Source organism: Pimephales promelas, chromosome 1, assembly GCF_988280905.1.
Source record: "Pimephales promelas chromosome 1, fPimPro1.hap1.1, whole genome shotgun sequence".
Classification (NCBI taxonomy): Eukaryota; Metazoa; Chordata; class Actinopteri; order Cypriniformes; family Leuciscidae; genus Pimephales; species Pimephales promelas.
The window spans coordinates 25020609-25090049 of record NC_142769.1 but is presented as its reverse complement, the minus strand read 5'-3'; the positions used below and the strand labels follow the sequence as shown (position 1 = coordinate 25090049).

Sequence of the window (69441 nt, the reverse complement as noted above, 5' to 3'; positions counted from 1 at the left end):
AAAGTGTCAACTTTCTATATGCACGTAAGACATAACCTGAAAGGACCACCAAGCATTAATTTGAACCTTCATTTCTTAGAGAGGTTATTCAATTAACATCAAAGCACCAGTTCAGTTAGAGCCTGGAGTACTTGCGCTTTGTAGTGGCTGAGGGAATTCCCTTTGTCTGCGTCGCGTCGAAGGGGGGTTTCCCGGCCGGGTCCGTTGCGTGGTTTGTTGTCTTTGAAGTGCAGGGATGGAAGTTTCGCCGCTGGTCACGTGTGATTAGCAAGCGAATGAGAGTCTTTTCCAGTTCGAAGCGCGTTGCAAACTTAACTTTGAAACGAGACTTTTACGAAAAAGGAAATAAAGGAAAGAAATGAAAGTAAGACGAGTCGGATGGCTTGACTGAGCTGAATAGTAACCCTGATCTTGATGGGTTATTCGTCTGCGGGTCGAATTTGGTCTAGTCGATGTAGAAGCATGCGAACATGTTCTTTGTTTCAGAGATAAGCACGAACAGAACACTCTCTTGCTGGTTTTAGAGAGAGGCACGGACTTAACAGTTACAGAACTGAACGCACTGAACAAAAATCTAAACAAAAATCATCTGAAATCTTCTAAAATCTACAAAAATCTGATCATGAGGTCCTTTGTTCGGATCTTTAACTTAAACTCTAGTCCATCCTCCTAGAAACTTCAGGCCAATGGGTAATGGCATGATCTCAGGAGGTGGATCTACTTCTTTACTTATCATAATTTATGCATGGTCTGTGAGCTGGTCTCCAGCACTTAGCAGAGACAAAAGACCATCGTTTTAACCTTATGATAATTATAATCATAAAACAAAACCTTTTACGCAGATTTCAATCAAGCCATCTTTTGAATCACGAGAATACGGTTCGTTTAAGAGCAAACGAGGCATTCACACTTCTAATGGTTGTATAACAATTACAAGAGTTAATAGTTAACCACAATTACATGGTTATTATGTGATCTAAGCATAATAACACATGAAGTGTAGGAACAACAACAATTATGATTGGTTATAGGTCCAAGAATTGTTCTGTGGTGAGTTTATATGATTTTATGTGTGAGATCTTCGATCTCAATCGTAAGGTTACTGAGAGTTCAACTCGAAGGGGGACGAGGCAAAGGTGTTCTGTGGAACATCTCTGTCAGGGCATCAGAGGGGTCTTTGATGTGAGCGTCTCGTTCCACCATTTTGGAGCAGATTTGTCTTAGTAACATTACCATATTGACACGTTCGTCCTGTTTAGTGCCCCTCTCTTGGGCCTGTGGGGCAATAAAAGTCCTTATCTGCAGACAGCACGGAGTCGTTCCGTGACTCTGGAATGTGGGCTCCAGAACTTGGAGTGTTGAAGCCATGTGAATTAATCCCATGAGAGATTAATTTGATTAAGTTGTGTTTGATTCGCCTCGATTCTCTACATATTCCCCCCTCGATCGATGATGGGTTGAGAAGAAGACATCATTGAACGCTGGAGAAACAGAAGAAGAAGAAGCAAACACACACAGCAAACAACAAGGCAACTCCTCCATGACTGGTCACTTTACTGGTGCAGGGCATTAGGTTATCTAGGCCTAACGAGTTCACTCTCTCAATATAGTCAATTATGTGGAAAAAGTTTAGTTCAATTTTAGGACCGTTATTCTAGTTTGTGTTAAACGGTGATTGATCAACTTTGTGACTAAATTTGATTTGTTTGTTTTATCCACTTCTAAATTGTTCTAGGTTTAGACCAATTTACCTTCCAGATTTTGATTCGAATGATGCAGGGAGTTCTCTGGCTAACATTCGTTCTAAGGTGACTTGCAAACGTCAGGCGTGGTGCGTCAATCCTTATATTGTAACCTTGACCCTTATGGGGTAAAAGGGATTTTACCTAATAAGAGAAGAAGGGAAGGAAGAGGTAAAACAAAACAAAGCAGTTGAGTGACTCCAGTATGGGTACTGTTGTGCAGTGACAGGTGTCAACATGTGATGAGAGGTGTTATACTTGTTGGGTGTATCGCTACATGTTTCCGGTGGAAAGGGTAGCTAATACAATGAAAAACATGTTTGTTGAATGTTTTCATGGTAGATGTGTTTAACTTGTGTATGTCAGTACAGTGTAGTGTAGTGCATGTACTGTATGTATGCTGTATGTATGTCAGATCTGTCTCAGTCTGTTTTGCTCCCCCCTTTGCTTGATGGCTTAGCTTTGGTGAGCTTGTCACATCTTTGCCTTGGAAAGGGATCTTCTGTGATCTGCTGGGGGTCAGTCCAGTAAGGCAGGAAGTTCTCTGGCAGACATTGGGAGGTGGTTTGGCACGGATGCGTGAAGCTGTAGTGCAAATTGTGGTCTCCTTGTTGCATTCCACTTGTGAGGCCTTCTGGTTGTGACAGACAGTCTGACTTCTGTGCTTACTGTTGTGGCTGTAGCACACAGATGGTTCTTGAGTTTGGAGCTTGTGGTGTGATGGGTAACCAGGATGGTGTTCTCTGGTACCTCTGGGTGTTTGTCAGTGGTTGACTGTGAGAAGCCACTTTGTTCTGTGTTGTTGTAGAACAGGTGGACGTCTCAGGAAAGTGTGCAAGGTGATCACTGGTCTTCTGTGTTCAGCTTGTCTTTGAAGAACACTTGCAGTCGACTCAGTAGTCGCTCCATGTCCTCTGAGGGGAGACTGTCGTGTTCTTGGACACACTCAGTGTGGTGTGGAGGTGGGTTTCGTTGTCGCTTACCCACATAGAATGCTTTTGGATGCACTCGTTGATTCCAGTTGTTTCCTTCTGGTGGGTCCCATGACTTTTCCACGTGGTTGGAGTGGTAGCTGTCGTTAGCATGGGAGTAGCATTCTCTGTGCTCCTGATGAAGGACTGTGGCGTTGTCATGCCACTGGGTGTCTTCCAGTGCAAGGCTTGTGTCTTGGCTGCTGGAGTTTGACACTGTGGATGTTTTCAAACCTTTCTTTGAAGTCATCTTTTGTTTGATGTAGGCCTTGTGTGTCAGGTCACGTAGCTGTTGAAGCGTCATGGTGACTGGGCAGGCCATGATGCCGAGATGACGACTCAGTCCTGGGTGCAGGTTTCTCAGGAAGAGGGTTTTGAAGTTCAGATCCTCTTCAGATTCAGGTTTGCTATGTGCACCGAAGTAGGCTTGTCGGAAACGGTGATAATAGGCTTGGGGAGTCTCTTGACGACCTTGTTTGGTTTCCAAGGCGACTAACACACCGTGTTCTGACTCTGGACTTGTAAATTCTTTAATCAGGATCTCACGTAGCAGCTGGTAGTTTGACTTGACATGAGCAGGTTGTCGGTCTAGGACGCTTCGTACCTCTTGACTGGATGTGGATCTGAGGAGGTATAAAATGTCTCTGTCAGTCATATGTGGTCTCACCTCTAGGAGGAAGTCGATATCTTGGAGGTAGGCCTGGATGCAGTGGCCCTCCGTGGAGTTCGGGTCGAACTGGGTGATGTTCTTAGCTAGCTGGTTGAGATCTTTGAAGGTCATTCCAGTTGCAGCTTTAGAGTCTGGCTGGATGATCTCTCTTTGTTGGTTGGCAGGGAAGAGTTCTGTGGTGAAGGCCGGTGACGTTTTGGGGTGTGGCCATTCACTTCTTCCGTAGGATGACAGTTCTTGGATGGAGGACTCTGTTCTGCTCAGCAGTGATGATGCTGAGGGAGGTCTCTCCCTTCTTGGCTCTGGTTTCTGTGTAAAGACATGTTGGAATTCATCTCTGACCGCGTAGAGCTCATCGTTGGCGTCGTCTCGCTGTTGGGTCAGATGGTCAATTTCAACGCTGCACCTTTGCAGGTGGTCTTCCAGAGCAGTGAGTTTAGAGTTCTTACTTTCGATGTCAGCTTTGGCTTTCTCGAGCTGATGTTCAGCAGACTGGAGTTGGTTTTCCAGGTGCTTCTGGACAGTCTTTAACTCTTGTTTGTCACGTTCAGTGACTGCAAGGGCTTCTTGGAGCTTGTCAACTTGGGTCTTTGTTTCATGCTCCGCTTCGTCGGACGCTTTGAGCTGGTCTTTGCAGTGTTGAGTGTGCGTCAGCTCTCTCAGGAACCCGGTGGTCTTGAGGTCGTCCTGGACTTTCACTTCCAGCTTGTCTATGCGGCTTTGGGCACGCGTCAGCTCCTCCTGAAGGTGGGTGACGTGCTGGTGGCTTAGCTTTAGCTGGGCTGTGAAGGCATTGCTTAGGGAACAGGTTATTTTGGTTAGTTCCACATGGCTTTGGTTTTGGCTTGAATCATGTGTCAGGAATCTTCTCAGAATTATGATTATTATTAAGAATAATAACAGTTCAATTGTCTTTGGGGTGAGGCAGTCTGTAATGCCTCTGAGCCAGGCGTCCATGTCTTCCCGTTGGGCAGTGGGGTTTGTCGTCCACGACATGTTGGCACGCTCGGTGAAGAGACTGACACAGATCTGTGTGGTATAAGCCTATATGTGGTTGCACGGCTGAGTGTAGTTTCAGTAAGTGTGCACCAATAGTGAAGTGTCGTGATGACTAAATGTTGGTCTAAGTGTACACAGTGAGGCTAGGGATGTGAAGATCTCGTCACTCAACTGGGTAAAGGAAAGAAAAAGAAAGAGGTTAAAACCAATTTCAAATGGAAAAAGCTTTTTGTTTCAATGGGAGAAAATATTTTTTTTGTGTGAATATTTTCTATCACTGGAAAGCTGGTTTCAACTCGTGAGGTGAGGACTTCGTCACTCAACTGAGTAAGAGAAGAAGAGAGAAAAGTTAACAACCAATTTCAAATGAGAAAGAAACGAAACAAAAAGGAAATTATTAACTAGGGAAAGTATTAATTTCTCATAAATGTTTCTATCAATGACAATCTGTTTCCAGAAAGGTAAACAATATTACTGTTTATGTTTGCAATGAAAAATAATACAATAATAATGCTGATACCTCTTTTCTGAGTTTGACAGGATTGACACACACACCTTCGGTTGGACCGCTTACAGCAGGGCTTACAGCAGGGATGCTTTGAAGGCGGAGTTTGCTCAACACTTGTCTCTGTTAATTAATCTTGGATAAGATGTCAAAGTTTAAATTGCGTTTACAAATGCAGGGAGAGTGAGAAGAACACAAGAGGGTTTGATTAAAAATCAAACACCTAATAATCTGTTTGGGAAAGATTATCTTTGTCTCTTTTTAGAGTTGGTTGATGGTTCTTCCAGGTTTGTTCCCTACAAGTGTGCAAAATAAGATGGAATAAAGCAGGACAGAACAGGAAAGACGTGATGAGGAGGAAATGAAGCAAGGAGGTTGGATCCCGCTACCTTTAGATCTACTACGAGTATAGAATTGATAGTTGATGAACAACTAAACACACAAATAAACTTTGTAAAAGACGATTGCCTCTGGTTTATTTGAAACTCGTATGGAGATGGTAATGTCTCCTATTGAAGCGTCACGCAAATGAATTATTCCAATATAGTGGTTAAGTTTATAACCAACCAGACGAAAGGATAAAACGCAATGACAATAATAAGCAAATCTGAGTCTAACACTATTTTGTAATAGTAATAACAACTTTTCAAATTTTAACTTTCGGAGTTCTTAAGTTTCGAAACTAATTCACCTAAAGTGATTGGATCTCAAAGAGAAATGTAAAAATTATGAAAATTATGCAATTAGAATTATTACAAAAATAAATCTAGAAATCATTAGAAATGATCTGTTTAGAAAGGTAGAATCTCAATTTTGCAATTTCTTGTTCTTTTAAAATCAAATTCGAAATTTGACAATTAATAATCATAAACCAGTATTTTCTTTTTCAAGTAAAATGCAGGTAAAACAATTAATAATGGTACACCAGTATTTTCCTTTCAGGAAAAATATGGTTAATCTTTAAAGAAAAGTGTGATAAAGTTAAAAGAAGAAACAAGAAAAAGATCGATAGGTGTCTAAATGGTTAAATCGCTTTAACGTTGTTCAAACAGACACTATAGCTAACCGCTGGGGTTAGTATTGATAATAGTAACTGCTGCTAAAGGCTTTAGCACAGGCCTTAATACAGACAACCGCTCAGCTTTAGCTTAGCCTAGCTTAGCTTAGCGTAGCGTTTGTTTGGTTTGTTTACAAAGTTCGAGGGGGTCAGAGTTCACCCGGAAGTGTTGGTTAAGACTTCCGTGTCACGATAGCAACTAAAGCGATCAAGCGAACGCTAGTGGGCGAACCGTGAATTGCAGTTGGTAAGCAGTTTGTTACAGTTCCATGCAATGCGAGCGCATTTCAATGTTCACAGAACATGTACAGTATTACGTATTACAGTATTACGTATGATTATCGATCATATTACGGGAAATGTCGGCGCATTTCACACTGTTCAAATAAAATACACCACTCGTAGCTGGGTTTACGACATGGGGCTTCACTCAGTTTGTTGAGAGTGATAACTTTAAGCACGCGGCGGTGCGCTGTATGAGAACGATGGTCTCGTCTCTGTCTTTGTGCAGGTTTAGTTTCACACAAAGTAACAGGGTCTAACTTGGTTCAGTTTCAAAACAAGCTTTTCTTGGACAAAACCTAAAATAAGTCCTATTCAATTACACTCGGACACGCGCAGTGTTTACACGATAAATAATTGAACAGACATACACAGAAAAGCATTAACTGTTTATCACGGGGATCACGGATAGTGGGACACGCACTGGTGATCAAATAAAATAAACAGATAAGCATTAAGTGTTTATCACAATGGAACACGCACTGCGATCAAACAAATAAACAGAAAGCATTAAGCATTTATCACGGAGAAGCAATGGAACACGCACTGCGATCAGATAAATAACTTTAAGGCTTTTATGACTAGATTCGACAAGGAACACGCTTGACGCTCTGTCAGGAAAATATTGTAACTTACAGGGTTAGTTTTAATTACTGCAGTTTGATTTCGTTCGGCTTCTCTGACTGATATAAACACACACACACAACGTTATAGCTCTCTGAAAGACTCTGGAACACGCAGATGTCGATCAGCTATAACGAGGTATTTTTCTGGAAATAAGGAACACGCTTAATTCCTACCTTATTGTAGTGTGAGGTTTTATATCTTATGCAGGTATAAAGAAAACAAAATAGGCGACAGACTAGACTTCTCAGCTTTCTCTGAGAGCTTCACTCACAGATAACAGTAGCAGCAACATTCAACGTGCGCGCGGCGCATACGTCACACACAGACTCGTGGAGGTTCGGATCTCGCATCCGCAACCAAAAATGAAAAGATAATTTCTTGATATATGTTCACAATTTAGGTTGAACTGCCCGCATTCTCCACCAATATGTAGCAAATGCAACATATAATAATATACATAAAATGTATTAAAGGGGGCCGAAGGCCAATTTAGCTCAAAGGGAAATGATTCATTGATTTGCAATGAATCTATGGAACCGAATCACTGAACCGAGCAAATGACTCGCTTAGAGTTCATTTGAACGGGCCGTAATTATAACCAAATCTATAGTGAAACACTATGTCTTAGCAAGGTAACTTTAAATCGAACAGTACAAGACATTAAATGTGCAAACACGACACAAGAAGATTTATCTTTTCAAATATATGGACACGACTTTATTAGCTATTCTAAGCACAAAACTAAGGTCTAAACATAATCACGCACACGCACACACACATTCATACAGTCGCGAAAGGGAAAGAGTGAGTTGGAAAGAGTGAGAGAGAAAGTGTCAACTTTCTATATGCACGTAAGACATAACCTGAAAGGACCACCAAGCATTAATTTGAACCTTCATTTCTTAGAGAGGTTATTCAATTAACATCAAAGCACCAGTTCAGTTAGAGCCTGGAGTACTTGCGCTTTGTAGTGGCTGAGGGAATTCCCTTTGTCTGCGTCGCGTCGAAGGGGGGTTTCCCGGCCGGGTCCGTTGCGTGGTTTGTTGTCTTTGAAGTGCAGGGATGGAAGTTTCGCCGCTGGTCACGTGTGATTAGCAAGCGAATGAGAGTCTTTTCCAGTTCGAAGCGCGTTGCAAACTTAACTTTGAAACGAGACTTTTACGAAAAAGGAAATAAAGGAAAGAAATGAAAGTAAGACGAGTCGGATGGCTTGACTGAGCTGAATAGTAACCCTGATCTTGATGGGTTATTCGTCTGCGGGTCGAATTTGGTCTAGTCGATGTAGAAGCATGCGAACATGTTCTTTGTTTCAGAGATAAGCACGAACAGAACACTCTCTTGCTGGTTTTAGAGAGAGGCACGGACTTAACAGTTACAGAACTGAACGCACTGAACAAAAATCTAAACAAAAATCATCTGAAATCTTCTAAAATCTACAAAAATCTGATCATGAGGTCCTTTGTTCGGATCTTTAACTTAAACTCTAGTCCATCCTCCTAGAAACTTCAGGCCAATGGGTAATGGCATGATCTCAGGAGGTGGATCTACTTCTTTACTTATCATAATTTATGCATGGTCTGTGAGCTGGTCTCCAGCACTTAGCAGAGACAAAAGACCATCGTTTTAACCTTATGATAATTATAATCATAAAACAAAACCTTTTACGCAGATTTCAATCAAGCCATCTTTTGAATCACGAGAATACGGTTCGTTTAAGAGCAAACGAGGCATTCACACTTCTAATGGTTGTATAACAATTACAAGAGTTAATAGTTAACCACAATTACATGGTTATTATGTGATCTAAGCATAATAACACATGAAGTGTAGGAACAACAACAATTATGATTGGTTATAGGTCCAAGAATTGTTCTGTGGTGAGTTTATATGATTTTATGTGTGAGATCTTCGATCTCAATCGTAAGGTTACTGAGAGTTCAACTCGAAGGGGGACGAGGCAAAGGTGTTCTGTGGAACATCTCTGTCAGGGCATCAGAGGGGTCTTTGATGTGAGCGTCTCGTTCCACCATTTTGGAGCAGATTTGTCTTAGTAACATTACCATATTGACACGTTCGTCCTGTTTAGTGCCCCTCTCTTGGGCCTGTGGGGCAATAAAAGTCCTTATCTGCAGACAGCACGGAGTCGTTCCGTGACTCTGGAATGTGGGCTCCAGAACTTGGAGTGTTGAAGCCATGTGAATTAATCCCATGAGAGATTAATTTGATTAAGTTGTGTTTGATTCGCCTCGATTCTCTACAACTGTCTTTTGGACCTTGAACCGTTTGGTTCCCATTGAAGTCCATTATATGGAGAAAAATCCTGGAATGTTTTCATCAAAAACCTTAATTTCTTTTCGACTGCAGAAAGAATGACAAGGACATCTTGGATGACAGGGGTGAGTAAATTATCAGCAAAGGTTATTTTTAAAAGTGAACTACTCCTTTAACATTCTTTAATTGTTCTCCATCTAATTTTATTCAATGAATTTATATAGCTATATTAATGTACTTCAAAGATCTCTTTGCTTTTTTTGCGGTTCATTTATTTCCCCATTTAAAATAAATTTGCCTCACTGCTGGTTTTAGAGAACAAGTTTGGTTAATGCAGGTCAAACTAGCTCCTTAAATCAGTTTAAAGGTTTTCCTTTCACCAACGTTTTGTTTTAAATAACAGGAATACAATTTTAGTCACAAAAGGAACCGCTATACACAAGCAAAAACCAGTAACTTTCTCTTCTATGCTTCCTTTTTTTTAATAAAGTACACTACAAAGCATATTTTTGCCATTTGGAACAATAACACTTTATTTCTACAAAATAATTAAGAGACAATAAAGAAAAGAAATTAAAAAAAACCCGGAGACCTAACGCTTTTTAGAGCTTATTAGTTACAATATTAACCATTAAACTAGAGTGTTTCAAAACGAGAATGGTGTGAACTTTCAAGAAGAAAAAAAAAAGCATTTTGTCTGTGAACATGTTTGTTCTAAAACATGAGATAGAGTGAACAGAAAAGGTGCTGCTCTTCTTGTGTTATTAAATGTACAAGTGCTTTTGTGTTTGATAAACAAATTAAATCCCCCCAAAAATGCACAGGTTAAAAATACATTTTTAAAAGCCAACACGTTTTAGCACACATTTAATTCATTTTGCATTTCACTCGCACAACGAAATGAATAAAAATCTCTCAAGAGTAAACTTGTAGCAAAATCGAAGCAATAACGGAATAAATAGTTCAACAGTAAAGTGTGTCTGTGCATGTCTGCCATAGAGAAGCCTTCAATACAGGAAGGTGCCAAAGCTGCCCTTGCCATTGAGCTTGAATTGATTTCCCTGAATGGAAATAAACATTTTCTGTGAGAGTAGATTCTCATCAGCCTGCATGGCCCCTAGTGCTTTTATCCGGCTCTTCTGAAGCCCATGATTTTTGGCCGACGAGGCAACCGACTCTTGCTTGATGGCATCATTTCCCTCAGTGAAGTCTGGAGGGATGCATTGGCTATGTTTGATGGCTGGACACACTTCTTCCACCACAATGATGGGCACATCACAATCATCATCATCATCCTCGTCCATATCTGCCTCTGGTTTTACTTCTGTGTTCTCATCATATTCTTCCTCTTTCTCATCTGACAAAACAGAAGAGACAAGCTTCAGAATAGATTTGGTTTTAAATCGCTTTTTGGGAGCATTTATAATCTAATACTTCAAAGAAAATGCGACTCATAACTAGATATAATTGGGGGGAAAAAAAGTGTGAAGTATGTTTGGGTTTGAAACAACATGAGTGAGAGTGAATGATAGAATATACATTTTTGGGCAAATTATTCCTTTAATTCCTGACCAGAAAGCAAGCAGCTCAGAATGATACATCAATACCCAATGCTCTTATTCAACTTCACAGCGGAGAGCAATATGAATGGTTGTACTCAGACTGAAAATGATAGGGTACAATAAAAGGATGTGTTTGATACATCTACGACTCCTCTAAATGGAGGGGTTTTGCACTAAAACTGAACTCTGCTGTTTCTAGAAAAACAAATGACGCAAGGGACAATTGTAGTGTAATACTAGACAGAGACACTTTAAATTTCCCATATTTTGGGAGAAAAAAAAGAAAGAAAGTGTCTTTGGGAAAGCCAGCTGTTACACTACGAGCAGTGTAAAACTTTTTCTTCATGCATTGCTATAAGACTTATAAGAGGCAATCTATATACATACAACTATAACATAACCTACCTTTTCCTTCCAATATGTTTTATATCCATTCCATTTTTTAAATCCATTTAAATCTGTTCGTTCTGAATTCCAACTCTCAAACAAAAACTCGTCGACTGAAACTGAAATAACTGTCTTACATAAAAAGGAGTGCTATATCAACAATGCAGAATAGTCACTATGCCAATGTGTCCATTAGACAAAGGCAGATTGTTAGAGGCAGAAACAAAGGACACAGAGGGATAAGTAGGGTCTACTTGTATTTTGAAGCAGAGATGCCTTCTGCGAAGCATATTTCAGAAATTAAGCACAGTGCGTTTACAGCTGCCCTTCACTGAAAGTCAAGCGTATTTCCATTCTTTCCTTTTCTGAAAACGAAGCTGGCTGAGAGGGAAAAAAGCCAATCTTGCAGAAGAAAAGTACCATGGGGATGGCAGTCATTACGGACAGGCCTCCCAACAGCCCCAGGGGGCATTTTTAACCAAAATTTTATGCAAGCGAATATATTTTCACAGATATTACCGCAGCAGTAAGTAGAGCACTTTTCACATAGTCTGACTGATTCCTGCGGGTTCCTTCAATGAGCTATATAGGCTTGTGGTGTATGCAGGCACACACAGAACATTCACATTAATGGGGAGAGTGGTCGTGGCCTATTTAATTTGTGCCAAAGATGATGAGATGTGTGAAAGCAAAAAAAAAACAAAAAAAAAAAAACATCAAGGTTACAGTATTGCCCGATACAAAAACAAGTTGAAACATTTGTATATATTTCCCAATTAATTAAAAGAATTTCAGCTCTGGAGGCTTCAAACAGTAAAGATAGAATTGGTTTTGCCGTGTCAATTAAAACCCGAGTCGTCATTCTTTGCTCATGCAAATTGGATTTTCTTTCACAGAGCAGGAATCAGTGTCTTCTCAACATGTCAACAACACAAACCAAACTGCAGCCATGAAGACCATAGTATGACATTATGCTTATTTTTTTTACAAATCTAAATGGAGCAGGGCCGACAGCTGTGGGAATGGAGCAAGGCCGGTGGCATGAGTGATAATGAGCGTAATCTGCGCACCACACCGGTCTCAAGTACCACGGAGGAGCTCCGGAAAGATACGAGGAGGAGTGAAAACCGAGCAGGACGAGAGAGGACCATGTCTTGGACATTTATGTTGTGTTTTATTACGTTTATATGCAGTCGTCCATGACGGTCTACCACTTTACTTAATTTTATTGTTTGTTTATTTTTGGATTCAAATCCGTGTTTAACGTTCTCTCGTGCGTTCTATAGGACCGTTCGGAACGAACGTAAAGATTGAACGAACGTTTTGTCCTAATTTTTCCAAAGACGACATAGTGATTGCTATCAGGATATGAGACTTTCAACCAGCATAACAAAAAAAAAATTATGCATAGAATCACCTACTGCACCTTTAAAGCTCACTTGAAGGTCTTTGATAGATACCACACACACACACACACACACACACACATATATATATATATATATATATATATATATATATATATATATATATATATATATATATATATATATATTTAAATAAACTACTACAGAAATCAGTACAGAAATTACAGAAATCTATTTTTCATTTAAAAATCATTCAATCAAATCATTCGAAACATAAACATCTACAATTAAGCCTAAATGTAAAATAGCACTATTTGATATAATAACACAATTAAATATAGTTTAATCTTTGTTAAAGCTGTATTTTGTTGTTTTATTAACATTAATGACACAGACAAAAGTAGGAATATTAGGTCACTTTAAGACCGAATGCACGGACTGAAAAAAAACAAACATCTGGTTTCTCAACTGTTCACTTATGACATAACCGAAAGAATATATGCTGAGACCGGTATTTAGATGAGTTTTTTTAACATGGTTTTGTGTGCATGTGTCTGTTCAAGAGCAATGAAATGCAAAAGAATCAATTTTTGTGTTTGAATGCTATCTGAAACGAGCCCCTCTCTCTGTGCGCGCGTGCTTCAGGTGTGTGCACAGACAACGAGCGAGTCTCGACTTTCCCGAAAATTTTACTTTTTTGCTCCAAGAAAGAAAAGTAACACTACTTTAGAACCAAAAAGGGGGACATTTTCATTTAATGCGTGCAGCAATTTGTCTGCACAAAACCTGGAGCAGATGGTGGTGTTTATACATTTGCAGGTGTTGCAAGGTACTTCAAGATAACCGCTCTTAATGAACTAGCTGGTGTTAATTTGAGAAAATGCCCTGCTTCTGTTGAACTGAGGCGGCAGGAGCAGACAGAAGAAGAGAGAGGCACCTGCGGCATTGGGCTCTGGGGGCAGATCCTCCACAGTAGCGTCACCTGGCTTGACCAAGATAACGCCGTAGCCTTGATTGTTGTGGATCACGTTGTTCACCATGGTGATTTTGGGCATGGCATCCAACTCATCTGCAAAATCCTGCCAACGGGGAAGCAGAGGGTGGTAAACACACAGCATGCCTACACAAATGAACATGCACACACACACACACTCACATCTCTTTTTGGCCTAAGCAACGTGAGGTTGGGAGACTGAGGTTGGGAAGGTGCAGCGTGTACACAAATGCACAGAAGCTTTAGGAAGGTAGATAAAAATCCAATTATTCGGAGTTAATTACAGGGAAAAAAAAATCCTTTTGGGATGCTGCTACCTGTGTATGAATCTAATTTGCTCTTAGGTGAAACACTAACTTGAGAAAGCGATCACATACTTAAGCTCATGAAACACTTTTGAAGCTGATCTGCAAAATTTTCCACAAAGATGCGTCTACAACTGCAGGGAGATCACTGGCTTTCTGAGCTTTCCTCTGAACAGTGTGAGCATACTGACCTCTGGTGACACAGCTTAGAGCCATTACCATCAAAGACACCCCATGGCGGCCAGTGAAGTCCCTCTCCACTAACGCATTAAAGGAGCTAACTTCCCTGGAGGTCTTCTTAATGCATTAATCCACCAAGGACATTAATACGATACCAAGACAGCTCTACGGTTCGCCCAGGTAAAATACTTGCTGCTGCCTGGGCAACGATTAGCAGTAACCAGGAGCTAGACGGGCTAATCTATAGGCATTTAGAAGAGCAGAAGCTCATCCATCTTGCTCACCTTAATCAGGATCCCCTCCTTGCAGTGATGGATGCCGTTGCCCACCAGACTGCATACACTCCCAGGGTAGATCTCCACGCCAGCTCCCTGAAGCAAGCGCACAGTGACCATCAGAACAAACGATAATGGTATTAGTAAATGAAGATGAGGGTCTTTAGTGACATGGTTGGTGGTAAATCAGTCAAAGAATGCTGCTGGCGTGATCTTTCAGACCTGCATCTCATACTGTAATAACGACCGTAAAGGATAGATGATGGAGCTATACATTCAAATGGTAATACCCATTTCAAAAGTGAAGAAGTCATTTTATAATTTACGTGAGGTACCGTGTACCTGTGCATCTTACCTTGGAGCCGTACAGGTCACACATGTTCATGGAGAGCTGGGCCGCCGATCGCACAATCACACCTGTGGTCTCACACTGCATCACACAATTTTCCATTTCCAGCTTCCCCTGGCGAACACCTGATGAAAGATAAAGGGTGACAAATTGAAAGGACATTGGAGGACGGTGGCAGGAAGAACGGTTTCCAGGCACATATAAAGGTTGAAAATAGTGCTGGGCTACATTAAATGTGTACGCAATATAAAATTTAACAAAATTGACATCACAATGATTTAAGACGTTAGATTAGATCCATGATCTTGACTTGCGAGTATGAAAGGGTAAAGACAGATTTTTTAAATGCCATCTTTTATTTACACTTTAGCTGCAAGAATGGGAAGTTTTATGATAAAATTTTGGTTCAACAAAAAATAAATACATAAATAAATATCACAGTAAAATATTAAAATTAAAAAAAAAAAACTTTTTTTTTATTTTAATATATTTTAAAACGTAATTATTACTATGTAATTTAAGACCATATTAATGTGTAATTACTATTACGTGAAATAAAAAGTTGAATTTTCAGAATCATTACTCCAGTCTCAAATGATCCTTTATTATTATTAATGTTTCTACAAATATATTGTGCAGAAAAAAAAGCACATTACATATATTTCAGCATTTTTATATTTTGATAAAATAGAAAAGGTCAAAACATCAGCATTTATTTAAATCAGCATTTATAGAACTAGATTTTTATTGCATTTTAGTTCTTGCATTAAAATGTTTAAATCCAATTTGGCAACAATCTATATATATATATATATATATATATATATATATATATATATGAAGAGTTCAGATGCAAAAGCCTCTAAATGCCATTTGAAATTTTCTACAAGAATGTAAATTTTTATCAAGCTTGTATATTTAAGTTCAGTAATTTCACTTAAATGGCAATGAAGATTACCTATGAACACACACACACACACGTATGAAATATAGTGATACTTTTTTTTAAGCCATCACCCAGTCTTGATAATGCAGGAAATATTGTTTTGGAAACAAGCAGGCTATCTAGTAGATAATAAACATGCCTATTTCTCTGACAGGATCAGAAATCCCACAGGAAACAAACCTTTAGTGTAGCTGCACACGGGGATACAGATTTAAAAGCTCCCAAGGCTAAACATGCCAGAATGGCTCACCAATGAAATGACAAGGAAAACATAAGATGGCTTGTCACTGGCCAAATGAATGCACGTCAGGACTCGGGTGGATATACTGCTGCCCATTCAACAGCAGCAGTCCCTCAAGACAAACAGCGGGAAAGAGGAAAAAGGGACAGGCCAATTTTCTTTAAGACTCACACAAGATGCCTTCAATGGCGTCGCGCTGTATGAACTTTAGATTTGAGAGTTTGACGTTTGCCCCCGTTGACTCCACAAAAGAGTCACCCTTGTTACGCTTCTCGATCACCACCTCGTCCGGCAGACCGTATCCTGAGGGAAGACAGGGAGAGAAATTGATTTAGTAAAAAGTGCTTTTAAGTCCAACCTTTAGATATCTGGCAGACACTTATCCGAAGTAAATTATAAAAAACAAAAAAATATGAAAAAAAAGCAGCGAGATTGTAATGTTTATGTCTCTTTAAATAAAATAACTCCCTTGTTTTAAAACAGGCCAGTGATGGCATGGCATATTTTCGACAGTAACAAGAACCTGTTAAAATTGCACTCTTTGAATAAAACATTTTCTGAACCTGCATGACAAAAAACGCAGAAGGGAAATTGACAGGCCCTTAACCCTGATGGATCACTGTCATTTACCACTATGCCTACCATCCAGCAAAAAACATCTCATTATAGCAAAGCCTCTCCATAAAGGACCTAATTTTCTATGGAAATTAAACCGTCTCTCAGTCTAGACACATGGTTTCCAAGTAACAATGTGCCTAAATGACCATCAGCTATCGTGTTGAGTCTATAGCAGACTGATGACTGAGAGGTCAGCTTAGCACCATCTCAGTTTGAGATAGTGGTGGCAGGTCAGCGAGAGCAGCGGTTCAAAGCCGCAGAGTTTGACAGCCCGGCTTCATTACACACTGCTCTTTGACAGATGGTCCTGAAGCAGGTTTCTTCCAGTTTTCTAACAATGCTCAGATGAACTTCAGCACCCTGGTCAGCTATCACACACTTCCTTCAAATGCCAAAGGCTGAATATAGACCAATAAGGTCACAGCGCCATCCACACTTCTAAGCCTGCAGGTAACAAGAGTGGATTTGGTGGAAGATCTCACCATAATTGACAGCAGTGGGATGCTTTAAATGGGGAAAACACAGAATCACACATCATACTTCCTGCTTTACAAAACGCAACACTGTCTGTTGCAGGTCTCAGTGGATCTTTTTCACATTTCCAGGATTCTTAGAAGCGGAAGTAGATATAGTTGGGTATAATTATATAGTGGTAAGAGGAAAAAAATACCAAGAGATTGATTGTTGGCAAGAAGAACGAGCCCGTTTCTTTCGGGCCGTTGTATTAGATACACTCACTTTAAACTTTTTTTCTGTCATTTACTAAATAAAAAAGGTAATAACACAAGTTATAGTGTTATAAATTTACATTAATATTTAAAAAAAAATGAAAAAGAAAAAAAAAAACTATTAAAACTATTAAAAAAAACTAAAAAAACTATATATTTTTCACACACACACACACACATATATATATATATATATATACAAATAAAATGTATAGAAATTTACGCTGTTTACAACTGGAAATGCATCATCACAGTCATCACAGAAAAAAAAATCTATTAAAAAATCTATTTTTCACGTGAAAAAATGCGCCATCACAGTCTGTGAAAAAGGTCTTTATACTCTTATAAAACATGCGAAACAATTTACATCTCCTTCAAATAATCTCAGTGATAAAGCCGTAGCCTGAGACAGAGGCACATGTGACATTCTCGCTAAATACCAAAGAGTTATTTTATGGTAATCTGGCAGTGGTCTAATTGAGTTGCTCTTCTCCTGTAGTAGAGCCAGCAGCCGACTGTGTGTTATCTCCTCTTTCAAGGCTTCCCTGACGCTGTAGGAGGGACTGCCAAGCACACAAAACCTCCACATTTAAACAGGCCTCCAGGCCTCCTTTCCTCTTCCTCATCTGACTTCATCACTATCTGACTTTGCAGGTCATCCATTTGCATAAAGAGACCCGACCCTGACCCTGTGCTCTCTCTGCTCACTTGCCTTCACATTCCTCATGAATTAATTTCCGCCCCCCCCCCATCATTGGAAGATGATGGTTATTGTTCCATCAAGCTCAATTACCTCGGAGAGCTTCCTAATATCACACACCGATTGCAGTGTTCGTTTTATACAGGTCGAGGGAACCATATTGATAAACAAGGCATGGTGCCAGACTACTGTCTTACTGTTATGAAGCATGCTGTTTCACAAAGCTTTATTAAAGGGAAAAGAATAGTACAAAACACAGGTGATTGGGATACTTTTTTTGCATCCACCTCCAACTAAACCTCAAAGTACTAACTTCCAATCAATTTGGATGGTAAAGGTAAATGTCTCTGCATCAATGCAACTAAAACTGACCAAACCATTGATTTAGCCGTCACTAATGTCATTACATTTTAAAGTGATGGATCATATACATTCAAAATTGCTTGAAATTTGACATAAGTCTTAAGAATTACTTGAGCTTTCTTTCTCTTTTTTTATCATTTTGGAGCTTGATTTTCATTAAATTGATTTTCAAATTAACCCCTATTAGTTAACCATGAAATTTGCCAAAAATCAACACTATGAAAAAAGAAACATGTAAAACTGAAAACGTCTATTGTGGCTTCTTAGATGATCAGAGAAGTCTTGCACACATCACCAGAGAAGTCTGTAGTTTTCACCAGAAGGTTCAGTTATGACATTTTGATAAAACATTACTAGGTCAAAAACATTTTTAAAATTAACGTTTCAAAAAGATCTATTACATGGAGAGTCATGCGATTACCTTCAACCTCGATAGAGTCTACGAGACTGATGGAGCTGGTGATGATGTAAAGGCCCGGGCATATGATGACCACATCGCCCTCATAGCACGCATTGACCGCAAGCACCGGGTCACTGTGAAACTGGGATCAAAACACACACCACATTAGTCAAAATCTTCTTTATCCTGAAGAAAAAAGCAATGAAAACTGAATTTCAATTTACACAGAGTAAAAGCTGTCTGACACACACACTTAAGTGGGGTTGAACAGAGGCATGCGAGCACACACACATCTACACCATTTTAACAAGTTCTTGAGGGACAAACTGGCTCACAGAACAAGAGAGATCAAACATGAGCTAGTACATGAACACTGCGCACTACTCGAGCAGAAGATGGAGAAGCGAGCACATGTACGATTTTCCTCAAGTAGGGGCACAAATTACTCACTGAGACTTAGCAGGCATAAAATTATACCTACCACAAGTGAAATCAATGATTAATTTTTTTTGTTTTTTTTAAGAGCTCTGAGGTGGCCAGAGCACTCTCACCCAGATATTAACCTTTAAGAGGTAAACCCAAGAAATTAAAAGACAGTGATCAGAGGCGATGGGAGACAGGGGCATTAATATCAGCATTTGTGCAGGATTTGCTCTCAACCTCCCTTGTCTGAAACTACTTTATTTAAAACGACCAGACCATCCCCCATCAGGATTCAGCTCTTTGAATAGGGGAAGTGACCTTTTCCAATTCAAATACCATATTTCCCACACAAATGCCCTGTCACGGCTTAAAACAAGAGCTTCTCCTATTCTTTCACAGTCCAGATGTCATAAAATCCCCATTTACAAAGCCAGTAGTACAGTTGAAAACAATACCCTTATCCTGAAAAGCTGAGCACTACATGGTCTTCTGACCAGCACGACAACTGTGCCGTTAAAAAGAGAAAGGGTTATACACACCTGCACTTCAAACTCTTCACTCGAATAGTGAGGCATCAGTTTGTCAGTTATCAAGCTTTGAAGCTGGTGAACTGTGGCCGAGGCAGATACCAAGTGGACCACATGGCCACCGGCAGGACGTGGCCCCTTCGCCCTGCATGACTGCTGACCCGAGTTCACCTTGTAACCCAGAACATACCTGCAATAGATAAGCAGGTGGTGTGGGTAGGCAAACCAAAGAACTAACAGGCACACATGCTCAAACACATCTGTTCAGATTAACACATCTTTGATCCCAGTGGATCTGAAATCTGGTAACAAGGAAAGACTGATGATTAATTATGGAGCAGCACGTATTGATCCAGAGGTTTGGAAAACGTAAAGAAGTCAATACTTCAAAAACCATGAATGCCTGACAGCAATATTAATCACATTTCTACTCATTATGTTTCTCTCCTAATTAACTTGGGGGTTGAAGAAAAAAATGTGGGCAAAAACATACATGACACCTCTCAATCTCAAACACACACAGCAGAAATAATAACCTGAGCAGTGGGTTTTCAATAATACGCAGCTTGCGCTTAAGTGCTTCCAGCTGCTCGTACATGCGCAGCCCTTCCACCATTGACACGTTGTCTTGTTCAGAATCGGAGTCACTGTTCAGGTCACTTCTCAGGCTGGAGAACTCCTGAAACTTCACAGAGCAGAGCGCCAGCACCGAGTGATACTCAGCGACAAGACCAGCTGGAACACGATCCTCCAAGATATCATAGTAACTGTGGAAAATACATGAAGGGACAGATGGGGGGTAAATGTGAGAGACAGAAAACCATAATCTTACTAAAGGTGATGACTAATTTCTGCATTGCAAGAGGCACCATAAAGAATTACATTCAAACTTAAGAAGTTCAGTAAAATAAGTCACATGTGTGCCATTAGACTCATTTAATTTGTCTGACATCTTCTCCACTATTGTTTATGCCAATGTGAGTTTAAAACTTGATCTCAAAGGTTGACTTCTAAAAGGAAAATATGTTTGCAGCAGTTCAGATATACAGCTGAGGGTTTGGTAACATGGAGATTTATAAACAAATTAAAGGATTTTAAAATCAATCCTGAAATTAATGGGCAGCCAATGAAGGGACCTCAGAATTGGGGTGATATGGGTGCTTTTACAGCTATTAAAAGGAATCTTAAAGCAGCATTTTGCACTAATTGAAGATGGGCAATTTGAGACTTTGAACACAGGGTGTTATGGTGTTGTCTTATAATGAACTGTTCATTATTGAGTACACACTGCCACCTGGTGGTCACAGCTCTTTTATAACTAAAGCAGTGCTTGGGATACTACTAAACTGTGTTTGTTCATGCTTAAGGGGAAGAGACAGGACACACAAAGGACACTTACAGCCTAAGACGAGGCTCCACACACCGAACAAAGTAATCAAAGTCATCATCCTCATCCTCCTCATCCCACTTCCTCCAGATATGCTTATAGAAAAACCTGTGGGGATTAGACAGAAATGTGCAAGAGTGAATGATGGGAGGGGAGGGGGAGAGAGACCGTGTGGGGGTAGATGTGACTAACAATGACAGGAAAACCTGCTTATCCAGTCAGTTTGGTATAACAAAAGGACCCTCATCAGATTCACAAACCAAACTCGTATACAACTGGGTCAATATTTGGATGGATGCACAAAATAAAGCAGAGTTGAATATCAAATGGCACATTCCATTAAATATTTAAACGTCCATTTCGCCTGCAGTACCTCACCCACTCATGGTCACTAAACCACACATGTTTGGAATAATAAGCTGGATAATTAACATTAAGAACAGTGCTGCTGGGTAGAAACTAATTACATGTAATCTGGATTACGTAATCAGATTCCAAAAATTAAGTACTTGTTATTAGATTATAAGACATTTTAAAATACTTGTAATCAGACTAGTTACTTTTCTACTGATTAGATGTTATTCTCACAATGACAATAAATTATTCATGATTCTTTGTTCTATTTTAAAATTTCCTTTATAAAAAAGCCTACTGTTTATATGTTCAGAAGGTCTTCCAGGTTTGTGGAATTGCACACAGACAAGATAATAGTGATGTGCCCATCACTGAAAACTAAGACCGACACAGCATTTGATCATAGATTTACAGAAATCATTTCACGTTTAAGAAGTTTTTTTCTCAAAGTTGCATATCTAATCAACTCCTGACACGCTAATTATTATTTGAATTATCACTCAGTGAGCCATTTAACCATGCATTAGTGTCTTTGGAAGGCATTAAAATTCAAATTCATATAATTTCATATTTGCATGTCATTTACATGCAACTTTTTTTGTCAGCTGAACCTCTTTGACCGTATATATTTACTTGAAGTAAGACCTTAGATTTCAAGTTAATAAGTTAGGTAAATAACAGTATTAAAGCTGCAGTCTGCAGTTTTTCCTCTTTGTCGCCATCTCTGTTCAAAAACTGCAATTGCAGTCATGCGTGGAATTATTAACTTTACATGAGTTGTATCTCAGCACAGAGCGGATGAATCCAATGTTTTGAGGAGAATGTACAGCTGTCGGTCACCGCATTGGTGTGGATACTGTCATTAAGAATCACAGATTCTACTTTTTGGAAATATGACAAACATAAGAATTTTCACCCAAAAATGTAATCTGAACAAGTCACATCCACTGATTAAATCCAACGATTGTTTTTCATATCACGTCAAACCGTGCAAATTATATTTTGTTCTCAAATCACATCATCATTGCGTGATTACATTTAAAGCCCTTCAGATACTTATCCTTGTTTTCGCATGGGTCTGGTTGCAGTCTCTTTTCCCAAATTATCAGTTCAAAGTCTTTATTATTTTACAACAGGTGAACCTCCAGTCTCCAGTTATCATTGATGATTGTCGTTTGAACCTTTCTGGAGCCGCCCTCTAATTAATGCGTTTAATTATATCAATTAGATGTGTGAGAAAAGGCTATAAATCTCCACCTCCAACATCCTCACAGGCAATATAGCCTACTAGCCGAGACAACGTCTTTATGTGTACGTAATGATGCAAAGACATGCTCGAATCTCCCGTGGAAATCCACCAGTACCAGCTTACCATTTTGAATCGAGCTAAGGCAAGCAGAGAGTTTTGAACAATGGCCGGTTATGTACTTACTCAAATTTATTTTGGATAATTTTTAACCCAAAAAAAGTTACGGACTGGAGCTTTAAGTCAGTCAACATTAAAAAATAATAAAAAATGATAATAAAATAAAAGTTCATTGTTCTCTTGTGTTGGCTAAAGGGATAGTTCACCCCAAAAATGAAAAATCCATAATTTACTGACCCTCAAGTTGTTCTAAAACTGAATAAATTTCTTTGTTTGTTTTGGCTGGATACAAAATAAGATATTTTATAACCAGGCCGCTTTGGGGCACCATTGACTTCCATAGCAGGGAGAAAAATAAATAAATTATACAGATTTGGAACAGCACAAAGGTGATTAAATGGGGGTGGTGAGGGCGCAATGGATAAGACACATGCCGTTGGTGTGAGAAACCTGGGTTCGAATCCACTGAGAGACACCAGTGTGTCCCTGAGCAAGACACTTAACCCCTAGTTGCTTGCAACCTCCAACATAGATAGCAATTGTAGGTCGCTTTGTATAAAAGCGTCAGCTAAATTAATAAATGTAAATGATAACATAATTTAAATTTTTGGGTGAACTGTCCCTTTAATGGTCACATGACATTGAGTTTTTTTTCCCCAAGGTTTCAGTATTCACATTCAAGCACAAGCACATGCGAAAGAACACAATACAGTACTCGCAAGCTGTTTTGTGTTTTCACGCATGCACTCATTCTCACATGGGGAATGTGGGTGGTAAAAACATGCAAAAACGCAGCACAGGCCCAATCGGGCAGTCTTTATTGAAGATCTCTGAAAAGGAAAATAAAAAATAAAAAAAAAACACTACTTTTAAAGGTTTAACTAACCTGAGGTGTTCCAGGGCCAGAGCAGTCTGATCAAAGTCCCCAGACTCATTGTAGACAACCAAGAGCTCCAGAAGAGGTACTTTATGAAGTGTAGCTTCCAGCAGGGACTTCATGGACTCTTCAGTAAGATCACAGCTTCTGGTCTCACACTCCATTGGTAGCACCAGCTCCACCTTTGCCTTTAGCTCCTTACAATCAACGTCCACAACCTACAACAAAAATCCTTTAAACATCCTTTTGCGTGTGAATGCTTCAATCAAAAGCATTGACCTTTTTGTTTCTTGACAGTAAATACCCAAAAAGCACTTGCCACCATATGCATCAATGAACTTACTTCAACCAGCACGTCAAACACGTCAGTGTGCCATATGGCCTGCCAATCACATGGCTCCACTATCTTCTCCAGGTACTCAGAGGTGAAGGCTTTTACTTCAGACGTTTTACAGTCACCTGTCAAACATTTCAGGCTTTTAAATACATTTATTGAATCGTGTATTGTTGTGGATGGCTTCAAAAATGTTTGAATTGTTACCAAGCATGTAATCTTGATATGCTTTGAATCTCTCATAGTACAAAAGATGATCTGTCTGGAAGGTGTCCGGCAGTTTTTCATGTCCTGGCCTCTCTGCTCGCCTTAAATGAGTATAGGGTCTTTCATCACAACTCAGATAATGGGTGCCACTGTCGTCGTCATCATCATCATCATCATCTTCTTTTGTCTGAAATAACTCTGAAAACATCAGCATTGGCAGTTCAGTAATTTGCTCTAATAAAGACCCACACAACCAAATGTATTTTGGCCTAACGTTATGTGACTTCAAAAAAAAAAGTCAAAGTCAAACGTGTGACATTCAATTAACTTTTTAGGAGTGTGTGAATGGCATGCTAACTTGACATAAATGGAGGAGTTGACGTTAAATGCAAATTACAACAAACCACACAGTCATATAGCATGTAAACATCACAAACCTTTAGAAACTCCATTATGTTTTGGTGTGATCTCAGTACAAAGAGTCTCTGTGTCTCTTTCCGTCTCTTGGTTGACATTATGATCATGATCGTTTTCTGGATTTTCGCTGGTCAGTTTGATGATGATTTCCACGCTGTTTTCGGTCTCAGCGTCTCTCATCTCCTCCGGCTTCGAACACGCAAGCTCTTCTGACATCACTAAAGCTTAAAACTATAATCTAGCTACAAAAAATATGAATAAAATGTATTTTGTTAAGTAGGTAAGCAGCCAACCGACGGTCGATCTCTACCCTTCACTTGTATTTTCAAAAATGACCGGGGCTGAGCAAAGAGCCCAATAAACTCACCGGGCGGGGCAAGCCGAAACATTCTTAAAGGGACAGTGCACAGTTAAAACCTCTTAAAGTCACCATGATATTAAAATTGACAACACTTGTTTTTTTATGGAATATTGCATGGAATATTGCTTCTTTTTTTTTTTTCAATTTGTGCCACTGTAATGTTTATGATTAACATAAAGTGTGGTTAACACAACTTATTAATCACAACTAGGCTGAGGACCACTTGGTGGAAAAAGACATACTAAATAAATACTTATAAATATACATGTATTTGTACACTACATAATACAATCATAATATAGCATTATAATATAGCGGACCAGTGAAACATAGCTTCTTAATGTTCTCTGCAGTTTATTTATTTATTTATTTATTTATTTTAGTTACTATTCTTGATTAAATTAAATATTCATAAATAATCTTGTATAACACTTACAAAAAAATCGAGAAATAAATCATTGTTATTTCGGACTGTAATTCTGTGGTGAATGATGCCGCGCTCGATTTATTCGGTCTGAATCGGTGATCATCAGCTCGTCTGTCCTGTCTGTCTGTCACATGTGTTTTCAAGCCGCAGCATTTTTTGATCCTGTTTGTTGATACTGTGCTTTGATGGAACGTAAGTTTTATGTTGGTATTATATTGATCAAGATCCTATTGATCTTATATTTTAATGCATTATGTTGTTACCATCTTGGATCCTGATTCTGTGTTAAATATACATGATACGATTATGGTAATCTACCAACGAAAGGAAGGACAAGCGTAATGTATGCTATATTTTATCTTTTTTTCACGTTCACAGATGTGGTGCAATCCTCGATCCCAGCAAAGGAAAGCGCTCTTTTGGGAGTTGAGGTGACTTCACTGTCATTAACAATAATTTAATGGGGTGTCTCTGGGTGGGCTGAGGATGAGCTGTCTGGAAATGTAAAAGTTGAAAATCATGAAACGGTTCATTGTTGCAGATGGGCTTATACTGTGTATGATGTACGAAAACTTTACAAACTAGTCAATAAGATTCTGAATGTCACTTTGTTTTAACAGTCTTCAACCACAACGAAAGCGGAGGCTTTCACCAAAGCATTCCTGAAAAATAGCCTTCCCCAAATGAAAGATGCAGCCATTGAGGAAATGATGTTGCGCAAGGCGGTAGTGCTGGAATATAAAAGACCGAAAAAGAAGGGAAAGAAAAGCAAGGCCAAGGGACTGAATGCCAAAGAAAGAAGACAGCTGAAAATATTTCAGCTCAAACCTGAACATCAAAAGTATGTAATAGAGGTTTCATTAAGTTTACTCTTTTAACTTATTGTATCTTGCTTTACATTGTATCAGTAAAACTTCAGCTTATCACTAAAATCATATGTATTTGTTTATGGATATCATTGTAGATATGAACTCTTCTTGCCTCTGCATAAGCTATGGAAACAGTACATTGAGGATCTGTGCAATGGATTGAAACCAGAAAGGTCATACTTTTAGGAAGATGCTCTTCAGAATTTCTGCCTTATGGGTATAATTTCTCTTTGTGTCTTGCTAACGCTCCATGAATGTGCTGCCTGTTTCTTTTGAACACAGCAACCCACAGATGATCCAACAGAAGCTCTTGAAAGCTGATTTCCACGGTGCTGTCTTAACAGGTACGACGTCATGCATATTTGAAAACATTTTCCCACAAAGGAACACATTTTTTGTTTAGTGGCATATATCCAGATTTCTGATTTATTGTTGATATTTTGAGCATAAAGTGGAACCTTATTCTCTCTCTCTCTCTCTCATTTCCCCCCCCCCCCCCCCCCCCATAGTTGTCAGATCAAAGTGCCCTTCGTACGTGGGTCTAACTGGCATCCTGGTACAGGAAATGAAGCACATCTTCAAAATCATTACAAAAGAGGACAAACTAAAAGGTATATGTGTAAATATAAACTAAAGGTTTCACAGCATTTCATGAATATGAGTGAGTGTGTCAAAGATGGCAAGCTTCTGTCCACTAGATAAAGGAAGGAAGAGCCTTTTAGTAAAAAAAGTCAAATATGAAAAATTAGCAGCTATTTTTCTCCTGTGCCTGTATGCGGTGTGGTAATCAAGATATAAATAATAACATTATGTAACATCATAACATTATGTAAATGCTAAATAACATTATGTAAATGCTATGCTCATCAATTGTCAAAGTCTTTTGTCTTGCATCCAGCTGTTGGGCTATTTTATCATTGTCCAGATTGTGTGGCACAGTATACCGGTACTGACAATTACTGTAGTAATTTTCCGTAAACTTTTGGATATCGCATTGAAAAATGCTATACGGAAACACTAAAATGCACTTAAATTACAAGAATGTACATAAAAAATGTATTAAGGTGATACTTTTACATGCACACGAACAATGATAGAAACACATTTAAAGAGTAAATCCTTCAACGCGCAACAAAGAACTCGTGTGACTTTGCCTCAACAGAGGTTGTGATTGCACAGCTGGAATAAGCTGCAGACCAATTTCATTATACTGCATCTCAAATGTTGGTTTAGTTATTCTGTAATGTAGAATATCTATCATCAAAATGTTTTTTAATGCCAACATTTTCATTTCCAAACACTAGGTATGTAAACATAAGATAATGCGACTAGAGATGCAACGATTACAATTTTCTTGGCCGATTCCGATTTTCATTGAGTTTGACCTGCCACTACCGATTTTACCCGATTCTGATTTTATTTTTCTAACCACCTTTTTATTTTCAATAACACAAATATTTATTTTCTACATTTTTATATAAAAAAAACATATACTTAAACTCTATAATAAAAACAAGTTTAAATGGGTTAAATTCTTTTCTGACATGGCCTAATCCAGTTCTTGTTAAACACGACATGCAAATTCGTTGCATTTTGGACACTTTTAAATCTTTGATCGGCTAATGAATGGGTAAAAGTGACCAGCCGGATATAAAATAATGCAAATAGATGGTAACAATTGTGCCATAAATTATTTGGTTCAGGTCTGCGTGTGTTTTTGTCACAAACCGCTTGACTGAAGTAATGTTAGAGTCCTCACAGCCTCGACGGCAAACTACTGTTCTTTCTCTACTGATGCAGCATCAACAAATGAATTACGTTATAATAAAATGGCAATATGTACTTTAGCGTTATTTATTCATACCGTTTCGCTGTTGTGTTTTAAATGCGCATCTGAAGTGCAGATTAAAGCTAGCCTATACGATTTCAAAGATTGTTCATTATTAATATCCTCGTTTAGATGCTGGTTATGGTTATATAGTACAATCCTAACAATATGAATAGAAAAAAGAACGAAAAAAATCCATTCACTCTATTGGCTGTACAGCCGCATAAAAGTTGACCAATGAAAGCTTTGCGGCCGCAAAGCTACATTGGTCAACTGCTCTCATCCAATGACCAGCTACACTTGAAACTCCGCCTGGCGCTCGTGTCTCCACCCCACCGCACCCGACCGCGCCCCCCTTCTGCGTCATGAGAATCGCACGCGTTAGCAGCTGACCGCATATGGTAGCTAGCTAAGTAGCATATCAGCAATGGATAAAAACGAAAAAGACAACAGCAAGCGTCCCCTGCTTGCCCCTACAAGAAAATGTGAAGAATGCCGAAATTTGAGGAGAATAAATAATATAGGGTCCACCATTGACCGATGGAGAAAGCTTCAGCGAGATCTGGGACTGAATACCGATGCTGACACTGCTGACTTTTTGTTGAGCAGGTAACGTTAAACATTTATTTATACTCTTATACGGCGTGAGTCGCGTGACGTGTTACATAAATAGCTTTTTATCAGTCTGACAACTTGCTAATGCTGCCGGTCGGCATTGGAATGTTAGCTGTTTAGCATCGCCTATCACGTGTCAAAGTATATATATATTTTTTGAAGTGCTTGATCATATTTCAGTATGCCCAGCGGGTTTCTGTTCGAGCCGATCGGAATTTAATAATAAAAATAATATAAAAAAAAAACTATAACAATTACTCAAAACCTTCGCAATACTACTAATATCATACTTATGGTGGTGGGTAGTGTAGAGCGTGATCTCAAACATGTCATTGAATTGTTGATGAAGCAACTAAGTTCAAGTGTCCAAAGGCAATTTTACATATGATGTGTCATTAGCAATGTCATTAGATTGAAGCGACTAAGCAATGTTGTGAAAGTATGATGATCACAACTTGACTGAGTGACGTTGTTCAATTCGTTTCCCGGGAGGGATCAGGTAGCAGAGGGGAGGGGTGTGTGTGTGTGGAGAGGCGGGATGAGTTTTTTAAAACTTCCCTCCCATTTCAGGCTTTCTCGACCGATTTTCAACATCGTATACTACAGCTTTAATCGAGCACCTATCCTGACGTAATTGTGACACAAAATCCTTAATGAAAAGCCTAATGTTTTGTGATATTTTTAAATATTAAACGCAAGTCAGTAATATTTTTTTCAACCATGTTTATCTCCGAAGTCACAAACTGCCCATTCTAGGAATGACACGACATAAATCTATCATGGGTCACTACGAATAATGAATAAACAGTTGCGTCCGTTACTGTAGACCTTTATTTTTGTGTGTTGCTGCAATGTTGTCCAGTAGGTGTCAGTATGAGTGAGTGAAACACTGGCCAGCACAAGATTCTCATCTGTGGCTGGTATGGTGGGGTGGTGGTAAAATGACGTCGAGAATAAAAAAGAAGCTTATCAACCAGCTTACGTTTGTATGTTTTTTGTACAGTTGCGTTTTTTTCTCTTTCCTACACTCATGTTTAGAGTGATTCATTAGCTAAAAAGAGAAAACACTAAATAGTATGTACGTATTTCTCTGGTAGCATCATTAGTTTGTTTACAACATTTCTGTAGATATTGCTATAATATTGCAATTGTGAATTATGTTGGCCACGATAATAGTGTTGTGAAAATCTGATGATAAGATTCCAGATTGAAGTCAAATCTTCTTACTGTGTCATGAAAGCACTTCTCACTTTTTCCTCACGACAGCCATTAGCCACTTCTCAGAACCCTCTTTTCCTAAAGAACCTGAGAACAAAGTCTGTCAACAGATGGTGTGTAAAAAGATCTGTTGCAGCCATTTTGTTTGACAGTTGCTTAACCGAGGCCACTTTAACCGTTCAAATAGTGTTGATTTATTAATAATAGAAATATGCTCTGGATTACTGACATTTTTCCCTCCTCTCTCTTTCTCTCTGTCTCTACAGTAATACCGAAGAGGAACAGTGTGTTCAGTGTGGAGATTGGTGATTTCGTAACTCACATCTATGGCAGCAAGTTTGAACTGCGCTCCAGTGAGCGGTCAGCAAAGAAATTCAAAGTAAAAGGAACTATTGACTTGTAATGGAAAGTCTAAAACATTGTGCAATCTTAAATGTGAGCTGATACTGGAGCCTGGGAGACGCTCCATCTCTCTATCTCTCTCTCAACTGCCACTCCCTTTTATTATATAAAACTTGTTGCTTATGACCAAATTTAGTCGACAAAATTGTAAAATTTCCCATTACTTCTGTAATAACATGGAATAACAATAGATCCACGAGTATGTTTAATTTAAGGTATTTCAGTAAGTACTAAAATGTTGAAGTTGCGTAAAATGAGCAAAGTATTTTTAGTTGAATGAGCAGGATCTCCAGTTTAAAGTGTATACTGAGAGGAATAAGAATTGGTATGATTTTGAAGTTATGATGATGAAGTTATTTTGTTCTGTTTCAGTGGTGTATATTTTGTAGTATTTGCCTGATAACAAAACAAGGAACTTGTTTTTTTTCCCCTCAAAACAAAACCTGATTCTTGGATACTAGGTCATGTTGTTGTTCCTTTGTAAGTGACTCGTCAATGCCTCTTCTGGTAATGCCTGGGAATCTCCACATTCCTAGACAGAACTGGTTTTGCAAATAAGTACATAAGAGTTTTTTCCTAACTGTATTGGCCTAAGAGAAAAATTCTAGATTATTTGGCATTTGGTGCTTAGAATATATTTTAGCAACAGGTTTGAGTAAAAGGAAGCTGTAACATTGACTGCTTCTGTACCAAAGAACGACAACGATGTCACCATTCTTGCAAATACACATGAATTCTTTTCAGCGTTCTGATGTGCAATGTCCTTTATGAGAAAAGAGGTTCTTTACACTTAATTTCTCCTCTGTGGTCAATTTGTAATTAAATAGGCTGTGCACTTCCTTTAAACCACATTTTATGTTTTACAAGAAATAATATGTAGCCTATTAATTGTCACATATACAATTTCAGGTTTTATGTATTAAATGGCTGTGCCGTGCTTCTATAACAGGCCTGTTCTTTGCAGTCACTGCATATTTTTCTGTAATAAAAAAAAAAAATTAAGTTAGACTAGCTTTGCCACCCGGTTGTCGTTTTGGTGCTATTGCTTAATGAACTAGATCAGGAGTTCCCTGCTATCTGAGCCTATACAGTTAATCAGGTGAACAAATGTTTTTCTCTTAGTAATATCCTCTTCGCATACAGTGGTTGAAATGTTTTTTTTTTTTTTTTTTTGTTATATGTTGTAAACCTGTAAAACCCACTACACTATATTAATTGTTTACAAATTTGTATAAAAGTTTTCTTAGTGTGCATGGTTTGTTTGTGCGCAACAGAAGGACAGTGATGTGGAATTTAGATGAAACAGCTGGGCCATAAACACACGGGTACTTTTATTTAGATTTTTAATCTTTTTAATACATAGATCTGCTTCTATATCTACAAGTATACCTATGGCAGCCTCTTGTAGAATATTTATATTTTCTTAGTTTTTGTGTTTATTTGACTTGTACTTGAGTTTCATGTCATTATTGTTCTGTAAATACTACGGGACTTTTTACTACATCATGCACTGCACCTAACTTTAACTTTTGATATTCTCCTCTCATTTGCCAATTTCCTTCTATTCAAACAAATTTTTTCCCCCGTTTTAACTGTTTAAGTGCAAAAGCCTCAGTTATATATTATTTTCCTGTGACAGGATGTGAGGAACATTCTGTTTTGTTTGTTTGTTTGTTTTTTGCTATGAAATGTCGTTATTGACTATTCTAGGACATGAGTTATGCATCAGTGTTATTTTAATACTTCAAATACCTGTTTGCTTCTCAGATGTGTAGGTTTTTTTTAGCTGCCCTTTGAATATTTTTGATAATATGTTTGACAGAAACTTTCCTCAAGTCTTTGACCGAGCTCTTTTGCATTAAATAACTCACAAATCTTTTCAAAATTCATCATCTCTATTCAGTTTTTGCAAGATATTAGTTGTTTTAATGCCTTTTGCAAGACATTGCGCTATTTCATGCTTTTCTTTTTCAGAAAAATCCCCCCCCCCCCCCAAATTGCATTAGAACTCTGACTTGCTTAATATTGAACAACCCCGTTCCATAAGACATGCCAAAATATTTATATAACATGTCTGAGATTAAGACCAAATATCTAAAAAGATAAATAAAATAAAATCGGAATGTTTATTGTGCTAAAACTTTACTGATATGTCACTTGCATAATAATTTGGGACAGTGTGAGTTCATCAACAATATCATTTTTTTTCAATCACATCCACTGTGAAGTGGATTATCATAAATGTTTTATTATATTTGATGAACATGAGGTCTATAAAATGTCATGACTATATATATATATATATATATATATTTGTGTGTGTGTGTGTGTAACTGTCTGGTTCCCTTTCGTCATTCCGCTTGAGTATCATCTTTCGCAGTGAGAGCCACAAATCAGTGAAATGCCCTACCAGAGGACATAAAAGGGTGTAAAGCGCATGGTCTTTTTAAACTGAAGCTAAAATCTTTTTTTTTTAAATTGAACCAATTATGTAACCATTGAGATTCTTGTAGTTAAATTGATTGGTTGACTGATTGATTTATTTATTTATGTTGTTTTATGGCCTTGACAGTATGTGTGCATCTATTGTATGTGAACATTGGTATTGTTTGTGTAATGTTTTGTTAGCTTTGTCTTGTCTGGGGGACTACGGATGAAAAATAGCTTCTGGCTAAATCCGGTACAATACATGAAATGGTAATTTTATGTTAAAAATTGTGCATGGTCCCTTCATAAATAAATAAAGAAAGAAATATATATATACAGACACTTTACACTCAGCAGGAATCTAGTGACTTGAATCTGACATGTCATCCGCATGAAACATTTTATTTTGTGCTAAAATGTCTTGTCTGATTTCTTTCCAGTCAGTAACAAGGAATGTAACACTTCTAAAATAGTAGCAGTTCTGAGCAGTTCTGGAATTTCCCCCCTTTCAACCAGGAAATACAAGCTTATGACACTCTATAAAAGGTGTCTCAACCAACCTGAAAAGAGAAAGAAGTGATTTGTAGTGCTGCACACAGAGGAGTCGTTTCATAAAGTTTTTTTTGGAACGAGGGAACTGCGAACAGATACAAAGTCTGTTTACCCAACAATTCATTGCTTTCCACACCAATCAGGTATTTGGTAGTTCCTTGGTGAATTATTTTTTAAGATGTTCAAACATTTATTTTGTGATTATATTGTATCATTTAATTTATTAGCGTAATCAGAGGTGAAATCTTGTTGATTAGAAAGTACTAAAAACAGTACATTGAAATAGATTTGACTTTGTCAATACTTTGACATTTTACAGGCAGCAACAATGGAAGATCTGGCCTTTGCTATTCAGAACCGTGAGCGAATCAGGGCTGTGGCGAGCTCTTTTGGCTGCGCTGGGAAGGTGCTTTTAAAACCCGGGCGTATTCTTGTGGGAGAGGGCTGCTTGTTGAAGCTGTGCAGGCGTGGACCCAAACCCAAAGCGTTCTTCCTCTTCAACGACATCTTGGTCTATGGTAACGTCATGGTGCCTGGTCGCTGGAACAATAAGAAAAGGGTCGTTCCTTTGGAGGAGGTGCAGCAGGAAGATCTGGAAGACGGAATGGCCATGCCCAACCAATGGCTCATCCGCATGCCACACAAGTCTTTCTATGTTTCGGCAGCCTCACCTGAGGAAAAAATTGCATGGATGGAGCACATTGAGAAGTGCAAGACCCTCTGCATGCAAACTAAGGGCCTTCCCACTGACAAAGATGCAGAGAAGTTTGCTACCACCTGGATCCCTGACAAGGCTTCAGCCATCTGCATGCGCTGCACAAAGAACTTTAACGTCACCACTCGGAGGCACCACTGCCGGAAATGCGGCTATATAGTATGTCAAGCTTGCTCGAAGAACCGGGCCTTGCTACCAAACATCTCCTCCAAGCCCGTGAGAGTTTGCTGGAACTGTGCGAACAGCTCACAAGAGGGAAAGGTGCTGGGACAGAAGAGAAAAAAGGTAAAGCACTGGAAGAAAAACTCTGTCGAGGAATCACCAAGGGTACCTGAGTTCGAGACGTCTAGCGATGAGGATCTTGAATATGAGAACGGGTACCAGGTGCACACCAAGTGGTTCAATTATCAGTTTGACAAGGAGGATTGCTCCCCATACTGCTACATAAAGCCCGGGCACATGAATCCTCCCCTCAATGGACTCTGAATGTCATGTGAGCTACTATTGTGAACTATGCTCTGCACAGAGACAAATACCAGCAGTTATTAAGTATTTTGCACTAAAATATGAGTCACTTCTATGATTATGTTTTGCACTTCTATTTAGTATTTGTATGTATATTTGAATATAATATACTCTATAGCATATGTATAAAGGGAACTGTGACTTTTGCAATAAATATAATAAAAAAAAGCATTATTTAATAAATATTGTGGTACTGTATTAATTGGTGGGAAACATACACACACCAGTTTTTTTGTAAATGTCTGTTTATAAACAGAAGAACTACATTCTGATGTTTTAACAGTGTGGATCATATTAAATTCAATGTTTTCAATAGAAGCGTCCTCACTGAAGACTTCTTACTGCAGACCTATAACGTTAAGGGTGGAATAAATGGTGTTATCAGAGTGGACAGGGACTTAGCATATTGCTTCTCTGATGGGTATAATTGCAATAAACGTAAAAACAGGGACATGATTTCGGTATTATAGTGTAGTTCTCATGACTGTACCTTCTAATGGACCCTTTTCACAGATGCATTTCCCAAATAACTAACAATGTGTAGTTAATTTAAATTACTTAAATGCATAATTATACTGTAACAAGGACACCCTTTACCTACAAAGTAAACCTTTTACTTAAATATGTGAAGAGTTCAGATGCAAAAGCCTCTAAATGCCATTTGAAATTTTCTTCTTTAATGATGATTTTTATCAAACTCGTATATTTAAGTTTAGTAATTTCACTTAAATAACAATTAATAGGTAATTATCATTGCCATTTAAGTGAAATCACTGAACTTAAATATACAAGTTTGATAAAAATCATCATTAAAGAAGAAAATTTCAAATGGCACTTAGACTAGAGGCTTTTGCATCTGAACTCTTCATGTGATGTTTTATAAGTTTGCCAAGGAGCATAATTTTCAATGCAAAGAACCATTTTAACATTAAAGGGTTCTTCAGGAGTCCTAAATATAAGTTTTATATGAGCAAAGAAGCTCTACAGAACCATCTATTTTTATAGTGCTAACAATTGATTAGTAGAACAAGTCAAAGTGTGTGGATTACAAAACAAAAACAGCCATCTTGTTTAGGCAATTACTCTGAAAGTGATCAGAGATTGCATAATTTCACCAGACAGCTAAATAGTCATAGCTGAGTGGTGATGTGCACATACAAGCTGAGCTCATTTACTGCTCTCATAAGAACTGTGGGAGGAAGAGAAACATTATAAAAAACACATTTTTTTTCTTTTGCATAATCTCCATCACAGACTTTTTGGCACACAGTGAGGTGTACAGTAACCAACAAAACCAGTGTATCAGGTGAGATCAGCTTTCACACACATCCCTGTTGTGCATCATTGGACATATAAAATAGAAGAGTTTGTTAACAAATTTGTTAAAATGCAGATCAGAGACTCATTATCAAAGTAAACTACCAAAGAAACACCACGGTCTTACTGTACAGAAACTCCAACGCATTACAGCTTATTTCTGGAAACTAGTGAAGCAAAGATCATAAGGTTTAAAGAAAAGTTGTGTCTTACTAAGCTCAATTTCTTTGCATTACAAACAAGACACAATAATGTCTTCAATAGAGCTGCTTAGCTGAATTGAACTTATAGTCAACACTGAACTGACTTTTTAGAGATGCTTTACATCAGAATTTAATTATTTGCATCACTGGTCATTACTTTCCTGTTTATCACTGTATTGCATAAAGTGCTAAATAAACGTGATTTGACTTGACAAAGGGCAGTAGGACAGACAAATGCACAATAAATGTGACTAATGCCCAACTTGGGATAGTAAATGAGCTAATAGTCTGAAGGTAAAGCCCCATAATTGAATACTGTCAAAACACTTAACACAGACATTAAAAAAAAGAATGACACAAAATCACAGAATGCCACCCACTTTGGATTTTGTCATGTGTGTACACATGGTCAAAACTTGAAGAAAAAAAAAATTAAACCATGAAAAAGATTTGATCTGTAATGTTTTGTTAGTTTACCCAAACCTGAAAATCCTGTCATCATTTACTCACCCTTATGTTGTTCCAAACCTATGACTGTTGTTCTGTAACTCAAAAGAAGATATTTTGAGGAATATTGGTGACCATTGACTTCCACTGTGTGGAGAAAAAAAATAAAAGAAAAAAAAAATAAGGCATATTTAAAAATACCTACAGAAGAAAGTAATTCATTCAGGTTGGAAATAGCATGAGGGTGAGTGAAACCATGACTGAATATTATTTTTGTTTTTTAATTATTATTTTTAGGTGAACTACTCCTTTAAGGTAAAGTCTTCATTGATTGCAGATCTAAAAGAGTTGAATGTGTCTTTTCATGTTTTGCCTGAAAACATGCAATGTGTCCCATTTAGACAACAGACAGTGAATGCATACACACATTAATATGAGGAAGTAGCTGCATTTTTCTTGGCTAACAACTGATGTTATACAACCACCTTGACAACCCTAAAAATAAAACACAATTGTGCTACCAAATAAATGACATGTCAGCACCGAGGGTTTCACTGCATTCTTCTGTATATTCAAATGTATTTATTAGGATAAAAAATGTGCTCTAAAATACAGCACAAAAACAATTTAAAGAACACTGTGAGAACAAGATATTAGCTACATATAAAACTAAAAGAAATAATTAAAACGCTTATATGGATATGCAGAGCATGTCGAGTGATGAATACAAATATACAATGCCTAAAACTGGTAAGTATCTATACATTTGGGAGCATGAATATCCTCATTTAAAATTTTAAATACTGCAGTTGAGAACAAGGAGCAGTCAGAATAGATAGTTATGTACATGAATTCACATTGATTGGTATGTTTTATTGGGGTTATGTGTTCAATAGTCTGACAGCAGTGGGGAAGAGGCTGTTTTTGAAATTTGCAGTCCTTGTTCTCAAACTGCAGTACGGGGAGGTGGGAAAACAATTTGTGGCCATGGGGTCCTTGATGATGCCCATTGCTCTTGATAAGCTTCTCTAGGCCAGCTCCTCAATGGTTTACAGAGTAGTCCCAATATTCCGCTCAGCTATCCTCACCACTCTGCTCAGCACCTTTCTCTCTGTAGGAGACACTGACCTTTCACTCATGGTGTGAGTGTGGTCTGTAGCTTATGACATCAGAGAGGCTATTCTAAGAAAAGCAAACCTGCTGCTCTCCAGCAAACCATATAACTACACAAACTACAGAATACAGAAAGAGTGAGACCCTGGTTCAGGCCAACTTCTTTTTAGTCATTTTTTTTTTTAATGGGAAAAATTAATAGCATTTTCTAAACATGAAAACATCCTCTATTTCTTGGCAGTCTACATACCTCTTAATATGAAAAACTCAGTCAATACAACACCCACTAGAGCCTGCTGCCGGTTGTAGCCATAGATATGTATATAAAGGCTAGATGTGTTACGGCAGAGATTCCATCGTCATCACCGGCGGCCATCTTGTCACAGACAAGCTGATGTAAGATGAGTGGTCAGCACGAACACAAATACTCTTATCTCGTTGAAATCTTGACGGATTTACAAACGGTTTGGTTTCTTACAAACGTTATTAACGTGGCTATAATTATCTGGATGATTATTTATTTTTACACTTTTTATTCATAAGTATGCAGTGTCATAACTACATCTCTGACGTTTATAACAAAACAAACCATTTGAAAATCGGTAGAAAATTAAGTTATGGTCAATTAAATAGTACATGTACCATTAACACAATGTTACGAGTGAGCGAGCTGCCTGTGACAAGATGGCCGCCAGGTGCAGACGACGACCTCCATTGGCCAGCAGGGTGGACGACATATCTAGCCTTTATATAGATATCTATGGTTGTAGCTGCTGCTGTACTCTCTGGCACCCTGGGTTTTGTAGTCCTTAACAGGCGGCCATCTTGCTCCAGCCATCTGAGGGCAATGTCTTCCCTCCAGAACATACCCTCTCTTGATGCCACATATGTATATTGCAGAGTGTAAAAATAACATTGAACTGTTGTGTAGATTTTTATTGAATCAATAAAGACAAGAATCATTAAAGTCACTGTTAAGCCTTGTTTATACTCGACGCGTCCGCAAGAGCGCAAGTCTCCGCTGACTGTGCGCGCACCTCTCCAAACGAACGAGGCATTTATACTTGACGCGCTCGCCGTTGTGCTATTCTTTGAAACGACAGGGGGCGAACTCGGAGTTATTCTCCTCTAAACCACCAGGAATCAGCAGTGAAGAAGTAGTTTGCCGTTTAGCAGGTGACAGTAACCCACTATTTTTGCCCATACTCCACTTTGGCTCCAAGCTCTTTTGTGGCAAAAGAGACTAAAGTAGTAAGCACTCGCATCTGCAGAGAGGAATTACTCATTACTAGAAAAGTTAGTTGAGCCAGGTCAACCCAATCCAGATTTCCCAGTACTGCCATGACGTCAGAGTACAGTTTCTTCTTTTGTTGAGGTGGCATCTCCATTATGATTTGATGAAGAGGCTGGAATTTGTCATTAGTCATCCACCATCCAACAGCACCTCCCAGAGCACCACCTAAATAAGACAATAGAATATCATTTTTTTTTAAAGTTGGTCTCACTAAACGTTTACTGTATTTTCTTTGTTTTGCAATTCCAACTTTTACATGCTTTAATCAAAAAAGCCACATTGTAAAAAAACAAAAAACAAACAAACAAACAAACAAACAAACAAACAACATTGCCATGTTGTAAATTCCTCAACAAACATACTTTACAAATGTGCATTGAGGAAATATTAAAATAAATATCTTATGAACTAACGGTTTTATAAAAGCAATAAAGCCCAATGTGGTTTACAGTGAATTTAGAACAGAGATGCCTAATGGGGTTATTTATTGCTTTATGTTAGTAACCAACTAACAGTTAAACTAACAGTAATAAAAATTATTGTATGAAAAATGTAAACTTGACAAGTAGCTGAAGTAGCTTACGTTTTGTTTATAGCCTATTTTATTTCGTTTTAGTTAACGCTGGCTCGAACCACAGTATATTATACCACCAAACTAGTTAAGAACTGCAGTAAGTCGAAGTTTGTGGATGACAAGAAATCAAACACACACGCCAATACATACCAATAAATATACCGGGGGGTCCTCCGAGTAGCCCCCCTAAAAACGCCCCTCCACCCGCGGAAGCAGCTCCTTTGGCTGAGCTCTGTACCGCTGCTTTAATCTGCCTGCTATCTGATATTTTACAGCAGAGTCCCATTACATCGTCTATTTGACGCTTCATTGTGTTGTATTCAAAAACACTGCCTGGGGAGGAGAAAAATTAATCAAAGAGTTGTCTATTCTCAAATGTAAGTTGATTTAACATTGCGCAGTGTCATAAGTTAGGCCTAAACGGTTTCTTTCAAAAAACAAACAGACTGTAAGTCGTGATAAAAATCAAATAGAAAAATAATGTTAAAGCTAAACAAGTTAAAATATGTAGGCTACATTTCCATTTTGACAATATTTAACAAGTTTTGTAAACTACATTACAGCTTTCATAAAACTTTTTATTACCTCCGTTTCTGTTGACTTTACTTGATTGAGAAAGTGAAAGTGACATCACTTCCGCTCTTTGCTCAGCTGATCATTCTACTTTTAATTTGATATCGACATGATCATCGGAGCATCACCTCACCTCCATTGTCGAAACAACCAGCAAAATGCCCCAATAGGTCCACCTGTTGGACAGAGTAGAAATTACAGCGAACAAAAGTAAAAAAAATAAATAAATAAATAACGTGTGTGTGTAGCCTACATGTTTTTCTGTCTCGGGGGACTTAAACCCAAATGCACACAGTCTAATAGAATCGTGTCACTATATAGGGACCTAAATTGAAGTCCTCAAGTGTACAAAACCTTATAAATCAGAAAGATTTTTTTTTTTTTTTTTTTTTCAGAACGTTTGCAGAATGCACAACGTTTTGTTGTAGTGGTGGATAGGTTTAGGGGTCGGGTTAGTGACGTGTAAGGGGAGTGTGTGTGTGTGTGTGTGTTTAGGTTTAGTCAGCCAATCTATCAATCCATCCATTTCTTTGTCAGGTAAAGAAAGACATTTAGCATAATAGGGATAATGGGGGAGAGATGTCATGTTATTAGAAATGTTCAAAAAATGACAGATTGACCAAATGTTAGAATTTTAGAATTCATTTATAAATAAATAGCTAAATTACAATAGGTTTTCATCACTTCGTGCTTGAACACCTAAAAAAACAGACTTTGTTTTGTAGACATTTTAACAAATAGTTAGGGACATCCACCAATTACAAATGAAGAGTTCAGATGCAAAAGCCTCTAAATGCCATTTGAAATTTTCTTCTTTAATGATGATTTTTGTCAAACTTGTATATTTAAGTTCAGTAATTTCACTTAAATAACAATTAATAGCTAATCTTCATTGCCATTTAAGTGAAATCACTGAACTTAAATACACAAGCTTGATAAAAATTATCCTTCAGAAAATTTCAAATGGCACTTAGAGGCTTTTGCATCTGAACTCTTCAAATATCAGTCTTCAAGAGATACTGATTTTGAATACATTAATTTTTCACGGGACCTGGCCTTCAAATGTCAACTTCAATTTGTAATTTTTGTATTTTGTCCTCTGCAAAATTTGTGCACACACATTAGAAGTAATGAGTGATGAACACAAACATACCCAGAACATTGGGCAGCCCCGGATCAATTGGGGGTTAGGTGCCTTGCTCAAGGGGTTAGGTGCCTTGCCCTTCGGGATACCAGGAGTTTTATTTATTTATTTATTATTATTATTTTATTTACCTTTAATTTAATTATAGATTTTAACAAAAAAAAAAATATATATATTTAAGCACATTCTCCTGTTTTCAATTTAAATTCAAATAATTTCATTCAAAACCTTTTAATTCAGCTCAAAATGTCTCACATTGGGCGTCTTTGCCGATCTATTGTGAAAAAAAACCCCAGCACAAAACAGCACAGCAATTCATGACTCTGTATTTAAACCACACAAACCCTTTTAATCCAGTAAATTATGTGTGTGTATTCCAAGTTCAAGTCTGACAAAGGTCCTAAGGTTTTGGACCACACCAATAAACACTCATTGTTTATATATATATATATATATATATATATATATTAGGGCTGTGCAAAAATTAATTGCGATTAATCGCATCCAAAATAAAAGTCTGTGTTTACATAAAATATTTGTGTGTGCTGTATATAATTATTTTGTATATATAAATACACACACATGCATGTATATATTAAAGAAAATGTGTTATTTATATATAAAATATTTATATTTATATAATATAGATTATTTATTTATAAATATATACAGAATTTAAGCGCAAATAATTCTTAAATATATACATGCATGCATAGGTATTTATATACAAAATAATTATACACAGCACACACAAATATATTATGTAAACACAGACTTTTATTTTGGATGCGATTAATCGCAATTAATTTTTGCACAGCCCTAATATATATATATATATATATATATATATATGATATATATATATATGGTATATATATATATATATATATATATATATATATGAAGAGTTCAGATGCAAAAGCCTCTAAGTGCCATTTGAAATTTTCTTCTAATGATCATTTTTATCAAGCTTGTATATTTAAGTTCAGTGATTTCACTTAAATGGCAATGATAATTACCTATTAATTGTTATTTAAGTGAAATTACTGAACTTAAATATACAAGTTTGATAAAAATCATCATTAAAGAAGAAAATTTCAAATGGCATTTAGAGGCTTTTGCATCTGAACTCTTCATATATAATGCAGAAATGCATCACAGAACCAGAAAGAGTAACCGAAATTATAACTTTTATAACTTAGTTTTAAATTATAACTTAAAAGGGTAACTAAACCAGCGACATTCACCCTCAGTGTTCAATCTTCATACTTCACATCAGCTTTGAGCTGGGTTTTTGTGTAATTGAGAATAGCAGCCAGAACTTGCTCATGTAGAGCGGTATTCCCATTAACTTGAGCTATTAACTGGGCGAGGTCAGTCCATTTCAGTGTACCCATTACTGCCATGATGTCAGAGTACAGTTTATCCTGCTGTGTAGGAGCCAACTCCATGATGATCTCAGGAAGTGGCTTAAACTGGCCACTGGTCATCCATCCTCCCAGCGCACCTCCCAAAGCAGCACCTGTAAGCAATATAAATAAATAAAACCAATCTACAGCACCATCTTGTGGTTAATTATTGTACTAGACGTTTGAGGATATCAAGAAATCACGGATAAACATTACCAACAGCTATGCCAGCTGGACCTCCGATCAGACCTCCAACAAAGGCACCTCCACCAGCAACTGCGGCTCCTTTCGCCGAGTTCTTAAATGCTGCTTGTATCTTCTTATTTGCGGATATTTCACAGCAGAGTTTCATAATATCATCTTTACGATTTGCCATTATGACGTGCTGAAAATATCAATAAACAATGATGCACATAAAAGAAGAGGAAAAACTGCAAACAACACAAAAACTTAATTAGTCATTTAGTGTATTTTTGAGGCCTCGATCGCTACTTTTCATGTTTGAGAAAATAGGATCGACGCACAGCAATTAAAAAAAGTTTTTACTCTCTATATGGGTATTTGATCAACTAGGCCTACATCTCTGATTTTAGTTAAGGCTTTGCAGTTCTTACCTGAGTGTCTTTCTTTAAACTCGAGCAGATTTTAATGGTAAAGACAAAGTTACTTTCGGTATCACATTCATGAATTTGCATGCACTTCCGCGCTTTGTTCAGTTTGGGCTATACCTATTGTCTCTGCGCTTAAATATTTGCAGATTACTGATGGACGCACACTTAAAACAGGCTACGTGTCACATAATTTATTGAATTGATTTTCAGGTCGTTGTAGGCCTATAGTAAAAAAAAAGAATTATTAAATAAATAATAGGCCTACATGTTAACATTCTGAAAAATTGTGACACCCAAAAAGTAGAAACATTGCACGTAAGATAGGCGAGTAAGTAAAAGTAAAAATTACTGCATTCGTCAAGCTGAGTCATTCAAACCTTTTTCTGATACCTATGTGGCAAATTATATCATTTCAGTTTATATGCTTTTGAATAGGCTACCAGTCAAAAGTTTGGAAACATTGCCATTTATAATTTTGAAAGCAGTCTCGCTCATGAAGCCTGCATTTATTTGATCAAAATACAGAAAAAAAACAGTAATGCTGTTAAATATTACAATTTAAACTAATGGCTTTCAATTTTAATATACTTTACAATAGCATTTATGATGCAACACTGAATTTTCATTACTCCAGTCTTCAGTGTCACATGATCCTTCAGAAATTATTCTAATATACTGATATTTTTATAATATTAAAAATAATTTATAATATTTGTATTTTTTTATAACATTTTTAATTTTATATTTTTATGGCATTTTTTTTCTTCGATGAATAAAAAGTAGAAAAAACAGCATATTTAAATAGAAATCTTTTGTAACAATATACACTAGGCTACTGTTAAAAAGTTTTTGAAAGAAATCAATACTTTTTTCAGCAAGGATGTGTTTAATTGATAAAAAGTGATAGTAAAGATTTATATTTTGAATAAATTCTGTTATTTTTAACTTTTTATTCATCAGTGAATCCAGCTTTGCATCAAAGAAATAAATATATTTTTAAGTGTATTAAAATAGAAAACCATTATTTTAAATTGTATTAAAATTTTACGATATTAATATTATTATTTTTTCAGAATTTTTTATCAAATAAATGCAGGCTTGATGAGTTTTAGATAGACATAAAAATAGTAACGTGTTTCAAACTTTTGACCAGCACTGCATATATATATATATATATATATATATATGAGAAATAAAAGTAAAATAAAAGTTTACTGGTCTAAACTCCATACAATTTACTATATGAAATATAATTAGTAAAACATATAAAATGAATAAAATAATAATCCATCCCAAAGATGAAACATATATTTATTAGAGAATATATTTAGCCACAGAAAGGACATGTGCTTTATTAGAGTAACCTGCATTGTACAGAAATAGCTAAAAGGCACTGGTATAGAAAGAGAGAAGAAGAAGATTAAGAAGAGCCTCAGCATGAGTACAAAAGCAACAAGATTGTCTAATACATAACCAAACAGGACCAAGACTTGGAAACCCTGGCTGTTGAGGTTCACTCTTTAGTGGTCATTTTTCATACAGCACTTCGGCCTTGAGCTCTTTCGAGGCATAACAGAGTATAGCAGCAAGCACTCGTTCTTGCAGAGTGGCACTGCCCATAACCAGAGCAATGAGGCTAGTGACGTCTCTCCAGTCCAGTGTGCCCAGTGCAGCCATGACATCAGAGTACAGTTTCTCCCTATATTTAGGAGGCAGCTCCATGATGATCTCAGGAAGAGGTTTGAACTGGCCACTGGTCATCCAAGTTCCCATGAGACCTCCCAAAGTACCACCTATAATATATCGACAGATTCATGCGCAGAATATGATTCATTTATATGTTTATATAAAAGCTCTACTTATATAAAGCTCAATAATAGTGTTAAATTTTTAAATTTTTTTAAATTTATATATATACAGTATATATATATAACAAAAAAAAATATGAGGGCTATCAAAAGATTAAAATAATTCATCTTGTTTTTATGTTTATTTGTGTTTTTAATTCTTATTTTGGTGTTGGTGACGCCTTAGTGAAAGGGCTGTGAGAAAAAAAAAAAAAAGATAAATTCAAGTTTAAATGACACCACCCTATGATGAAAGCAGATGAAAGTTCAAGGATTGCATGAGAAACAGAGTAATGATCCTACCGACAGCGATACCGGCTGGGCCTCCAACCATTCCCCCGACAAAAGCACCTCCACCAGCCGCTGCAGCTCCCTTTCCAGAGCTCTTCACCGCTGCTTTCATCTTCCTGCTGGCCGAGACCTCACAGCAAAGCTGCATGATGTCATCCACTCGCCCGCTCATTCTGATGATGTCAGGAGAAAAAGAATTAATTGCCCCTTAAATGAGAAGAACTGAAAGTAACGTTGATGCTAAAATGCTTTGCCAGTTCACATGTATCATCTGAGAATATAACTAGGCCTATTTCAAATGATTTCATGATTAGCAAATATTATTACAGACAGTATTACATATTTATATTTCGCATTCTGCAATCGAATAATGGGAAAATAATAGAAACTAAGATTACGCTTAGGACAGTTAGATATTCGACTATGGATTACACAGTAATATCTTTAAATAACTAAACTAATAACTAAAAATAAATAGTTTTTTTTTTAAATAACTAAATAAATGAATAACTAAAATAATTATTAACATGTAATTTTAAAACAAAACAAAGTCTTTTTCATTACTGTTATAATAAATCATTTTGACACTTAGGATACGTAATGTGCAATGCATTAATATGATTTAAAAAAAATGTAAACTCATTAATGCAACTCGTAAAAACTTTTTAAAGAGCTTACCTTTTGTTCTTTAAAGAGGAGCTGTAGCAGACGCCTGTTTGTCACTTTGGGTGAAATCGGAGTGGGATTGCTCAACTTACTTGCCCAATTCAGCAGTCTGCTCATCTCACGTGGAGCCGAGCCCATTGCCTTGTGGGTCCTCTCGCTTTACAGTAATATGTGTTTACTATATCTCTATGACAATATTAATATGAACACACAACACATGAGGCATCTCCCTGTAAGATAATGCATGGAACATCCTATAGATGATGTGTTTACTCTTCAAGATCAAGTCAGTTCTCAGATGACACATGAATGTGATTACTGTATAGCCTAAAAAGAAATACTTTTTCAATATAGAAGACATACAATTTTATACAAGTTTTACAATATAAAAGAAACCATGCGCAGATTTCAAATAGGACAATCCAAACTTACATACAGGTAAAATAATTTTTTTAAATAATTTCATATTCTAGAATTTCTTTGCGGCCCCCCTACCCCCAGTTTGAGAACCGCTGCATGGCCTAAATCATTTGAAAATATAATGTTTATTATAAAATGGGTATTTTCTGACATTTTGAGATTAAAGATAAATGAGTAAAATGAGGAACTAAATGGCTCAGTCCCTTGCTGTTTAGGGCCACATTAAATGGATAGTCATCACTCCTCAATTTCTTTCAAACATGTTATGAGTTTCTTTCTGTTGACACAGACGATATTTTAAAGAATGTTAATAAGCAGCAGTTGACGGCACTCATTGACTTCCATATTATTATTGTTTTACTGTTGAATTCAATGGGTGCACAGTAAAAAAATATTTTCAGGATTTGTTATCACAACATTTTTTCTTTTGTCAAAACAACTTAAATAATTTATTTAGTTGAGATAACTTATTATTTTGAGTTTCTGATGATTAAATCTCCTTCATTGTATTAACTCACTTTTTCCAGTTCATTGAACTTAAAATTTTAAGGCAACCAGGTTTTTTAAGTTAAACCAACAATATGTTTTTACAGTGTGCCGTCAACTGTCTGGTTAACAATATTTTGCCTAATATTCTCTTTTGTGTTCAACAGAACAAAGACACTCATGCAAATCATGATAATTTCTTGCACTTTACAATGTCTGTCTATACTACTTGACACAAATTAACAGGAATATTATATTAGTTGAGACAGCACTAAAGAAAAAGTGTAAAGTACACACTTGTGCCTTACACTTGTGTTTTAATTGTGAATTATGCAGCACTATATCAGTCAATTTGACATGTAAGTCTTCCAATTCAGCGTCTGTGGATTTGAATAGATTAGTGTTTTTGTTTTCTTTTTCTATAGGCTAGTATTGTATATGACAGGCTATCTGTAAACACACGTGAGAATAAAAAAAAGCACTTGTGAGACTTCCGAGGTAAACAAGAACATCCGCATGTACGAATTGCCCTTGACGCCCCGCCTTATGTCGTTGACGTCAGTTTGAGTACACTCAAGAATAAGGGGGAGGAGCCTCGAGTACATAAACAAGTCCAGACTGTTACATCGATGGTATAGGCTAGTGACTACTACAACCAGACATATTTAGATAAAGCAGAGGCATTTAAGCTGCAAAAACTACTTTTCTGACAACTAATAAGGTGGGCAAAACTAAACGTTGTTATTCAGATTTTACAAAATTCAGATTTTCAAATTTCAAATTTGTGAATGTTTTGTTCTTCTTTAGATAACTTCAGCTATTGTTTTGTAGGCTATTTAAACACAATATATTTAGAAACTGTGTATTAGTTTATCCTTTGAAAATGTCTGAAAGAGAATATATAATATAGGCTAACGTTAGTCTACAGCCGATACAAAAGCAAAAGTATAGTTTGCCTATTATTATTGTGTTGTTCCTTTATGTTTTCTTCGATTGTCCGAAGAAATAACACTTATTGTTGTTGTTGTTGTTTAAGGTAACGTTAGAGCGATTTTAGTTGTTTTTAATAAATGTACGTTAGGCTACAGTACATTCCGTACTTTGACTGTTAACAAGTCAGATGCTTTACATCAGGGCTGCAGCTGATCTTTATTTATTTATTTATTTATTAACAACAAAGTACAAAGGTTAGAATGTATTTGTTTATTAAATGATCTAAGGGCTACAGCTGATCACTCCTTCCTGTCCCACTTCACTGACATATATTGGGGATAATTTTAGGACATCCAAAAATAAAAATAACAATGTTGGAATTAGGTTAGCTTTAACTGAAATTGTATAACTATCAATACACATCGTAAAGTCGTACACATGAAACTATAAGCTGCTAGCATAAAGAAACCAGCGTTCCTTTTCTTTGGGAAAGGGTAAAAAAAAATAAACAGTTTAATTGTTAAACAAAAATAATTTTCACAATTGTTCATATAACTATGGCTTAAAAGGGAGCTACAACTAAATGAATTTTTTGAAATGCTATGCTGGTAGCCTATGTACAAACAAGTTAGGCTATATTTGTAATGGGGATGCTATTTAAACCTGTATAAAATAATAATAATAATTAAATAAATAAATCATTTCTGCATTTATGTAGCCTACCAGTGGGCTCTCAGAATTCATGGTATTTTTTTTTTATTTTTTTTTGCCTTTAGCAGAGTAGGCCGACATGCCTGGACATAATCTGATCCTGTACATGAGTCTATTGATGATCTGACTCATATATGATTCAATAAATAAATAAAGAAGCTAAATTTAGAAAATAATTCCAGACAGTGTTAAAAATAAGTGATCTGTGTAAAGGAACACCATGTCTCCGTTCACCCAGCTGGTGGCTACATACCAAGTGCATCAGCTGAACCAGGCTAGCAGAACATGACCTTACATTTATTGTTACATAAGGCTGTCTGAAACATTCTGCACGTTACTTTCCATCAACAGCTTATATAAACAGCAACAGCAGATATTTGCATGCTAAATATGTGCATTTCAAAATCTTTTGAAATTACTAAAGTAAAATAGTGCAATGGAGGTCGATTCCTCTAGAGGGCAACATAATTCTTTATTGATATTTTACTTTTTTTTTTTTTTTTTTTTTTTTTTGACAGATAGCAGTCTGGCTAAGGCTAAGCCATAACAGAAAATGATCAGCAGAATCCTTGCACAGCTGGTGGGAAGAGAAGAGAAGGACAGTGATGTTGCAGAGGAAACTGATAACTGTGCAAACCTCCTTGAGTTTGATGATGGAGAATGGGTTATCATAAAGATACACGGTAACCAATTATTGTCAGTTCAGTAACTCTTCTATTGATGTTAATAGTAATCACATATTATAATGCTAATAGTTTGAGAGTCATTACTTAAATTTCTAGTTTGTGGTTCTCAACCATGGGGCCAGGGTCCATTAGGGGGCCTCAACAAACTTCCAAGGGGGACATAAGATGACTTAATTATTTTAAATAAGACAAAACGAGCATTAAAATAAGCTAAAGAAATTTAAAAATTAAATATTTTGGTTAATTGTATGGGGATGGGGGACCTTGTAAGTTGAGACCCACTGTAATAAACGACCGCTGAACACACCTTGACCTTTTCTAACATTTTAAAAGCATGTCATGTTGTTGCAGTGGTAAACTGTCAGAGAAGTAAAAACAGTAAAACAATTATGAAACAAAACAATTCATGAAAAATGCAAAGTTAACATTAGTCAAGATATATTGTAAGAAATAAATTATATAAAAGTATTAACGTTTAAAAAATGTAACAAAGTAAATACCCTTGTACGGAGCAGTTAGGATCAGTTCAGTTTCAGTTAAAAATCAACCTTCATTATCTTGAATGCATGCTAGTGTGGTTGTATTGGGTTCAGTTCTTTATCCAACAGCTATAGATAAAACTGTAGACATTTTCATAATAAATTCCACTGACGGAGAAGACGTTTAATTCTGATTTTAAAATGTATAGGCCTGGTTTCGGACAGGGCTTAGATTAAGCCAGGATTAGACCTTAGTACAATTAGGACATTTAATTAGCTTTTATTAAAGTGCCTTAAAAAATATGAATGGTGTGCATCTCGAGACAAAACATATTTTAAGGTATATGAAAGTTCAAATTGCTTTCAGCTAAGACAGCTGACACATGCATTTTAGTTTGGGACTAGGCTTAAGCCCTGCTGTGAAACCGGAGGATAGTTACTGAAATAATTAAGACAACTATACTGTGACAACTATAGTCTCAGTATCCTTATTGTATAGGTTACTCATTTGGTCTGTGCAAGAAAAAAACAAACAAAAATAATTTGCCCCTTAAATTTAGGGACCCTGCTTTGAACCATGGCTAATTGGATCATTAGTAATGTTGTTGACTTTAAGTAATTTATGCTTCCTGTGCAGAGAATCAGTCACTTGGCTCAGCTGACACCAACATTCTTGAGAACCTGTTAATCGAGCACCCCAGCATGTCTGTGTACCAGATGAGGCCTGATCAGGGAGACCTCGGTTCGGATGAAGAAACAGAGGACGTGGCTAGGTAAGTTTAAAGACAAGTAATTTAGCCATTTTCAGCCAGAATCAAGCTAATATTGATTATCAGCCCATTCTCACTCCCAAGGCGTCACCTAACTGACGCCTTGGGAAGCATTTGGACATGCTTCAATATCTGACGCTTTAGGCGCCCTTTAGCGTCAGTTAGATGACGCCCTAGGATCGCGTGTACCCTACCCCCACCCCACACCTAAACCTAACCGCGTCCTCTAACTGACGCTTTCCTTTAGCGTCAGTTAGATGACGCCGTAGGATCGCGTCATGTAAGTGACGCTAAAGGGCGCCTAAACGTCAAATATTGAAGCACGGTCAAAGGTGACGCCTTGGGGTGAGAATGCGTTGTGATTATTTAAGCGACTTAAAATGTTAAATAGTCGATACAATTTATAATGCTTTTTAAAAAAGTATCTTATTTAAAAAGGCTACATTTATTAGATCAAAACAGTACAATGAAAACAGTAATATAGTGGTTGCACTTTATTTTAGTGCACACACTTTCAATGTACTTACATTGTACCTACCCACAAAAGTACTGAGCAGTGTATGGCAACACTTTAGGGGTTATTACCTTGTCTTTACTACAGTAAGTACATTATATGTTGTGAAACAGAAAATAAAGAGCTACCAATATTGTGAAATATTATTACATTTCAAAATAATTGTTCCCTATTTTAATATATTTTAAAATGTAATTTATTCCTTTGATAGTGAAGTTGAATGTTCAGCATCATCATGACTCCAGTCTTCAGTGTCACATGAACATTCTAATTATGCTCATTTGCTGCTCAAAAATGTTTATCATTATTAATGTTGAAAATGTTTGCTGTTTAATAATATAATATTATAATATAATATAATATTTTTTAGACTGCAGTCTTCTGTAAAAAGGAGATATATATGATATAAAGAAAACACGTCCATTGATGTCACATGGACATGTAACCTATATTTCCAAGTTGTAACTGTGGTTATGTTGGCTTGTGATTTGTCAATTTACCCCTTTAGGCCAGTGCCAGTCAGCCGTCACGTTTCTTGGCGGTTAGCAGCATGGGGCAGCCCCTTGCCCTGCAGCGCCATTCTGCTCTCAGTGCAGTGTGCCAGAGTCTATAATGAGCACAGGAAGCTGACCCGCGGCGCCCTCAACAGGCAAAACCTTGCAAGAACACGCTATTCACCTTCTGAGCGGCGTTACTTCAAACAGCCCACTCAGCGCCTGTACAACAACTGAGAAAATAATCAATTTCATCTGAAAGCACTGAACATACAGGATTTGATGAGTGAAGAGTGGTTTAAGGGGGTATGTTTGCAAATTAGCATATGAAACCATTCCCCTGTAAGACTAGGATGGATTAAGAAAAATGTTTTATTACATGCAGTGTGGTATTATTATCTTCAGGAAGAAGTCTCACTGACAGTGTGTGACACTGAAATAACTCTGTAAAGCATATGTTAAAAAATTACAAGTAGTTTGCTTTATTAGTCCTTTAGTACTTTTAAGTTTTTAAGCAATGCAATGATTTTTGAGTGGATCTATTTTAGCTTAGCTGTGACTGGAGCATGTATATAAAAAACAACAAAAAAACTTGTTTGAGAACAATTAAGTGTTGAAGATTGTACTGTACCAGGCAAAGCAAATTTTCAAGTATTAAAATGAAATTGTATCTTAATGTTACTCACATGACAAAGTGATATGTTGTGATTTACTGTGATTATTTGACTTTGTATATTTAAATGCCTGGGGTTGCTTTTTTATCTTCATGAATATATATATATATGATAACACTTAAAAAGTGAAAAAAAAAATAAATACATTTTTTATCTTCACATTTGTCTTCTAATTGCTCTTATTTATTTATTTATTTTTTGCAATTTTAGTCGCAACAGTCACTCCCGAAGTGTGTGCATCTTCCCCATGAACCTATTGATTCTCTCAGCATCCACACCATTTGCCCAGTGGCCTCCTTTCTTGAAATGGGAGCCGATGATCATGGCGTTTGCTTGAAGGTATTGCTCCACGTTATCATGAGTTACTCCAGAACCGATGAGAACAGGGATCCGTACAGACTGGGTAACCTCTGTTAAAAGACATGAATGTGAGGACATCTTTCTGTTACATGCATGCATAAAAATACAAAAACATGTTGTTCTTTCATTGTAATGAGGATTTTGGCAGATTGTGCCTCATCCTCCATCTGACAGCTTCCCTAGTCCAATGGATCAGAACTAAAGAAGGCAATAGGCACAAGTCCAAAGTAGGCAGCAGGGCAGTAGCAGACTAGACTGGGCCTGGTTTTTCATGCCTATGTTTACAGCCTTCCATGATCACTAGCCATCTGGAAGTGGGATTTAAAATTGCTGGAAGTGCTGGTGTCTATGTTAGCCCATACAAGGCCATTGGTTTTGGGGCAGGGCAGGAAGCAGGCCATCTGCCCACAAGGGGCAGTCACCAGGGCCAGGAGACTGCGCAGCATCCTCTGTTTCCAAAGGACACCACTATCTTTAAACATTTACACACATGGCTGCATGGGCTCTATTAAAATATTAGAAGCTGATTAACCTCTAAATTAGCAGATTTACGTTTGAAAAGGATTGCACGCAGAGAGTGTCACATAAGTGTCCATTTTTAACACTAGTGATTCCTGGACTTTGCACAAACATGTAACCTTGGACAATTGGGGTCAGTAAGATTTTGTCCCTCAAGTCTCTTATGCTGACCGAGGCTACAGAAAAATACAGTAATACTGTAAAACTGAAATATTATTACAATTCAAAATATCTGTTTTCAGTTTTATTCATTTGATGGCAAATCTGAATTTTCAGCATCATTACTCCAGTCTCTTGTGTCACATGATCCTTCAGAAATCAATTCTAATATGCTGATTTGTTGCTCAAGAAACATTTATTATTATTATCAATCATGCTGCTGAAAAGACGATATAAATACTGTTCGTTTTCTCACACAAACCGCTCGTTTCATGTCTCAGGCCATCAATGTGTACTTACATTTATGAGTCATTAAATCATGTTTAATTTTGACTTCTCTGTGCATGCTTTTTGAGGTGAATCCAGGGCGGGCCCCATAAACCTCCATTATATGACTGACAGACAAGAACGGTTTGACCTAAAAATATCAAAATTGAAAATACTGTGGAAACAAAGACACCTACATCTTGGATGCCCTTGAGGTAGCTAAAACATATCAAAAATTAATTGTAAAATGTATTAAATTAAGTGAATTTAAATTAAGTGAACTATCCCTTTAATGATACACTAAAGACTAAGTAGTATAGACATTAAAAAAAAAATACACAGAGCACTTTTACACAGTCAGACTAAAGGATATTCTGACATCAGGCAGCCAGACTCACCCCTCAGTTCCTGTGGATCAGCCTGTGCTCCAGTGGCAGTTCCTGTGACGATGACTCCATCAGAGAGGAAGAACTCGGCTGCTTGGGCTGTCTCAGCTATGCTCACATCTGAAGTCAGGGCATGAGCACTGTAACATTATCAAATATATCACACAATAAAGCAGAAATCACCACACTGTGTTGTGCCTCTGTTCGAGCTCTGTGGTCAGCCAGCACGTAATGCACTCAGATCACAGATACCTGTGCTTCTTCTTGATGTCTGAAAAGATCTGAACGTGCTCTGCTCCAATGTGTCTGCGGAAGCGCAGCAGCTCGCCAGCGCAAGCGTTTAACAGGCCTTCGTCTGCAACATGTGAGAACACAAACCCCTCTGCACGGATAAAATCCAGCCCTGTGGAGGGGCAGGAGCAAATATCCATTAAATGTCTTGTCAGTACCTCGGTTTGAAATGGCATTCATGATAGCTTGTACAGTCATGTGAACACCTGAGGCCAGGGCAACAGCCAGTGCTGATTGGTTTGCAGCTGAGAGAATCTGAACACCGAGCGGCCAAGATGGATAAAGTCTCCTGACTGCTGCACACACAGCTGTCATTGATGCGCACACTTCTGGGCCCACCTCTAGGGTGTATGGAATATCATGCATGTTTTCAATGATCAGCCCATCCTGTCATACAGAGAATGATCTGAAATGAGCATTCACACACAGTGACCAGAAACATATCTGACAAAAGAGAAATCTAAAATCTGATAACTTTTACCAAATAGACTGGTCTGATGATGTAATTTCGTTCAGTCAAATTTCAAAGAAAATGGAAAAATATCTCCTATTGAATGCTAGTTATGACACTTGCAGGCACACGTAGCCTATACTGGAAAGAAGATATTAGAAATCCGAAGACTGATGTGACTTGTTTCTATGAATCGGTTTAAGAATCTGATTCAGGTCCTTTTTTATGTCGTGACTTTGTGCTTGACATCATCACTCTTAGAAAAAAGGGTTCTATATATGTAGCATAGGGTTCTTTACTCAACTCCAAAGGGCATTTTATGCTAAAAAAAGGTTCAATAATGACAAGAAAGAACCCTTTTGGCACAAAGGTTCTTTAAAGGCTATTATTCATTCATGTATTACATTATTCTGCAACATTTGTAGTTGTTATTAAATTATTGTTTATTAAACTGTTGTAGTAACTTAATATCACATTTTAATCATGTAGATTTTTGGAGGATAAAAACTGAAATGGCACTCTTCGTCTGATATTAATTAATTACATTTTTTAACCACCCTATCTTGAATTTTGTGATCATGCATTGCATTTTAGGGGTTCCAAATTATTTGAAATACATAGCGCTTAGAACCTTTTAATGTTCTATATAGAACCTTTTCTTCTAAGAGTGTGGTGTGACATTACATAGGCCTACTCTAAATGAAATATTTCAACAAAGCTGTGTTCGACAACAATTTCAAAATATTTACTATAATTTCATGTTTCATGAATGGTAAAATTATTTTTTTTTTACTACTCAAAATAATATTTACAATATTACATAATTAACTTGTGTATACTATAGCTAAATTCCACATAGGTTATAAACAAAAAAGGACTGGCTCTAAACCTATCTTTCTCTATTCAAAGTTGATCTAGACAAGTACATAAAGGAACTACAATATCTCTAAATTAATACTTTCTGGCAACTTATTTGTGTTTGTTGTTTCCATTTTATCTTATTTATTTTTTATATTTTTTACATCATACATCGAGATGATTCTCGGTTCAATGATTCGATGACTCGAGAACTGCTCGGACCGGGTTATGAATAGATTCAACAATTCATTGAAAAGATCCGATTTAAAAGAATAATTAGGTCGCGAATCAATAGCACCGCAAACAATATAAGGCGATTATTATGTTAGAAAGAGCGAGATTATTATAATTCTACACACTGACATGCCAATGATACGTTTTACTGAATTGAGCACATACAAGTCCTGCGTGGTGGTAAATTTCCGCCTCTCGACATGCCTCCTCTATGATCTCGGAGAGAGTAGCGCGGTTCAAGGGGGTTCCTGCAAAAGAAAATAAATTAAAAGTTCAGTCTTTCCTGTGTTAAGTTTGTTCTCCCGTCAAATGCGTTACCTGGCAAGGCTCGGACGTGAATCATGCCAATGACATTTGATTTTAAGCGTCCGAAAAGATTTAAAAACTTCATTTCTTAAGCCAGCAAAAAAACTGATTTGTGTACTTTTTGATGGTCACGTGACTGGCCAAAGGTTACCGGTAACTGACATAAGTGTGGATCTAATGGCACCATCCAAGATATCTGTAACATGTAAATGAAACATCTCTGATAAGATTTTAAAAACGCGTTTGTATATTGCAGTTTTCTGTATTTCTAAGGGGGGCGCCAGTCAAATCCACTGAAACTGATTTGCCTGCGTTAACAGCAACTGTAACAAAATAATGCGTTATATCAGCTTGACAACACTTGAGATCTCAAACGGTCATCAGAGTATAACCAAAACATTCAATCTCGAGTCTCACTAACACTATAGCGTGATTACATCCATCTATTTAACATGATCACTGGGATTGTTTACTTCTCGAGCCTGCTAGCCATGTGCTCAACGCACTTCCGCTACCTCAATGCCGTGACGTCAACAAACACACCCCTCATTTTACCGGCAAATTTTTTTATGTTTCTAAACTTTGTTTTATTGAGCATTATATGTTTGGACAATACTGCCTGGATTAAAACGCCGGTGTCAATCGCACTATAGCGATATTGATGATCGTACTGCTGCGCGTTTGTTATAGCAGAGCGGGGTTTTTAAATGACCCGCGTTGACGGCCCCTTTTAACGACTGCTGGCGGGTTATAAGACAAGGCGCAAAATTACTGGCGCCAGCTCAGAGCGAGCGGACTGCGGAACACATCACAGCTTAGCCATATGCTCCCTGCATTCAGACTCTTCGATCAGTTTTTCTAAATAATGCCTTTTGTCACACCATCCTAACTTTTGTGTTTGAGGATATCCGTGGAGAGAACGCATTTTCAGAGAGCATCATATTAAGGTACGTGCGTTGCACAATAATTTGGTCATTGTTAAAGATCGATAAAAGTGACATCAGACATGTAAAATGCATTACAAGGGTTTGGGAAAGCAAACTTTACAATATTGGATTGCCTAGACTTTAGGTTCTGTTGCTAAAGCGGGTTCAATGAAATGAGAAATAATGATTGGCTCGGCCATTTTCTGACTCCCTTGGGTTGATCAATGCTAACGTGTTGTTTTATTACAAAGCGAATTGAAATATCGGCATGCTTTTGATTGACTTTGAAAATATACACTTTAAAGTTCACATCTCTGTGGTTTTGAAGTGGTCGGTTGTGTTTTTCGTGTAGTTTTGACCTCTTGAACATTGTGCCCGGTTCTACTTCCCCGCGCCCAAAGCGCATTGTGAAGACTTACATGATGGGGGTTGGGATTAAAAGCCTCAAATCGGACATTTTTATAAAGTAACACTTTTATCTTTCAGGCTCTCGACACTCAACAAGGTCACACGCGTGGATACCATGCCAAGCAAGAAAGTGTAAGTTTCGCTTTTGGGACTTTTAAGGCAGTTTTGAACATCAGTGTGCATGCATGGAAAAGTTGCAATAGCGAGTTGGCCCAGTTAGTCACAGCGTTTCAGGCCAATGTGGAAATGTAACAATATCATTTTTCGACGCAGACTACGAACAGAGCAGATTAACACTACAGATGAAGCTCCTAAAACCAATTCTGTGCGTCCCAGGAAGAGGAAAGCAGACGTGGCTATTGTAAGGAAGCTATTCAACTTTTTATAATGCGGCTATATTAAAAACATAATGAGTGAAGTCTCTGACAGTTTTGTTTTTGAATTCACAGCATTTACACGATCTAGATGAGGAAATCGTAGAGATGACCAGAAAGAAATCATGTGCACCCCAGGTATGGATGAATCATGACTGTTTGTATAATATCCATAGGCCACCAGGTATCTCATAAGCTAAACCAATTGCCACTTTTATTTTAGTATTTTCTGTGTTGACGCAAAGTGGTGTATGAGATCTAAAATGTGCTGAAATTATTCATGTATACAAATACATCGAATCTAATATTAAGGCCATAAATATGTCTTGATACACAGACTTTTATTTTTTAAAGATGCACACATTTACTCTGATTTGTATGCCTAATGTTGAAAGTGCATATTTGTTAAGAATCATGAAGCTTGCAAATGATTTGGCCTATATTTTCACAAATTTTGACAAATTTGTTTGAACATTTCTATCCTTAAAACTGTTGCCAAATATTGTTTAGCTACTTTTCTCATCTCACACTCTTCCTCTGGTTAAAAACTAAACCACTATGCTTGAATTCATGTTCAGGCACTGTTAGGCCACTGAGGCAGAACAGCCTATAAATTTAAAATGTAAGCGTAGCAACAAACAGAACAGCATCACGAATATTACATATTGGAGGGATTTGTCCATCTCATTGTCTGTAGTGGTTCCAGCCATTGCTGCCTATGCCACTTTAATATAGTGAGTGGTTGGGGTAAATGTCATAGCTTGAATATACACAGGAAGCTTTTTTTTGTGCCATGGAAGGTCCTTTTCAAAATATCTTTGAAGCCTGTCATAGTTGTAGAGGGCGGGCTTTTATATTTGTTTATATCCGTTAGAGTTTACCTTCTTTTCTTTTTTTCTTTCTCATCTTGTCCTCTTGCTCAGGCCTGCTGGAATCCTGACACTGGTTACACAAGCCCATGCAGGCGGATCCCCACACCTGATGAAGTCGAGGAACCGGTTGCTGTTGGCAGCATGGGATTCACACAGTACGCCACAGAAAGCATTTTCATCACCCCCATGCGCTCTACCCCTCTGCCAGCCCTCTGGTGAGATTTGACTTTCCAAACTGTATATTGACATGACTTAATGTTAGGACAAGACATCTTTGTTGATGCATTCTATAACGCGTGTGTATATATGTATACGGAAAAAGTTGACGCGTTCCCCTGTATCTTCTCACAGCTGGGCAAGCAAAGATGATGTGTGGAACAACCTGCTTCGAAAAGACAAACTTTACTTGCGAGATATGCATGTTATGGAGAGACATCCGAATCTTCAACCCAAAATGAGAGCAATTCTGCTGGATTGGCTAATGGAGGTTTGTAATCATTGTTGAACCATTCACACGTCTTAATCTAATCTCATTAAGAGGGGTGGGGACGCCACAAGTTCCTTCATTCTTGTCTAAACCTCAAGTTGTTTACAAAGGCTGTTCAAGTTCTCAGGTTTTCTTATAATTAAAAGCTCACTGCAAGTAGAGCCCAAGTACTCTTGAATTTATATGCGACTGCTTCATTCGTTTGATAATGTGCGTGAGCACAGACGATCGTCAAATGCGCACTAGATTGTTTCATATTCGTAAAGTCTCTACAGCATTTCTCTCCAGAAATTAACACAAAATATATTTTCTTTGTAAACTACAGTTTCCTGTATCTCACACAAGCACTCCTCAATGTCACCGTGTATTGTTGTGGCCATTTATATTCAAGGTGTATGTGCGAGCTGAGTGTGCAGAGTATAGGCGGTTAGGAAAATCTGGCTGTGCTCATACAGTACACGTGTGGTGGCGATGAAATTCACCTTACACTGGCGGTGTAACTGTACACATTGTTTGTGTCATGTGTACCGAACAAATGAGTTGAACCACTGAGTGTACAAAGGATCTGCATGTGCGGAACTTAATGTGAAACTCTGATATAGCATGGGAAATAACTTTTAATATCAATATTATGTTGTTGTGGGCTAATCGAAAAAATAGCTGCATCAAACCTCTACATTATGAGAAATCAAATTTCATGCTTGGACGTTGATGGGCAAACTCAATATTGGAGGGCCACTGTCCTGTAGAGTTTAGCTCCAACCCTGATACAACTTGCCTGCCTGTAGCCTTCTAGTAATCCCAAAGACATTAATTAGCTGGTTCAGGTGTTTGATTCAGGTTGGAGCTAAACTCTACGGGGCAGCGGCCCTCCTGGACAAAGTTTGCCCATGCCTAAGTTAGGGTGACTAATGTCTATCGTTGGCCATTTGATAAATTGTTAGTGATTCGCTGATGATAAGTTTAGCACAGAAATGTTTTCACTTTCCTACATTTGAACACTAAATTTGTAGAGTCAAACTTTTGTCAAAGCGCACTGTTCATATCAATGGATATGCAAGGAACGTATTTGACGCACTGAAAACTGAACGTTCCCGGCTCACTGTCTAAAGGCTGGGAGCGCTCTGCATTTCTTACACACGAAAAGAGTCTTTAATGCCACAAAGCATTCATTTAGGGTTTTTTTCCACCTTTTGTTTTCAGCAAATCAGTTTGAGAGAACTCTGAAATTGTAGTAATTATTCAGGTGCCCAGCAGCTTGTTAGCAATAGTAATTGTATTTTACAGAAACATTGAAAAATATGCTTCTGTAAAAGTGTCGAGCATTACCACCAACCCATAGGTTCTATCATATCAAGTTAAAAAAAAAAAGAAGCTTGATTGACTGTTTAGTTAAACGGTGTAGTTAATCTTTTAGATCAACCTGAAAAGTATACGATCCAATTTGTCCTAAACATGTTTACATAACAGAGGTGGGATTGTGTTTTTTTTTTTTTTTTTTTTTTTTTTAAAGAGTCATGGGTGTTCCAGAAAGTTACATGCTGTACTTGCATGCATTGCACTTTTTACTGAATTACTTATTGATAACTTTATTATTAAAACCTATTTAAATAAATGGTTGGAAACTCAAAGCGAAGAATAGGAGACTTGGTTGTATCTTCAGCAGGAGATTCTTTGAGAACAAGAGCTTAAACTTAAGTTTTTAGAAGTAGCTATTTATAATAAACCTCACAAAAGTGAGCAGAGAGATCAATACAAGTATCTTACCTGACGCTGATATTAAAATGGGCAGTCTTCAAGGTATTGATACTCCTAGTGCATTTGAATATTTTCACATTTATATGTATAATCCCAAAAATACTTTTTTATTTTTTTTTTAAGGGCAATCTTTTCTTCTGAAGAACTTCTCACCTCTGTCACACACACTGACTGAATGTATAGCCTAGCATACACCTAAATATCAGTGTTCTACAGATTTAGAATTCGAAGTCTGTTTTCATAGAATGAATTAGTAAAAATGAAATGAATAGGGTTTTTTTTGTGACGAATAGTTTTATTTCTATTTCAGATGCACTGAAATGTTAAATGGTGAGCTTTGACACTGACATCTGCTGTCTTTTAGGTTTGTGAGGTGTACAAGTTACACAGAGAAACGTTTTACTTGGGTCAAGACTACTTCGATCGCTTCATGGCCACACAAGAGAATGTTCTTAAAACAACACTACAGCTTGTAGGCATCTCATGTCTCTTTATAGCTGCCAAAATGGAGGTAAGTTTTACTTTCAGTTGCCCTTGTACTTCAGCCTGAACTTTTGATAAGGACTGTAATATACTATCAGTGAAATTCCATGTTTTAAAAATGTTTCAAAGTTGAGGTGCAGCACCTGAACATGAAATCTAATTGGGTATTATGTTCTTTTCAAAGGAAATTTACCCTCCTAAAGTGCATCAGTTTGCTTATGTCACTGATGGGGCATGCTCTGAGGATGACATTCTTAATATGGAAATTATAATCATGAAGGTAGATTATCATCTTTTAATCTCAGCACTGTGCTTAAACCTGCAGCCCTGCTGCTTATAGTGTTGTGGATTACTGTATTCCATATTTGTTGTTGTTCTTCAGGAGTTGAATTGGAGTTTGAGTCCTTTAACCCCAGTGGCTTGGCTCAACATCTACATGCAGATGGCCTATCTAAAGGAGACTGCTGAAGTTCTCATAGCCCAGTACCCACAGGCTACATTTGCGCAGATTGCAGAGGTAAGAATTCACAATTAATTGTGTTAAAATCACAATATGGTGTCTGACTATATTTACCGCAAAAAAGCTGTGATTTCTGCACGTGTTGTGTTCTGCAGTGTGAAGGCCTGGCACTCTTTGTTTTCTACTACACATACCGCAGGTGTACATGGTGTTTCTGATTTTTATCTTTCTCAAAGCTGCTCCCAATACATGAATGCACTTTCCATTTCTGGGGCTTTTCTGTGGAAATATGCTTTAAAGGCATACTAGTCTAATCAAAAACTAAAATTGGTTAATTTAATTTTTTTTTTTCTTTTGTGGAACACAAAATAAGAGATTTTTAAATTTAAATTTTTTATAAAACCTTAATCATACAGGTTTGAAATGACATGAGTATAAGTAATGACAAGTTTTGGGTGAACTATCCTTTTAGGAACACCGCTTTCATATTCATGTGACTTCACTCATTTTACTACAAGTTACTATATAAATGTAATTAAATAAAATGTTTTGTGAATGGAATAGAAGATTGTAGCTTTTTACCAGAATTAAAATCATATAAGAACATATTGAAAACGTACTGTGAACACAGAAATTCCAAGGTCTTAGTTTTTCATCTAAAGGTATTGAGCTGAATATCAAGGATCTATAGCAAACCACATTATTTGAATGATAATCTAGGATGTAAAAGTTGTCTGGGTTAAAAAAAATAAAAAAAAATGTCTAGAGACAAAAAGCATCCCTAGTAATACTTCCTTGCTTAAAGTTTTTGTATACATGTTGAATTTGAGCTGGTGTTTCAGGCTGTTTTTTTCTTCGTCTGAGCAGATGTCTCTCTTTGCTTAGGATTTACATTTAGTCATTTAGCAGACGCTTTTATCCAAAGCGACTTCGAACTGAGGACTAAACCAAGCATGTCATTGTGATTTTGAGACTCTCTGTGATGGTACCACTAGCCGTCGCTCATTGACTGATCTTAGGCTTCTGGTGGGTTTGTAGACTCGTAGTAGTGCTTGGAAGTAGGACAGAGCTGAGTCTGTGGTAAATCTATAAACAAGTGTCAATGCCTTAAACTTGATATGAGCAGCGACAGGTAGCCAGTGCAGAGAGATAAACAGAGGAGTGACGTGGGCCCTTTTGGGTTTGTTGAAGACCAGACGAGCTGCAGCATTCTGGAGCATTGGACATTTGTAGAGGTTTAGTTGCACCTGATGGAAGTCCAGCCAGAAGAGCATTCCAGTAATCAAGCCTAGAAATAACCAGAGTCTGGGCGAGAAGTTGTGTTGCATGCTCAGTTAGGAAAGGCCTGATCCTCCTGATGTTGTCCAGTGCAAGCCTGCATAATCTAGCTGTGTTTTGTAATGTGGTCTGTGAAGGTCAGCTGATCATCAAAGATTACTCTAAGATTTCTGACTGACCTTGATGGGGTTATTGCGTCCACTAGGGGTAAGACTCAATAAATAAATAAACAAATAAATAAGGATACGGTAGACTTTCCAGCAGAAGAAAGAAAGGGAACCAAAGAAAGGGAACACCATGAAGTGCAACAAATTTAGTTTAATTAAGAGTTGTCTCAAAAATAGATAACAATAAACCAGGTAACATTCATTAGAAGGACCCATGGCCCAAGACAAGACTGATAAAGTAATTAATAATAATAAAGCAAATAGCAAATAATAAAGAAATACAATCAAAATAAGGGGTATTTTCGTCAGAGAGACCCAAGGAAAAGTAGGAAAATAGGAAAAGAATAAGTTCCCAAACAAAAGAGCAGGCCTCTCCCACATTACCTCTTTCTAAATAAAACCGGGATCACCAGCCGATCGTTCAATGACCGCTGTTAGCTAATCAGCGAGAATCTGAAACGCCAGAAAAAAAAAACACTACAAAGTATACACAAACATTATAAAGACATGAGAACAAACATTACGTAACAGGATGATTGAGGAGGAATCTAGCTGGATAGTAAAGTCGTGCTGTAGAGATGGATTGGTAGGGAGAATAAGAAGCTCGGCCTTTGCCAGGTTGAGCTGCAGGTTATGTTCCTTCATCCATGCCGAGATGTCCGCCAGACAGCTTGAGATCCGTGCAGCTACTGTGGGATCATCTGGTTGAAATGAGAGGTAGAGCTGGGTGTCATCAATATCGCAATGGTAATAAACCATGTGCCTGTATGATGGGTCCCAATGATGTGGTGTAAATGGAAAAGAGGAGCGGTCCAAGAACTGAACTCTGGGGAACCTTTGTGGTCCGTTGATGTGCTTTGGATACCTTGCGTCTCCATGTGACCCTGAAGGACCTATCTTTGAGATGGAACTCAAACCAGTGGAGAGGAGTACCTGTGATGCCCAGTGATGAGAGGGTGGACAGAAGGATCTGATGATTCACAGTGAGAACTGATGATTTGGAAGCAGCTTTTGTGATCCTCAGGGCTTCGGGGACTGACTGCTATGCGGCCTCGGTTGAATGCCCTTTCTTGAAGCCAGATTGATTGACATCCAGCTGGTTGTTCAGAGACAGGAAAGATGATACTTGGTTGAAAGCAGCTTGTTCAAGTGTTTTTGCGATGAATGATAGGAGAGAGACAGGTCTGTAATTCACGAAGTAATGTTTAACTTTTTTTTTTTTTACTTAAAGCAGTGGAGTTACCTGATCCTGCTAAAATGCTGTAGGGAAAATGCCAGTGTGGAGGGATGAGTTGATGTGTGTGAGAGCTGGTAGAAGTGTGTGAGAGATGGCTTTTAGAAGGTGTGAAGGTATGGGGTCTAGAGGACGGGTGGTAGGATGATTGCAGAGAAGTTTACATAATCCTTCCTCGGTCAGTGGAGTGATGGAGGAGATAAGGTTGTTGGCTGTGGGAGAGGTTAGTCTGGGTTCCTGTGTGACGCTGAGAACTGACTGCTGATATTTCTAGTTTTGTTTGTGGAAAAAGTTGGCAAAATCATCAGCAGTTAGCGTGGAGGTGGTGGTGGACAGAGGAGAGAGTTGTATCTTATTGTGTCTGTCTTTTTTTATGTAGCTCTTGGATCTGTGTGTACTGGATGCAAGAAGTCTGGAGTTCTCTTACAGCCTCATCGCAGCTTCTGCACTCTTCCACTTCTCTTCTCTAGAGCTAGTGATGAAAGTTTCAGGTTTGATTTTTAATGATTTTATCTTGTGAATTTCTTGATTAGCTTTATTAAATGGAGCATGTATACTATAAAATGTAAATTGCATATTTATGTATGTTTTGTTCCAGGGCTGAAGTGGTGTGATTTGGAGCAGTGTGTGAGATGGATGGTCCCTTTCGCCATGTCTATTCGTGAGGCAGGTAGCTCAGCCCTCAAGACCTTCAAAGGAATAGCAGCAGATGACATGCACAATATCCAGACCCATGTGGCTTACTTGGAATGGCTAGTAAGTTTTATTTTTATTTTTATTTTTTTTTATTTTTTTTCTCATTTGACGCTAGGCCATAACTTAACTTTCTCAGGCCAGTTTGCATGCACAATCAAAACTTGGGGTTTCAACACTATTGTCTTATCTTGTTCTGACTGAAGAATTGTGCATGCATTTGCCAAAGCCACAACATTTCTCGCTTTCATTTCCTCTTGCCTAAAGTTTTCTTATTTCTTTTCTTGTTCTTCAGGGGAAGGCGCACTCGTATCAGCAAGTGGACATCGAGAGCAGTCAGAGGTCTCCGATTCCCTCTGGAGTGCTCACACCACCACACAGTAGCGAGAAGCCCGAGAACACTGTCTCCTGACTTCCCTAATGTATGAAATAGGACAGCCCTGGCTGAGTTGAAGTGAAAATCAACAAATGAATGGCATTACGGAACAAACCCAGCTATCAGTTCACATGCATAAGACTGAAAAGACCAAAAATGTCTTCTTTTTTTTTTTTTTTTTTTTTTTTTTAAATGGTCCAAAGGGTCTGTTTTTTTTTTGGTTTTTTTTTATTATTATTTTTTTTTAGTTTACAAATGTAGACTACCTGCCAAAATCTCAGAGCTGTAACTGGCTCTGGTTGCTGCTAAAAGAGGGTGGGACTGGAGCAGATGGGAAGATGACCACAGAGATCCCCACACAAACATGGGCATGGGTTTCTGTTGCTCAGGTTGCCATTTGGACCAGCAAAATCCTGACAGGTTGTCACGGGGACTCAAGTCTCCACTGCCAGAATGGACCAGAGAAATCACCAGCTTCAGAAGCTTGGACTCTGATTTTTATATTTAAGATTTTCGCTTCCTGTGTTTGTAACCAAATTTGACCATTCACTTTTTATAGGTATGTTTTTAAATGAGATGCTGCTACATTTCTCTAGATCATATTTCTAAATAAAGCCACTGTCTCAGACAGTTTTTATGATTACCATACTTCTTTGTTTCTTGACTTATAAAATGATGCTCAACATTTGTATGTGTATATATATATATATAAAATGCATAAATCTCTATTATATAATCTCTATTATATTCTAATTAACTTTCAATATTTTAAACCTTTTGTGAAAATTGTTTTTAACATGTTACCAAATAACATTTCTATATGAGAGATGAATGAGCAACAAAGATAAAACATTTCATGAAAAAAATAAAATACAATAAAAATGCGTTAAATGACAACCATTTAACTTACTAACAAGGCTACACCCTGTAGTGCAACACATTTAACTCCATGGGGAAAAACTCCAGCATGTGTAATTTGACATGCTTGTACATAGGCAGCCTAATTTTGCTTTTAATGGAACTTGAATTGTTCTTTAGTCGTCTAATTACCAAAAAGCAATCTAAGAAGTTTGAAGAAAAAATGTGCGCTTGCTGGCTGTTTTACAATAGGAGTCAAAAATAGCAGGTACTGAAGTGTAACATCATGTATGAGATCTATGAAACAAAATGGTGAACAGGGCCTGTAATGGCTGTCTCACTCGTGCATTTACATACACAGTGCCCTCTGCTTGCAGTCTGTGAATGAGTGTTAAGGAGAGACCAAGGACATGATCCACTAGATGTCAGTGTGATGCTTTGTCTGTCACGATCAGAAGGCTGGACTTGAGGTCTGTGAGCTCCTCAACAGCTGCTGCTGAGACAAGGGTAATTCATTACATTCCACACTGACAATCGCTCTGCTGCCTTGGTCTGGCAGTGTTTGGGTGCTGTGTTGGTGACTGGAATCTGCTTAAGGCAATTTTGGTTTGGGCTTTATTATTTCAGTTGTTGAAAATGGCAAACTGCTCAATGAGATTTGTATTGAAACATTACACATGTAGATTGTTATTCAACAACTGACCGTTATACAACATGCAATGCAGATGGGGTTAATTTAAAAACCTGTTTTGTGGCAGGTTAAGCAGTTAATAACAATAGGGTTTGATTATGAGGTAGATTAAGGCTTCTCGCCTTTAAAGGGATAGTTCACCTAAAAAAAAAAAAAATCATTACTTATCCTCAAATTGTTCCAAACCTGTATGAGTTTCTTCAGAACAAACAGAAGATATTTTGAAGAATGTGGTTAACCCAGACAGTTGACGACACCTATTGATTTGTGTAGTAGAAACAAGCAAACAAACAGAAAAATACAATTGAAGTCAATGTGTGTTGTCGACAGTCTGGTTGCCAACATTCTTCCAAATACCTTCTTTGTTCAACAGAAGAAACAAACTCACAGGTTTGGAACATCATGAGGGTGAGTAAACGATGACATAATTTTTCGGTGAACTATCCATTTTAACGATCAATTAGCGCACTTTGTGTCCCTCATGCTAAGATCCTAAACTTACTGAGGTTGGAGGCCCACGTCACTGTTCTGTATTTAACGTTGTGGCAGCAGGATGGTTACCATGCAGTCTCTTAAAAGAGCTGTATGGAGGTCAACGTTGAAGAGGAGGAGGTAGCTTCCCCCAGCAGACAGACCCTGGGGTCCGGGGGGCCCTCAGGCAGGCAACAGTGCAACAGCTGTTATGTGCTCAATGGCCCCTTTTGTTCTCTCCGCACAGACGCTGGTGGCAGCAGCAGCAGGTGCCCATTGGATGATCTCCCAGCCATCACTGCCAAAAGTCACACCTAGTCTCAGCTCTGTGCCCCCTGTCTGCCCCTAATATTCATAATGTCGTCGTGGACTACAACGACACAATCCAATAAAAGAGTTCTCAAAGTTCTGGTTAAAATATGTGAGAAACGCTGATTATATATACAGTATATATATATATATATATATATATATATATATATATATTAAGCATTTTTTTCCTCAGGAAGAAGCTAATATGTTTAATCTTGGATTTCAGAGCGTCTGGTATGTCTGAAATATATGTGCTTAAGATCTAAGGCCAGGTTTCACAGACAAACCTGGATCAGGCCTTAGTTTAAGTATAGCTTTAAAAAACATGCCTTAGAAAACATTACTGGTGTGCATTTTGAGCCAAAAAATAGACTGATTTTAAGATATGTCAGTGCAAGTTGCTTTCATTTCAAACGTGCATTTTATTATGGGACTAGGCTTAAGTCTTGTCTTGGTAAACCAGGGGTAAATCTACGGTCTGTAAGCATACTGTATCAGACGCAAGAAAGGGTTTCTTTTCAGACAAACAAAGGGTAAGCTTTCCAGTCCTTGAGTGAATTGCTTGTTTGTAATTGTTAATTGAGTAGTTCAGGTGCTATCAGGGTTGAAATGTATAATCAGCCTACATGCATTAATGAGTATGCGTTGTGTTGTTCTGTCTCCTGTACGACACGGGGTGGGGAGTAAATTGTTTTAGATAATTCATTTAGATGACTCAGTTTTAGGCAAAATAAGCGGGCTTTTCTCGGGTTGTTAGTGAGCCATCTTCATTAAAAGCCCCCTACAGTTATAAGAGGTGGCGGGGGCTAAAAAGCTATATTCACACAACTTTTCTTCAGTTCAAATGAGAAAATTCAATCTCCACTGTCTAATTTTTCACCTAGAATAGTTCAGCTAATGAGGTGATTGTGTGTTTTTATTATAATATTGTTACAAAAAAAAAAAAAAAAAGAACAGGAATAAAATAATGTATCATATATATATATATATATATATATATATATATATATATATATATATATATATATATATATATGACAAAACATGTTGGCCACAATTATATAAACATTCAATAAAACATTATTCAAAGGTAACAGCAGTGTAATCCCAGTTGCCAGTCAAGACTGTTAACAGTCAAAGATTACAGAATACAAAATGAAGAGTTCAGATGCAAAAGCCTCTAAGTGCCATTTGAAATTTTCTTCTAAAATGATCATTTTTATCAAGCTTGTATATTTAAGTTCAGTAATTTCAGTTAAATTGACATGAGGATTACCTATATTGCCTATTATTGGTTTTCACCCCATGCTGCTACAGAGACACTGAACATTAATGTTTGTATTTATGCCATGAATAAATTCAAATACAGTACAATATAAATTATATATATATATATATATATATATATATATATTAGGGCTGTGCAAAATTAATTGCTATTAATCACATCCAAAATAAAAGTCTGTGTTTACATAATATATTTTGTATATATAAATACACACACATGCATGTATATATTTAAGAAAATGTGTTATTCATATATAAAATATTTATATTTATATAATATAGATTTTGTATTTATATATATATATATATATATATACAGAATTTAAGCGCAAATAATTCTTAAATATATACATCCATGCATAGGTATGTATATATACAAAATAATTATATACAGCACACACAAATATATTATGTAAACACAGACTTTTATTTTGGATGCGATTAATCGC

At 37.4% G+C, this 69441-nt stretch overlaps 9 protein-coding genes across 11 annotated transcripts; 4 read left to right on the top strand and 5 right to left on the bottom strand.

Moving 5' to 3' along the window:
* Positions 1 to 9632: 9632 nt before the first annotated feature.
* shcbp1 (SHC SH2-domain binding protein 1) lies at positions 9633 to 24770 on the bottom strand. Its single transcript, XM_039657614.2, has 13 exons — positions 24452 to 24770; positions 24015 to 24212; positions 23817 to 23932; positions 23483 to 23691; positions 20889 to 20984; positions 20026 to 20256; positions 19502 to 19679; positions 18561 to 18681; positions 15902 to 16033; positions 14550 to 14668; positions 14204 to 14290; positions 13378 to 13519; positions 9633 to 10481 (listed from the first exon to the last, which is right to left on the bottom strand). Exons 1-13 carry the CDS (start codon positions 24645 to 24647, stop codon positions 10132 to 10134), a joined length of 2175 nt encoding a protein of 724 aa, XP_039513548.2. The 5' UTR covers positions 24648 to 24770; the 3' UTR covers positions 9633 to 10131.
* A 515-nt stretch (positions 24771 to 25285) lies between these two features.
* On the top strand, positions 25286 to 32931 carry pop4 (POP4 homolog, ribonuclease P/MRP subunit). The gene is made up of 7 exons (XM_039657636.2): positions 25286 to 25411; positions 25598 to 25650; positions 25840 to 26060; positions 26184 to 26261; positions 26371 to 26432; positions 26598 to 26699; positions 30016 to 32931. The coding sequence occupies exons 1-7, from the start codon at positions 25405 to 25407 to the stop codon at positions 30150 to 30152; spliced, it is 660 nt and encodes a 219-aa protein (XP_039513570.2). The 5' UTR covers positions 25286 to 25404; the 3' UTR covers positions 30153 to 32931.
* A 183-nt stretch (positions 32932 to 33114) lies between these two features.
* Positions 33115 to 34397, top strand: plekhf1 (pleckstrin homology and FYVE domain containing 1). The gene is made up of 2 exons (XM_039657627.2): positions 33115 to 33273; positions 33450 to 34397. Exon 2 carries the CDS (start codon positions 33459 to 33461, stop codon positions 34329 to 34331), a length of 873 nt encoding a protein of 290 aa, XP_039513561.2. The 5' UTR covers positions 33115 to 33273; positions 33450 to 33458; the 3' UTR covers positions 34332 to 34397.
* Positions 34398 to 38371: 3974 nt separating this feature from the next.
* LOC120468981 (protein C19orf12 homolog) lies at positions 38372 to 40057 on the bottom strand. The gene is made up of 3 exons (XM_039657647.2): positions 39904 to 40057; positions 39469 to 39651; positions 38372 to 38909 (listed from the first exon to the last, which is right to left on the bottom strand). The coding sequence occupies exons 1-3, from the start codon at positions 39947 to 39949 to the stop codon at positions 38641 to 38643; spliced, it is 498 nt and encodes a 165-aa protein (XP_039513581.2). The 5' UTR covers positions 39950 to 40057; the 3' UTR covers positions 38372 to 38640.
* Positions 40058 to 42208: 2151 nt separating this feature from the next.
* On the bottom strand, positions 42209 to 43154 carry LOC120470906 (protein C19orf12 homolog). 2 transcript variants are annotated; one of them, XM_039660592.2, is made up of 3 exons: positions 43059 to 43154; positions 42661 to 42829; positions 42209 to 42557 (listed from the first exon to the last, which is right to left on the bottom strand). In XM_039660592.2, the coding sequence occupies exons 1-3, from the start codon at positions 43137 to 43139 to the stop codon at positions 42292 to 42294; spliced, it is 516 nt and encodes a 171-aa protein (XP_039516526.2). In that variant the 5' UTR covers positions 43140 to 43154; the 3' UTR covers positions 42209 to 42291. The 2 variants fall into 2 exon arrangements, with proteins under 2 accessions (XP_039516526.2, XP_088985497.1); XM_089129371.1 differs by having other exon boundaries at positions 42661 to 42875; positions 43059 to 43111.
* A 1240-nt stretch (positions 43155 to 44394) lies between these two features.
* Positions 44395 to 45953, bottom strand: LOC120470910 (protein C19orf12 homolog). Of its 2 annotated transcripts, XM_039660607.2 has the most exons (3): positions 45872 to 45953; positions 45206 to 45366; positions 44395 to 44848 (listed from the first exon to the last, which is right to left on the bottom strand). In XM_039660607.2, the coding sequence occupies exons 2-3, from the start codon at positions 45363 to 45365 to the stop codon at positions 44583 to 44585; spliced, it is 426 nt and encodes a 141-aa protein (XP_039516541.2). In that variant the 5' UTR covers position 45366; positions 45872 to 45953; the 3' UTR covers positions 44395 to 44582. The 2 variants fall into 2 exon arrangements, with proteins under 2 accessions (XP_039516541.2, XP_088985494.1); XM_089129368.1 differs by lacking the exon at positions 45872 to 45953 and having other exon boundaries at positions 45206 to 45379.
* Positions 45954 to 47350: 1397 nt separating this feature from the next.
* On the top strand, positions 47351 to 52185 carry LOC120469000 (uncharacterized). Its single transcript, XM_039657686.2, has 4 exons — positions 47351 to 47486; positions 48928 to 49092; positions 50212 to 50347; positions 51367 to 52185. The coding sequence occupies exons 2-4, from the start codon at positions 48963 to 48965 to the stop codon at positions 51587 to 51589; spliced, it is 489 nt and encodes a 162-aa protein (XP_039513620.1). The 5' UTR covers positions 47351 to 47486; positions 48928 to 48962; the 3' UTR covers positions 51590 to 52185.
* On the bottom strand, positions 51707 to 56283 carry LOC120468994 (uncharacterized protein F13E9.13, mitochondrial). The gene is made up of 6 exons (XM_039657674.2): positions 55870 to 56283; positions 55717 to 55799; positions 54215 to 54395; positions 53970 to 54120; positions 53730 to 53857; positions 51707 to 52436 (listed from the first exon to the last, which is right to left on the bottom strand). The coding sequence occupies exons 1-6, from the start codon at positions 55940 to 55942 to the stop codon at positions 52246 to 52248; spliced, it is 807 nt and encodes a 268-aa protein (XP_039513608.2). The 5' UTR covers positions 55943 to 56283; the 3' UTR covers positions 51707 to 52245.
* A 197-nt stretch (positions 56284 to 56480) lies between these two features.
* Positions 56481 to 66021, top strand: ccne1 (cyclin E1). The gene is made up of 12 exons (XM_039657697.2): positions 56481 to 56804; positions 57270 to 57323; positions 57465 to 57552; positions 57641 to 57703; positions 58489 to 58652; positions 58789 to 58924; positions 61047 to 61193; positions 61350 to 61445; positions 61548 to 61682; positions 64684 to 64795; positions 64903 to 65060; positions 65293 to 66021. The coding sequence occupies exons 2-12, from the start codon at positions 57307 to 57309 to the stop codon at positions 65407 to 65409; spliced, it is 1233 nt and encodes a 410-aa protein (XP_039513631.1). The 5' UTR covers positions 56481 to 56804; positions 57270 to 57306; the 3' UTR covers positions 65410 to 66021.
* Positions 66022 to 69441: the final 3420 nt, after the last annotated feature.

Excerpts from the sequence above, each read along its gene's own strand:
- LOC120470906 (XM_039660592.2), bottom strand. The coding sequence starts at position 43,139 with ATGCAAATTCATGAATGTGATACCGAAAGTAACTTTGTCTTTACCATT. Across the intron at positions 42,830-43,058 it reads GTTTAAAGAAAGACACTCAG|CACGTCATAATGGCAAATCG; the intron begins GTAAGAACTGCA and ends TGATATTTTCAG. Across the intron at positions 42,558-42,660 it reads TCCAGCTGGCATAGCTGTTG|GTGCTGCTTTGGGAGGTGCG; the intron begins GTAATGTTTATC and ends TATTGCTTACAG.
- LOC120470910 (XM_039660607.2), bottom strand. The coding sequence starts at position 45,365 with ATGAGCGGGCGAGTGGATGACATCATGCAGCTTTGCTGTGAGGTCTCG. Across the intron at positions 44,849-45,205 it reads CCCAGCCGGTATCGCTGTCG|GTGGTACTTTGGGAGGTCTC; the intron begins GTAGGATCATTA and ends GATATATTATAG.
- pop4 (XM_039657636.2), top strand. Across the intron at positions 25,651-25,839 it reads GCGCTCTTTTGGGAGTTGAG|TCTTCAACCACAACGAAAGC; the intron begins GTGACTTCACTG and ends TTGTTTTAACAG. Across the intron at positions 26,433-26,597 it reads CCACGGTGCTGTCTTAACAG|TTGTCAGATCAAAGTGCCCT; the intron begins GTACGACGTCAT and ends CCCCCCCCATAG.
- LOC120468981 (XM_039657647.2), bottom strand. The coding sequence starts at position 39,949 with ATGTCACTTTCACTTTCTCAATCAAGTAAAGTCAACAGAAACGGAG. Across the intron at positions 39,652-39,903 it reads TAAAGTCAACAGAAACGGAG|GCAGTGTTTTTGAATACAAC; the intron begins GTAATAAAAAGT and ends TCTCCTCCCCAG. Across the intron at positions 38,910-39,468 it reads ACCCCCCGGTATATTTATTG|GTGGTGCTCTGGGAGGTGCT; the intron begins GTATGTATTGGC and ends TGTCTTATTTAG.
- plekhf1 (XM_039657627.2), top strand. The coding sequence starts at position 33,459 with ATGGAAGATCTGGCCTTTGCTATTCAGAACCGTGAGCGAATCAGGGCT.
- ccne1 (XM_039657697.2), top strand. Across the intron at positions 58,653-58,788 it reads ACCCCTCTGCCAGCCCTCTG|CTGGGCAAGCAAAGATGATG; the intron begins GTGAGATTTGAC and ends ATCTTCTCACAG. Across the intron at positions 65,061-65,292 it reads TGGCTTACTTGGAATGGCTA|GGGAAGGCGCACTCGTATCA; the intron begins GTAAGTTTTATT and ends CTTGTTCTTCAG.
- LOC120469000 (XM_039657686.2), top strand. The coding sequence starts at position 48,963 with ATGATCAGCAGAATCCTTGCACAGCTGGTGGGAAGAGAAGAGAAGGAC. Across the intron at positions 49,093-50,211 it reads GGTTATCATAAAGATACACG|AGAATCAGTCACTTGGCTCA; the intron begins GTAACCAATTAT and ends CTTCCTGTGCAG. Across the intron at positions 50,348-51,366 it reads GAAACAGAGGACGTGGCTAG|GCCAGTGCCAGTCAGCCGTC; the intron begins GTAAGTTTAAAG and ends TTACCCCTTTAG.
- LOC120468994 (XM_039657674.2), bottom strand. The coding sequence starts at position 55,942 with ATGAAGTTTTTAAATCTTTTCGGACGCTTAAAATCAAATGTCATTGGC. Across the intron at positions 54,396-55,716 it reads TTTACCACCACGCAGGACTT|GATGGGCTGATCATTGAAAA; the intron begins GTATGTGCTCAA and ends TCTGTATGACAG. Across the intron at positions 52,437-53,729 it reads TGATCCACAGGAACTGAGGG|AGGTTACCCAGTCTGTACGG; the intron begins GTGAGTCTGGCT and ends GTCTTTTAACAG.
- shcbp1 (XM_039657614.2), bottom strand. The coding sequence starts at position 24,647 with ATGTCAGAAGAGCTTGCGTGTTCGAAGCCGGAGGAGATGAGAGACGCT. Across the intron at positions 20,985-23,482 it reads CTGGCCCTGGAACACCTCAG|GTTTTTCTATAAGCATATCT; the intron begins GTTAGTTAAACC and ends TAATCCCCACAG. Across the intron at positions 19,680-20,025 it reads ATTGAAAACCCACTGCTCAG|GTATGTTCTGGGTTACAAGG; the intron begins GTTATTATTTCT and ends TATCTATTGCAG.